The sequence below is a fragment of the Apteryx mantelli genome, chromosome 3 (assembly GCF_036417845.1).
Source record: "Apteryx mantelli isolate bAptMan1 chromosome 3, bAptMan1.hap1, whole genome shotgun sequence".
Lineage (NCBI taxonomy): Eukaryota > Metazoa > Chordata > Aves > Apterygiformes > Apterygidae > Apteryx > Apteryx mantelli.
Genome location: NC_089980.1, coordinates 60,294,361 through 60,366,449, shown reverse-complemented (window position 1 = coordinate 60,366,449; position 72,089 = coordinate 60,294,361). Strand labels below are relative to the sequence as shown.

The window sequence follows — 72,089 nt, the reverse complement described above, 5'->3', positions numbered from 1 at the left end:
GCAGCAAAGAAGGCATTCAGTAACTCTGCCTTCTCTGCATCCTTTGTCACCAGGGCACTCACCCCATTCAGCAAAGGGCCCACATTTTCCCTAGTCTTCCTCTTGCTACTGATGTATTTGAAGAAGCCCTTCTTGCTGTCCTTGACATCTCTCGCCAGATTTAATTCCAAACGGGCCTTAGCCTTCCTCGTCACATCCCTGCATACTCTGACAACGTTCCTATATTCCTCCCAAGTGGCCTGTCCCCCTTTCCACTTTCTGTAGACTTCCTTCTTCTGGTTGAGTTTTGCCAGGAGCTCCTTGCTCATCCATGCAGGTCTCCTACCTCCTTTGCTTGACTTCTTACTCATAGGGATGCACCACTCTTGAGCCTGGAGGAAGTGACGTTTGAATATTAACCAGCTCTCTGGAACGCCCCTTCCTTCTAGGGCCCTAACCCATGGGATTCCTCCAAGTCAACTTGCATTTGGCCATACCAATCGCTCCATTAGGTTGCTTTCAAAGCCCATCCTGGTGAGGACTTCTTTTGCTAAAGCACCTTACAGACACCCACACTAGAAGCCTTTAGAGCATGTCCTGAGAGCTCCCTAGTCACATCCACACCATTCTGGAAGAAGTACCTCATGCAGTGACATCTATTGCAAAAGCTGTCCCTCACTTTGCGTTCCTGGAGCCTGATGAAACATGTACTTGGAAAAAACACACAGGGAAAATCCCCCTCACATATGGCTTACCTGACCATCTTCCTCACACTCTCCTTCCCACAGGCAGGTGGGGCCCACTGCCAGGTTTGTTCACTGCTGAAGATGAAACTTTGGTCTGCACGGGCAACACGGGAACAGCTGTCTACGCATACTGCCATCAACCACTGTTTTTCTGGACTCCAACTTGGCAAGCAGAGTTAGGTCTGCCAGCAACCTCAGTCTTGCCATTGGCACTGCACTGTGGCTGGGTGAGCCAAAATGTCAAAGGTGGCATCAGTGCAGCCATCATGCTATTGCCTCTGAGCAACTCTGTGCTCAAACCTTTTGAGGATGGGGCATGGTTTGTCCCCCAAATACAGCTGTACACACAGACCTTCCACTGTGGGAACTTCATCTGGCAATTCTCTGAGACACTGGAGGTACAGGAAGGTGAAAGGTGGGGAGAGCTGTTGCACACGTAGGCGTTCAGATAACCCAAACCTATGGATGTTAACTGCTTTCTCTAGTGCAATCTGCATAATACGTACTGTCAGGTTTAGGAGGAAACACATAAAAGACTGACAGTCTGAAGAGCCCGTTACTACTACGGCAGCACAGGCAAGCCTAGAAAGGAGACAGCAGTATGTCATGCCTTTACTCCAAGATGGTGGTTGCTCCAGGCAACAAGGATGTGTACTCAAGTCTACTGGAAGGGCCCTGCAGTACTCGCTCAATAATCTTACTAGGTCTTCCAGATGGTAGGTTGCCACCATATTCCTGAGCATGCGCTAGAGCCACAACCAGGTAGAGGACAGGTTCTTCCTCAGGGCACTGGCCAGGTGCTGGGAGATAACACACTGATGAGGTCTTTGAACACTGCAAAGCTCCACATATCACAACAGGCTAAGGAGAAACTCATCTGCCATTGCTGCGGAAGCTGACAGTACTGCTAATGCCAGCTGCCATTGCAGAAGGGATATTGGTGCACAAGACAAAATTAACGCCACTTAGCAACAGCTTTTTGTTTAAGTAAAGGCTTCAGGTGGCTACATAAGAATGCCAAGGCAGGAGAATCTCTCTGTGCCTGCCAAAGCCAATGCAGCCCCCAGGAGGATGAGTAAAAGGACCCCCTCAGGGGAAAGGGATGTCTGACCCAGCAGAAACCTCAAAACATCATGCCTAAATTTGGCCCAAGGAACAGTGGCCTTAACATTTTATTTAGGCAGTGCAAGTGAGCAGACAATCTAGGAACTATTGCATGTCATCTGTCAGAGTAAATGACTGAGCAGTCAAAGTAGTCAAAGCTGAGAAAGACAATTTCCAGTCATGTTTTCCAATTTAGACTGTACTGCTCCATTCCTGGTATCCATACAGGAGAGAGCACCTTAATGAGCCCAGTGCAATCCTGAGCAAAGACCTGGGCTCAGCTCATTTGCACATGCTTATCTTTCTATGCATGCTTCAGCTCCAGTTCTCTAAAAAGCTGGGTACAAGCATCTTCTAAAAAAAAGAGAGAAATATTTTCATGCATGGCAGCTCTTAGAAAGTTAGTTCTCTTTTCTTGAAGCCTTGATGGCTCTTCCCTTGCAGTCTGTCAGGTCTGCAATTAGAGTACTAAAAACATGCTCCCAGGAACTGTTAACTCCATTTGTCAGAGCTGTACAGCGATTCTGGTCAAAGCTAACTGGGCTTCTGGAACTGACAGCCTGCACAATTCATCCTCTGTTAAAGGCACAGATTGCCTTCTCTGTAAGAGCAGCTCCTTGCTCTGACCTAAAGCACAAATCCCACACCATTCATTCAAATTGCTTCAAGAGCTACGTCTTAGAGCATCTTCCTGCAAGTCAAGTTAACATTTCTTCCCTCCCTGTGTTGTTTTGGAATCCAGGAAGAGGAATTTAGGCAGAACTAGATTCAAGCTATTTTTATGAGCTATAAAAATCACGCATTGCTTATGCCATACATTGAATCAGGGTGCTAAGCAATGTCTGCCATTTTGTTTCAGAAAAATATTGTTCCCTTTATCCATTTCTGCATTCTCATGGGAATAGGTTAAGTATTTCTGGCAAAAACTTTAATTAAAAAATTATCTCCCTCATTTATATTAGACATGTTGCTTCCTTATCTTGTTTAACAGGGTATTTAAGTATAGTGAAGGATGCTAGGAAAGCCAAGAAAACAGGACATACTTCATTTTCCTTCATTATTAGCTAGAGCTTCAGAAAGCTGTATTTTACATAATACTACTGTAACTCATGATGTTTTAGTTTAGTCATATTTTCATGACTTCTTACTTTTTTTGAACTGTCCTTATGAAGGAAAAGGTCCAAACTGGAAGTTTAGCATTTGCATTTCACTGCAATAACATAAGAATGGCCCTACCAGGTCAGGCTAGACACCCATCTAGTCCAGAGTTCTGCCTCTGCTATGACCAGAGAAGAGCACAAAACCTGAGTAAACAGGGTCAGATGTTCTTAAAGCACCTTCCTCTTGGCAACTAGAAAGAGGGTAGCAGGAATCAACAGTCTCCCTATGATGGGGGGTGGGGGGGTGACACCCCTTTTGCAGCCATCCAACAGCATATTAGCATCCTACGCAAACATAGGCTGTGTGGTTGCTATGCCTCCTTGTCTCCTCTCAGGTATTTAATCAGGGCCTGTATTTTCTACTCTGTGCAATGTAGACTTTCACCACACAGTACCCCTTTCTTGGGTGCAGGGAAATTAAGGTCACTTCTAGCCATCTTTGTGCAGTACCTCTTCTAAGTTGCTCCCAAAAAATAGGGAGCTTCCTCAGAGAGCTCTGGGGGCCCTTCCTGATAAAATATCCAACCCTTCCCTAAAACTGGCCTCCTAATCCACATTATCTTATAGCCCAGAACACTATCTGGAATCATCTCAGTTTCAGGTCTGTCCCCCAACATCTTCAATATTCCCTGTCTTTCCCCAGTCCTCTGCCCTGCATCAGCTCCCTATGCAAGGGGATCCTTGGAAAGCAGACTAAAAAAAGGGAAAAGCTTTCTCTGGGCTTTGTCTCTCTTATGTGGCAAGCAAAGGCTGAAAGAGAGGAAAGGCCAATGCTCTAAATTTAAGTCTACGACCATTCCTCAGGGAGAAGAGTACCAAAAAGCCTGGTAGGAACATATAATAACTCTACATTAACACAAGGAGCATGTTAGTTTATATTTTCCAGGCTTACAATTGAAAGCCATCCCCAACATTTAAAAAACTCATCTTTAAAACTTTCATGACTCCATGTTCACAACAGAAAACTTAAAGCAGGTCAGGCACTCCACTTTCCTCCTTCTACTTGGCATTTGCTGTTCAGGGGTGTAACAGAAAATGCTTGTTGTTTCTGGAAGCATTAAGAGGTCCCACCCTCACTGCTCCCACACCACCACTGCCAATGTCTGCAGCAGTGACATCCACCTCAGCTACTGAAGAATAAGAGCATAATCCCCAAATTGCAGGTGCTCTTTGCAGGTAGGGGTGTGGGGGAGGGGGTGTGTGGATGTGGGTGTCTGTCCCTCCCAAGGAATTTGGGGGCGGGGGTAGGTGCCTAGTACCTGTGATACAGTGTGGGGCTGGGATACAGCATCAGAAGCAGAAAACCATCACCCTTCTGACAGCACAACCAGGGCAAGTGGCTGTGAGGAAAACCCTTGTTTTCATTGCCTCTCTACCCTATGGCAACCATTCTCAGATCTTCCAGAAAAAAGGTGGAAGAGCCTACACATGATAGAGGGTATTTTTTGGTTTCTCTTTGGGTTTTTTTGTTTGTTTTTTTTCTTAAAGCTGTTCTTACCCTCCCTAACGTTTTCTGGATGGCTATGATGCTGAATAGAAATGTCACAGCACAAATCTACTTTTCCTTTAACTAAGCAGTAAAGACACTTGTGCATCGCAACCAAGAGCTGAAGGCACAGTTTTCCCAGAATAGGACATTTTGCCGATCTGAATCTCTCCCCTGGGATCAGCAGTATTTTTACTGGTAAAAGACAGCCCCAGAGCGAGGCTTGTGACAGCATCAGGGTAGCCTGGGAGATGAGGGAAAAGATAGAGAGAAAAATTCTCAGCTATTAAAAACAGACCCTAATCTATTCTTCTGTGTTTATGAAAAGAGAAATCGAAAGCTGATGCACCCCCTAAGAAGGCAAGCACTGTCATCACTGACCTTAGTGGGTGATTTGTGTGTGCCCATTGCAACATAGCCTCCTGTGCTGCACTCTGGCAGGAGAAAGGCTGTTCATCATCATCAGGTGGATGAGTGGAAAAAAGCAAAGCCCCCATCCCCCTCCACCCCCCCCAGCCTTGCTCAGAAGCCAGGAGAGTTGGCTGCAGCTGCGGGAGCTGACTCTGGCTGGTGCTGTAATGCACGGGATGCAACGAGCTCCTATGTGCATCCTTGTCCTTGAATGGATGTAATGTCAGATCTGATCATGTGTTTGCTATGCCAGACATACTGAGCTGGCCTGCAAAATAGGCTGCTTGCTTTACTGACACCACGTGGAGAGACTGCTGCTTCCTCAGTAATGACGACCTGCAACTTTGGACCTGCGCTCCTCAACCATAACCAGGACCCTGCTCACCTTGTCTGCACTGATTTGACATTACAAAGTCACTGGAGAGCCAGTTAATAAAGACCCCCACAAAAACTGCCCATACCTAAGCAAGACTCCTACAACACAGTCAGCAGCGCAAAACAGGGCTGCGGCTACCTTACCCCCAGCAATTTTTACTTTGCATGATGACTTGGGGGGGGGGGGGGCTATAATCAGTTAGTTACAGTTATAAACAGTAAGTTTCACAAATCCATCCAGGAACAGTCAGGTCCTTACCTCACTGCCAAGGTCGAGGGCATAAAGAGGACACAGCTTAAATCTTCTGTGTCCTGAGCACAGAGTGATAGAGAACCAAGTCTGTAGGATCACATATGCTTGCTGTTGCAACAGCAGCTCCCTCTCCCTAATGCTTCCATACATTTCTCTTCACAGGGACCATTTGGCAGGTTTCTCATAGTACAGACATTGTTTAACATCAGAAGGCCTGGGCATAAGTGAGAGACCCTTTAAAGCCTTGTATGAAAAAAATTATATAGGAGGTTAAAAAAAAAAAGCTGAGGTTACTTTTGAAAACTGCTTTCTGCCTCAAAAAAAACAAAAAACAAACAAAAAACCAGTAAAGTATTTTCTCATAGGCTATACTAAACACAACATGAAACAAGAATCATGTCCCAAACTAGGGGTATGTATGTGAGGCAAAATACCACTGAGCAGACAGAAAACAATATTTACATTGTTGTATGAAAGCTGTTCATTTCCATCACTAGTTTTCAGAGGCTAAAGATAATGAAAAATGGTAGCTGAGAAGCTGACACAAAATATCTATCATTTCTTCTAATATTTAGGATCTCTAATTAAAGAGATTTCAGCACCCCGACACAATTAAAGAGCTGTCTAAAACAGAGAAAATCCTTTGCATTTTGATAATGGCACCAGAATTCTTGAGATATACAGGTCAGTTGTAACTTATTCTTAATTCTTTTAATACAGCAAAATAAATCCCATGAATTTGGAAAATCTACATTTCATGAAGTCAGAACAAATCAAAATGAGCCCTTGCTGTTCTCCACCAGCTTTTTCCAATCCAATACTTCTTTCTCTATCCTCTCTTCTTTCACATATATGGTTTTTTTTTTCCCTAAGAAATCTAAATTAAGAGCTTAAAATACCCCATATATTTGATTTTTTTTTGAAGTAATTGAGGTTTCAGGCAGTGAAGCCAAGAATATAAACACAACTGAAACTCATGACCAGTCTATTCTTTCAATATTAAAATCATATTTTAACATCTTTCACATGACTAAGCTGTAAATCCAAAATCTTGTTATATATGGCCATACACTTCAAGTAGCAAAAGGATGCCGAGTGACAAGTTTCCATACAAGATTTCCACAAGTCACACACTGTACAACACAGATGTTATTCTTAGACAAACAGCAGGGCTTTTATTATAAAATACTTTAAAATTCAATGCAGTGACCAAGACAGAAACTCCTGGTCCTCATTATAACTTATTACTCAGTCAACTGATACACAAACACACTTTCACAAATACTGGTGCTAAGTTTATGCACAGGAATATTTTCACTTATAGTCATACAAGGATCTTTCTCTTTACACCCCTTCTATTTCAGGCTGTGAGTTCATCAGGGCAAACAGAATCACGATCAGTCTGATCACCAAATAAACCCCAGAATCTAAATATCAAGAGATCCCATTTCAAAGCCTGTTATTAATCATAGGAAGTACATAGAAATTCACTGAATTCAGTGGAAGTAATGTCTGAGGAGAGAACAGACCTTCAAGTGCGAGGGTGCAGCTGTAAGGCAGTTCTAAAGACAGGGCTTCTAAACCATTTCTCCCAATATGATATTGAATGGGATTACACTCCTGAACCCACACTTACACTACATTGCGACTCATGTAAAAGGTGTAGTAATTTACTGTTGCACAAAGAGAATTTAAAATGCTCATAAACCACCTCTGCAAGGGAAGTTCAAGGCAGTAAGGTTTTGAGTAAAGGATAGCATCAAGGCTTTAATAACGTTCGGCAATTAAAACAGGTGCAGATTTACCAGAGAGAGGGAATGCAGGTATAACACCATTATAAATAAATAATCAAAACCAAACCAAAGGCAATTTTCTCCACAAACGATTGTCTCCCTAGGGTAGGGATGAGATTAAAAAAAGCAATCAAAAAATGCAACTCGTGACACAAATCATGTCATTTAATGAACTCAGATATTTTGATGAGTACAGTTGTCCAAGAGACTACCTAAAACAGCCAAGTACCAGCTGAAGATCTGGCCAAAATGTAGAAGACTGTACTTTGAACTACTAGCACATGAGTATTTGCCACCAGCACAACACACCAGCTTTTCATTTCTGTTAATTATAGCATTGTCTGGGACTCGTTCCTAATGGAGAACATTTTACTCTGCGAGTGGAGTGGCAGATCTGACTCTTAATAATCAACTATTAACCTAAAGCTGAGACAAAAGTGAAACTTCCAGCTCATGGGGAAAAATCCACTGACATTTTCATTATTTTGTTTTGTTTAGGATGAAAACTCAAAGGTAAGTTTTCCACGGAAGGCAAATTCCCTGCTTCCTGGGGGAACAAAACAAATCAAAACAAATCAAGAGGTTTGATTCCCAAAGCTTTGCAGAATCCTGCATTCGGGTCGTTGCAAAATTTTCCCATGTGATGTTCAACCATAAGTTAATTATCTTATTTTCTCCCATAGGCCAGGATTTCTGACTGGACAGTTGCTCTCAAAATGCATTTAAAATCATGCAATGCCAGCTGTGCATTACACACCTTGTTCCATGCATTGCCTTACAGGAGACACAGTTGTTCAGGATAACGCATGCTATAGGAGAAAATGGAGAACAAGACTAACTCCAGTCAGGCAATAATACTATCAGAAAACTTTAAACTGAAGTTTATGAGGTTGTCTTTAATCTACTGCCTCACCCTGCCCCCACCTTTTTTTTTTTTTTTATATGCAAGGAGACTCAACAAGAAATAATATTTCATCCTGACTTTCCCTGACAGGAAAATCAAGATTTTGTTAAATCAGAGCTTCTTCCTTTGAAAATTCTGCTTTCATGATAACTGCTATTTGGTAATGAAATAAAAATAAATAATCAACTGACCAGGGCTATAGTTAAACAAAATACAGTCTCTGAAGAGGATTTTGTAGATGGAACCTTAACTTAAATCTGACCTCAGATTTTGATCACCTGAAGGTAAGCTTAATATCTTATCAAACTAAAATGCACTCAACTTCTTATATGCTAAATCCTCTTATTCTGATTAGATGTAATTCTGCAGAAAGCCCCCAAGCCCCAAAAAGGAAAAGCAAAAAAGTATGGATGAAATACGTTAAGAAACTAGATGTTCCATGGGAAGATTCAAAGCCTAGCCTAAGAATGAGTAAATAACACATTTTAGATTGAAGCATCTTCACCCAAGTAGCCCTCGCTTTGGAGAATGTGCCAAGTTTCCAGGAAAGGTGCACTAACTTGTGAGATGGTGCTGATTGTTCAATAGAGATGATACCACATAAAGATGGTGCCCAGGGGAATACTTTGCAAAGAGGTCAGACAATAGAGATTTGGATCACCAGCTGGTAAGTTGAGTCTCATTAGTGCCCCTCTCTCCACTACTCTTGATTCTGAAAAACTGGTCAAAACGCATGTTTTAGAAATTGCATGAAACCACTGTGTCCTCAGGGACAATGCTTCATCCACCCTGCAGGTGATTTAAGAACTATTTATAGATAGACATTATAATAAAGCTCCCTCCCCCAGAGGAGACAGCACAACTTTTTGAGGTAGCTAATAAGATTAAGGAGTGGTAAATCTGAAAAAGGTTACTTTTCCTGACCTTTCAGGCAGGTATAACTGTCTTAATGAATTCCCAGGCTGTGGCAAATTGGCTATAAACACTCAATCCTAGATTCCCTTACAACCACAAGGGAAACCATCTTCCCAGATTTACTGAAGAATTGATTAGTGGTAAAAAGAAAAAAGAAAAGAAAAAAAGAGAAGAAAAGAAAATCACTGATCAGAGCGGTAACCCAAATAACTAAACAATAAGCAGTTTATCTTATAAGCAGCTCATTCTGGGTGACTAAATGGCACGTAGCTGTAAAAGCATTTGTGGGGAGTTATCTGCAGAAGTCAGAGGGAGGGACAAAAGGACTGAATGAAAAGGAAAAGAGGGATATAATAGTTTTCAAAAAACTGCTGGAAATACAGAATAGTGAATTTCCATAAGAACTTGCCAGATGCAATTCTGGCTTCCCTGAGGTTGTTTATATGAGCAGCTAACTAATTTCAGCACTACAGGCAAAAGGAGACTAACTTTAACAATCTTAAATCTGAAACTAAGCTACCGCTCCTTACCCTTCTATATAACAGGCAGTTGAGATAAAGACATCTCTTTCTGTCCAGTAATAGCTCTGTCACAGTAGACCCTGTAGTCCCACCATCCTCCTCCTCCTCCATTGTTTTAACCCACCACCACCACCACTCAGTCCAAAGATTGCCCCAACTAGCACTCTGAAGGAGTGTGGGCACTGTTCTGTAGCAAGAGGTACCATTCTAGATGAAGGATTTGTGGGATCCTGTGGGAAGGGAAAAAAATTGAATAAAATAGTGATTTAGAAAGCTGGAATCCTGGCATTGAGTCAGAGTTAATGCTATGGCATGCCATCAATAGTGTATATTAGTGTAAAGAAAAAGAAATAAAATGTATAGGTGTGTATTGTATTGGTGGTTTAACTATTTAATTTCACTAATCAAATTGCCTTGTGTCTAATATGTTTTGTGCATAGTTATAATTGTCAGGTGAAATTAACTCACGGATTTCTTTTGCCTCTAGGGTTTACTCTACGTCTGTAGTGATGCAATTATCTTTATAGTGTGCTCCTTTTCTTATGTGGCTATTGTTATATATGTCTCATGGAAACCACTGACAGCACCATCCTCTAGACAAAAAAGAAAATATAAAAAGTATAATAAAAAAACTAAATATCCCAGCACTGTTGACAAACCATCCACATTCACCTTAATGCTCATAGGCTTTCTTGAAGCAGTAAAATATTTCTAAGCCCTGGCGGGGGTGATTTTTAATACAGAGCCAATTGTTAGCAAGAGTTCGATAAAACAGTCAAGTTTTCCATTTCCAAGGCAGGATCATAAAATATACCAACACTGAATACGTAGAGATACAGAGCAGATCAAGGGCTAGGTTTTTCAGAGGGTACCATATGGCACTGAAGAGATGTCAGCTAACCTTGGTTGAAGATACAGTCTGGAATTTAAACACAAAAATTCTCTAACTTGGCAAATCTGCAGGCCCTGATCAGCAATATTAACTGAAAGCCATCAACTGGAATATGAAAGACCGCATCAGTGTTGTCAAAAGCATGCCTTTGGCTAAATCCTTGAGAAATTCCACTAGCAATAATAATGCCATACAACTCTGCAGTTCTGTCATACACACCACTAAGAATTATCTGCCTGAGTATCTACAATCACTTGTCAAGCATATGGCTATAGCAATTCCTGAATGCTGAATTAGGAGCTTCTTGAACATCTTTAATAGCTACATAGTCCTATACTTACTTCTGTCTTCACCCTAAAGCTGAGGAACAACAATAGCAAAACTGACAAAATTTCTTATCTATCAACAGAAGAGCTGCCTAAACTTTCCCTTTCCATTACCCATCCTAGTACTACAGCAGCACAGCACAAAATGGTTCATCTGCACCTGGTAAGACAACAACCACACCTCACCCTCTGACTGAAAAACATTATTGTATCTGTTTGAGAAGAGATTTGTTATTCCAAGATGACAGACCTGAACATCCCACAGCAATGACAACTTTGTCTTTCCCAACAGAGTTCAGTGCCTACAGACGTGTATGCAAAGACTAAGCTCAAGCTCAGAGATCCAGCCCAGAAACCAAAGGGTGATGAGACTTAGTCATTTTTGTCGCTCTTATCTCCAAAGAAATCCATTTTGTTTGGAGGCAAGGAAAGATACAAGTCCATGAAGATAGCATCTCGCATATAAAGTCCAGTTTGGTTAGTAAGTCACATGTAATAAGTTCATAACTTATGTAATAAGTATATCTGCCTTTGCTGAAACTAAAGATTATTCAATCATTAACACAGATGCAGCAACAGCTTGGTAAAATGTTTGATCCAGAGCATTAAATGCATGTTTTAATTAAGAAAAAAAAGAGGGGGGGGGAGGCCACCACACAGGCCTGTCTCTTTTTATTCCAAAGGTAGATATACAACAAAAGGGCATAGTTCCTGTAATCTGGACATGTAATTTGTGTAGACTAACAACTCAGAAGAGAAGACCATGACTGCATAATTTTTTTTTTTTTTGGGGGGGGGGGGGGAAGAGAGAGAGAGAGAGAGAGAGAGAGAGAGAGAGATTTCAACTACCCCATTTGTAACATCTCACTTCCCTCCAAAGTCAGTAGTTCCTATAGCACCAGGAGTAGTTCTGCTATGTACAAACAAGACTAAGGTGCAAATTATTTTTTCAGGAAGAAACAGTATATTGTACAGAATTTAAGTACAGCTCTACTCTGATAAGTGACTTTAAAGCAACATTATGGAGCTCTGTGCCCTATTTATCTACACCAGATTTGCTCAGCTGTTTACTCTCTCAGCTGTGAAATGTGCTTTGGGCTCTGCTCTACCAGGACGACCATCCATCCTGCAAGGGATGCTCTGCCTGCAGCCTGCGTTTACACTGCACAGCCCCATGGTTTCCTCTGTGGTTTGTATTTCTTGCTTTGCATTTGGGGCAGATACAGCTCACTCTTTGGGGGTTATATAGGCTTTGCATAATTAACAGTTAAGCCACTACAGGTTTTGTATGAACTATGGCTCCAAAGAAGCCTATAGGAATGTTCACGCTGATTTGAGTGGGACCTGAAGATAACCTTCATCTTCCCCAGGAAGTCTGAGTGAGAACAGAGGGAGCAAATCTTATGCAGAAGTGCCATATCTGTAATCCGTTTTTTTGAGTCTGTGTTTCAAGTACTCCATTCCTACTTCTGGAAGGGGAAGGCAGGCATCAAAGACTCATGTTCCTTTCTTCCCATATTACCTTCTTTCTTTGCACACTTCCACACAGTTTAAATCTGCCTGTTCTGTTTTTTTTAGACACATTATTGTGTTTCACTGTTTCAATAACAGTGCAGTATACATTTCTTACAAGACCCATGCATCTCTGCTTGCTGGGACAGAACTTGACTCTAAAACTTATTCCACATTGGTGCTAGTGAATTACAGAGCAATACCTGAATGTTTGTCATTTAAATATTTCTGGTTAATTCCGCAGCTCATGTTGTACAGATAGTTATAGTTTCAGTTCACAAAAATCACACCTTGCTCAAGGAAGTTTAGCTCAGCATAACCTTAAGCATAAGTCTAATTTTTCACTGAAATCAGGGTCCCTAAGTATTCCTCCACAGGATGGATGTTTTTCCACACTGTTGTCTGTACATATAAAAACACTAGCTGCAGTGCTGTTGAATAAAAGGTGCATAATAAAGGCGGTGCTATGAAAGCAAACTGAGACAAATGCAGGAATAGGAGGTTAATATTCATAGAAGAAACTACACTTTGCTTCACACTCTGAAAAGACAAATATAAAAAATAACCAACAGCAATGCTGCATTTCTCAAAGTGCCATGTGGTAGTCAGCACTGAAAGTTAATCAAAGAGAAACAACCTTCTGCCCAAAGACAGTAAAAACATCTTTCCTTCATAAGTTCATTGTGTTCGCCAAACTTATCCTGACTGCCAATAGTAAACTACAGAAGAAAAAGCAAAAAACCCCACCCACACCACTACAGTAATGCTTCCAGAAACATATGACTTGCTCTGTATACTTACTCCTCTTCAGATGTTATATGACTTGCTGAAGCTTTTATAAAAAGGCAAAAGACTGCAAAGCCTGGAAGGGGGAGGTGGAGGGAACGCAGTGATAATTGCACAAAGCAATTCAAAATGGCACTTCAGAAAAGAAGGAAAAAAAGGGAGTCTCCCGTCTCTTCAAAGACTAATGTTGGAGCATTACCTTTGCCACTGGCTCACTATAAGTAGAAGTACAAAAATGCAATCAAAATATTTTGTTTTTCTACAGTTGTTGGGCAGTATCAGAACAGAATCTTCAATTACGGTCATTTGGACTATATCACCAATAAAAGCAAATAGTTTGAACACCAGAATGCTATTCTCAAAATAGGAAAAAAAATTCTAGATATACAAAGCATTCAACACCCAGTCATTAAATGAGGAAGTGGTGTTCTGAGCAAATGATGTCTGCAAAGCATTTGATTGTGCAGCGCTATTCAGTCAAGTCCTAATATAACAAACCTGGAAGAATGAAATGTGATTTCAACTGAATAACCTCCCTCCTCCACACTTAAATGATCGTGTCAGTATCTTTTCTTCCTGCCACCTCTGTGGTTGCTTACACAGATTTAAACAGATGGAGTACAGTATATTTCCATGCAGAACATCTGATTTTAAGTGCTAGGATTTTTAAGTCAATGAGCTTAATGGAATTCAAACCAACAAAGCATCAAACTTACATTCACAGTTTATGCTATTCACTCAGTAATGAAACATCAGGATGAATTCACCCAGCTGTAGAACAATCAAAGAAGCCTTATAAACAAGTAGCAGAACCCTTTCTACACAGGTGAACTACAAATGAACTTGGGACTAACTCGATTTCATTAGCTGCAAAGAAGATAGAAGATATATTCAAGGTTCAAGAGTAAACTCACCATCCTACCAAAATGTTCACTCATTACCTTTTTTCTTTCACATTTCTACAACATACACACCTGCTCTGTGAAGGTCTGTGCTCACATCACACTGAAAGTCATTTAGCAACAACAAGGAATTGCAGATTCTCAATATGGAGCAAAACATCTTCCAAACCACCCTGTAGGCACAGAACCAGCTTCTCCCCATCCTAAAGACCATTACTAGAAACTAGAGATGAAGTAGGCAGCTGTAGGCAAGGTGTTGAAATGCCTGCTTTGAGGGAACATTGGGTCTCCAGAGCAAAAGCAGCAGTTGCAGTCCACACCCAATCTGTGCTGATATGTCAGTTCAGAAGACCAAGCCAAATAAATGAATGAAGCTTGCTCTCTTTTTAGCAAACCAGTAGAAAATGGTATGTCTGAACTCTTTGCCACTCCCTAAGGAACAAAGTCAGGACTGCATGAATCCTCTTCTTCAAGCAGGCACCTACAGGTCTCAAGAACAAGCTAAAACAAAAACAGAATTCACTTTTTAAAACACAGGTACTGAAGAAAGAGAGAGGGGACTGCTATTGCCCATCATTCAAACAGCTTTTCCCAGATGTTTTGGAACAAAAGACCACAGTCAACCTTTAAAATGTATCACAGATCTTTACTCACTCCAATCCAACTCTTAACTGAAAACCCCTTTACAAAATGCTCCTTGATATGGGTCTAGGGACCACCTGTCACAGCCTCCTCCTAGGCGTTGGCTGTTCCCAGTCACAGTTTGGGAACTTTGATAAACAGAGTATTTCTCTACAGCTGGGAGGTAACCTCTTCAGCCTCTGGAGATTCAAACTCATTTCTCTTCAGACCACCTGGGGCCTTTAGGCTGGTGAGAGAGGAAGAAAGCCTCTACCTCTTTTGAGTCATCTAACCAATAAATAGGAGGACTAAGGTGCTAAAACACTCAGCTACTTCTCACTTTAAGGATTCTCTCTCTTTGGTGGCCTGCAATATTTTCACAGAAATTACAGAAACAATCCTGAGCCAAAAAACAGAAAAAAGGCCTTTCCCATCACACTCTGCAAGCCTTACTTTAACTGTTTGCCACTTTCACCACTACTACACAAAAGCCCCTCCGCAGAATGCAGCTCATTTCTCTCACATCTCATTAATATCTAGATGTGTGATGACAGGTCCACGTCCCTGCTCCCCATTCACCTCCTTCTGAGCACTATAGTCCATTCTCTCTCAGGAGAGAGAAAAGCCTCCAAGATTTCCAGAGCTGCATTTTTAACGTGGGCTGCAAGGAGGCAGAATTGAGCTCTTCGCATTGAGCAATTGCCAATTGGTTGTTAAAAAGATGAATTAATAACCTGAAAGTCACTGTTGAGAATCACCTTTAAAACATGTTACTGAATTAACAGGTACAAAGCTAAACCTTGGGCATATCCCATCTCATCAAGCATGCCATCTCTGCAGAGTGACGAATGCAGGGTACAGACCAGCCCGGCACATCAGGAAGGTGGAGTGAACCTTGGCCAGGGACGAGTGGCACCGGGCTGCCCTTCCTACCTCCACAGGAGGCACAACAGGTTTCCCTGTAAAGTTACACTTACTTCCACAAGGCCTTGCATGGAAATGATAAGGTCAGCACTGGGCAGGCATCAAACTAGAGCAGGAGGAATAGCATCATTCTTCCAAGCACCACCTAGCAGAAGCGCCAAATTGGAGGCAAAAGGAATTTGTTTTAATGTAGATGAGACCTCTAATCAACAACGTAAATCTCAAACTTTTGTCCCATCTTTTTTAAAGCCTTTCTGAAGTCCAGACTCTTGAATGCAATGCAGAGCATGCCCTTTAATCTCATTCCTTTTAAATTCATTTCTACTGAAACTCAAACTGGAGTCTAACGTGAATTTGTTACAATCTCCCTTTGAAGAGGATTCAAGACAATGTTGATTATTATACAATTGCAGGAGTCTGCTATTCACTAATAAAGGGGAGACTGTACACTGGAGAGCTGCTTCTAAGTTCTTCCTTTCACAGGTAGAAAAGACAGATAAAGTTTAAGAGTACCATAATATAAAGCTTAAGAGTAAGAGAGAGAAAGTTTAAGAGTAAGGCTTAAGTGGCAAAGTACTCCATAGATCTGATCATCTTTCTTGCCTTTTTTTTTTTTTGAATTCATTTGTATTTAAATGTCTTCTTTGCTTGATGAAAACAGCTATTTGAGATGGCTTCTATACATTTAACTGGAACAATCAGAGTATCTACTTAGTCTAATTAATAACATTCTACTTGATTTTGAAAAAATGAAGAAAGCGAGAATGAATGCGAGACGGGGATTAGACTAACCTGTTAGAGCCATTCTTTTTCAATGGTACCTTGGCCTCAAGCTCACTGATTTTGGGGGATACTTAGAAACCTAAACATCCTTTAGAAGATGAAAAACAAAACAGCTATTGGAGAGAGAACCTCACAAGAGTTCAGATAAGCATCCAAACGGTCAGTGACAGAAATGCTTATTATTAACATCATTGTAAACATACAGCAAGAACACTGAGTTCAGAAGTTATTTTTGCTTTAACATGAATGTGATAGAGCAGACTGTGGATTTAGATACTTTTCCAGACATCTCCTGCACATGGTCCTTAAAACAGCCTTAAAACATTTAGAATTGGATGAAAGCCCTCTCTATGAATGCTTCATTCTGCCTTAGCTGTAAGACCAAGAGTTCCCATGCAGCAGCACTAGTTACTTATTCTGAAGGTTGTTTTGGTATGTGAGGACACGAAACCCCATAGCAATGGTGTGATACCTGCTCTGATAGCTTGTATGCTGAAGCTCTGAATGGAGGAACAAGGAAACAGAAGTTAAGGAAGGAAACAACATGAAACTTCCCAACTTCCTGAGACAAGACCTCCTGGGAAGAAGAAAGCTGTAGAGGTGTGAAAGTTTGTTGGCTGAAGCAAGATTACAGCAAGATGAGAATCAGCCCTGAACAAGCGATGAGTTGCAGTGTGGACAAGTGACCTCCATGAATCTGCACTATGTTGCATGTGAAAATGAGCCAGGCCCCCCAGAAAGCTTCCCCTTTCCTCCCCACTGAGTGACTCAACGAGACAGAGCCTGTGCCCAATGACCATGGCAGCACAAGCAGAGCAAGACTACACATAGCTGCAGCTCCTAGAACATCAGCAGAGATCAGGTCTCCTTCAACCCACAGACAAGGAGTTCATGCAGGAACTGGACTGCGAAGCTGCTGAGAGCGAGGAAGTCTAGACCACACTGGGACTACAGAGATGCACAAACGTCAGCGACCAGAGCAGATGTGTCAAGTGTTCAACAGAGAGCAAATGGGCTGGGAGGGCTTGCATTGGTCCGCTTTTACTCATAAAGCGGAGTGCCTGTGCTACTGAGTGCAAACATTCAAAGATGTCAGCGGCATCTCTTCCCTGAGAGAAAGAATGAACTTTGGAAACAGGAGGCACTCAGCCCTGGTTGTTCACTTTGCGATCGGTCCTGTATTAACAAGAGCTTAGCCAGGCCAGCTAGTTGAACCAGTTGTCTCGTCATATTGTGGCATTTCTACTTATGGCCAGAATCAGGATGCACAGAGAAATGTGACAGTGGAAATCAAACTAACAAACAGGATTGTCACTCAGTTCCTCTGCAGACAGAGTGAGTTACTTCATAAGATTGGAAAACCAAGTCAGGCTTATTCCACCTGTACCACTTCTGCTCCAGGCATTTCTTTCTCAGCTATGAAGGTATAAATTCCTGAGCAGCTTATAACATACAATGAACAATGAGATTGCTTTGTAGAGAATTAACCTAATAACAAAAAAATGTAGATTAAAGGTAGGTATGAACAAAAAAAAAAAAAAAAAAGTGGTACTAATCACAAGTCAGCCTGATATCTGCGAAGTAGCAGAAAGAGGCAAGAACAGGGCAAAAAAGAAGCCATAACATGAAGCTGTATCATGCCTGCTTTGATAAAAAACTACTTTGGAGCACGTTATGGACTCTCAGGAAGTAGAGAACATTACTGTATTTTTTGGCAATGAAAGGATTGATGCTGTTTCATGGTGCCCAACCATCCATTTATCATTATTTTCCTGTGCCACACTGAAAATGATGCTGGCCCAACCTGCAATATTATTAATACCATAGATGGCTCCAGACTGATTAACACAAAGCAGGGAAATAGCTTCAGTGGAGCCACTCTGAAATATCACATCAAAAATTCTATTTATGCAAATCTGCAACTTTCAGATCGACAAGATACTTTTGTCTTTTAGATCCACTTACTAGCACCTCCACATAACTGATTGACATTATATATTGTGCAAAATTCATCACAAGGTCTCAGGTATCTCTGTATAAGTTATTTTACAGCTTCATGAGGCCCCATGTGTCACAATAAGTAGTAAACGACATGGAAGCAGGAGCAGGGAAGCCAAAAGCACGTTGATGGAGATCTGTGAACCAGTAATGAAATGGTGGTTTACATGTCATTTACTTAAGGCATTGGCCTGTCTTGCTAGCCCTGCTCTATCCAGCACTGTTAGTTTAAATGTCATTGAGATACATGCAGTACAAGAAAAACAAGACTGTCAGCACGTAATCTTTGAGCAATCCTAACCCCACAGCAACATCAGCAGGGGTTTTTAAAAAACTGTGACCTGTTTCAGTACATATTTAAATGCTAGCTTGCAAATGAGTGTGTTGTCTCTGATAACTCTGGGAAATGCGATATAAAAACTGGCATAGCTGTAAATAAATATCATATCTGATATTTGTCTTTTCCTCAGAATATCAAGCAGCACTCTCCTTCTCTACTCCCTCCTAGAGCTATGTGTCTTAAGAACAGATTATTTACTCCAATTTCTATTCTCTTCCTATCCATGCAGCAAATTCTGTGCTCTGAAAGAAAGGCTGATGCCTTCACAGTCCTCCATGTGTAAACTCTTGGATTACAATTCTTCTGGTGACAACTCCATGACATGACAAACCAGCCCATTTGTACTCGTATTATTTGGATTTGTTCAGGCAAGCTAGAACTTGGCATGTTCAAGTTTCTAACCAAACTATTTTTCTGCTCTGCCATAGCAAGCCAGAGTTCTGCTTGTAGCACCCCTGACATCAAGGGACATGACTACAAAGAGTTACTGCCACTTTGCAACAAGAATCACAGAAAAAGAAAACATGGATAGTCCAAGGTAGCACGGAAAAGGAGTAACAAGTAACAAAAGACACCATCCTCCCAGCTCTCCTTCTTTAAGAGAAGGATAATTCTCACACAGAACAATAAGAATTAGTCACTGCATTACTTTAGGGTTGAAGAATGAGACTGTAGGGGAGAGAAAGCAGAAGAAAAGGACAAGGAACAGAAGTGGGTGTGAGAAAGAAAGCAGGCAAAATACCAGCAAGTTTTAAGTGTCATAATTCCATGTTAGACAGTGGAAATACTCCAAGATATACCAACTTTTCTCTATATTTAGCTCCAGAAGCAACATTTATGTCTATTTTATCTAGGCATAAATACCAGACAGAGGAACAGCCAGAAGAGAGAAGAAAACACATCATTTTTCATCTTGCACTTGCACGCAGGCACAAATGCACCATTTGCACACATAACAGTACAAGATTTTTAATCTGCCTGGGCTTAACACTTCTTATATCAAGAAGGAAAGCAGAGATTCACTGTTAGAGAGTTGTAGATCTCTATATTACCTCCGCCCACTTCAACAGTGATCGTATCATTGCCATGATAAGTCTTCTCTGATGAATTACGGCAGGCTGGCCACCGCAGTGTGTAAGGCAACAAGGACGGGACAGATCAGTTTGCATGGAGCTGTTTATTTGCCAGCAGTACCTACAGCTCTGAACAAGCTTTGCAAATTGCTCTATTAATCCCAGACTACTTTCAAAAAATGAAGGTAGTTCCAGATCTAAAGAGATACTAAAATTTTTTTAAATTTTTAAGAGACATTAAGTGCTGATCAAAAATAAATTCAGCTTTCATGTGAGAAATCTTTATACCTCAAATTCTGATTATCACATGGCAGCAAAAGCAAAACACAAAGCTAGTGAAATAACTTAGCCATTAAATAAGGAGGGGAAAAAGAAAAATAATGTTAGCCATTCAGATAATATTTTAAAATCAAGGTACGGACTGCCAAGCTATTAAAGGAAAACTGACCTCATTCTGCTTAGCAACCCAAAAGCTCCCAACAGTAGCTACTTCTCAGCACATATTATTATTGTCCCATGCTTTTTTTTTTTTTTTTTTTTTTTTTAAGGGCCTAGCTCTACAGGATGTGAAGCTGACATGTAGGAAATCAAAGTGCTTTATGCTATGGGTATTCGCTATTTGCGCTGAAAGTTATTCAGTATTCACCACTATCAATTCCACCATTTCAAAGCATGAATGATATGTTGCCAGATATGGTGCCAGAAGTTTAGAAATCTCACTCAGAAGTGTAATTTACGTTAACAAGAATATGGACACTCAGTAAGAACTACTCTTTATGCCCAAAAAGGTCTGGGGGAACTTACTGTGGGAAAGGGGAAAAGTGTAGCAAAAGGAGCTTTCCACCTCAGATCTTCCCTACCTGAAAGATTAGGCAGAGCCCAGTAACACTCTGATCAGATTAAACCAGCAGAAACACTACAAGAGTCACTACTGGCCCTGTGCACTTCTGCAAAGCAACAGGCTGTAGTATTAACTCAGAAACTAGTCCTTTAGAAATTATTTTCATGATGTATTTATAGCACGAATGCCATTCAAACTGGCTGAATTGCTGAATTGTGTACATTTGGTGGCCTTTTTCCGAAATGTCTCTTGATGACTGTCATATGATTCAGCCCACTGGAAAAATTCCATTACAATTATTATATATTATTTAAATTGCATATTGAGCTTCAGATGGAAAAAATGGGTTTTCTTCTTCCATTCCTGAAACAAGTCAGAGTTGCTTTCTAGAAAAGGAATGCCTACTGTATTCCTATTTCTCAAGTGACTCCAAAACAACCTGAGAGCTTTCCTTTAAATAGTTTAATTTGCTCTAATTGTAGAAAAGACATTTTCTCAAAACAGATTTTTATTTTGTGGAGAGTAGAGATGCCTAGAAATAAACAATATGATGAAGATTTCAACTCAACTTATACCACCCTGAAAACTTAACTCATGTAGACACTTCATTTTTCAGGACTGGGCACTATGCAGGGAGAAATCAAGATAGATTGCAGTAAAACAAGCTAGTTATCCTGATGAAAGATCTCGGAGAATCACAGCCGTAAGCAACCGTGACCCTTGACATTTCCTGTGCAGAGACAGCATTCACAAAATAAAGGCATATTATACACAGATCCTTCCTAAATCTAAAGATCAAGAATTCTGCTGCTATTTTTGTTTACAGGTTCGTAGTGTTAGCACCTCAGATTTTCAGAGGCAATATTGTGACTTTAATTGTAAGGAGAGAGCATTCAGGAGAAGCTCACTTTGCGATATGGGAAGCTAGTGACCTGTGCTGTGTGAACCTGCAGGCTTAGCCATAATTTGTCACTTGGGTAATTCATTAATGTTTGGAGAACAGAATAAGTGGATAATGAGAAGAGCAGGAAAGAAATTTTCTCATGATTTCCCTACCTAAAAGGACGGACACATGCAAAAAGCAGGTGGGCTGTATCTCAAGAAACAAATAAATGCAAGCAGTCATTAAAGATTATATGGGTTTCCATCAGGACATGCTACTGACTCATTTTAGAAGGCAAAAAGATGGCTCAAGGAACTGGTAGTGGATTACAAGTCTTCTGCATTGTCTGAATTTAGCCTGAAGCATCTCTCTTAGGAAGTTCCTATCAACTCACCAATTTCCATCTTGTGTGAAATGAACAGGTAGCCCCAGTCAGCTCCTGCAGCAAACTGGAGTCTGCATCACAGAAGCCACCGTTACAAGCAACATTAATTGGCAGTTTGGCAAGCCAGTCGGCCCTCATCCAAATGGGCATAATTACATGCTCTTTTAACTTCAGTAGCAGGCCCCTTCAAGTGCAATGAACAGGGTAGCCTGAAGAACTTTCCACTGCAGATCATCATGCTGTATCTGTTTGGGTCTGAACTCTCTTGATCTCCTAACTTTTTAAATCCAGTATTTTTGCTAACACAGAAAGGTTACTCTCCTCTCCTACTGCCCTACACTATAGAGACCATAAATACCTAAAAGCTATCCATGGAAAATTTTTCCAGAGTGGACCCAAACCAGTATGTGGCATGTGTTGGAGTGGGAAAAGCCTTCTGTGCTGGTGGAACATTCCTAGAGAAGCTTCTGTAAATGCACATTCTGCATATTCTGTAAATATCTATCCCAGAGTTTGCTCAGGGGCAAACTGGAATCCTAGGAATGACTTAAAGGCCCCTTAAATACCATCTTTCCCTATGGGCTATGTTTCCTCTTCACAACTTGATTACCCAACAGGAAAAGAATTCATTCCCTGACAGTGATCTTCACTCTTCCCTCCAATTAAAGAGAATGGGAAGAACAGTGGAAGAACTGTTTCCACTCTAAAAATACTTGATACAGGAACTGTAGTTCAGAGACTGAGGTTTATTTCCTAGCCCTAGCAATCAGGACAAAGGTTGCAGGAGTCAATAAAACTCAAGACCCAATTCTAATTTCACTTGCCCCACTTTGACAGAGGTATAACTCTTTATCTCCTTTTCTCCCAATTTACAGCAGTGTTGGAGTAGAAATACTGATTGCAGAAAAATTTATAGGGAGAGACTGTAAACAAGACTAGCCATTGTAAGCAAAAACAAATGATCAAGGAATGATTTCTGCTGTCATTTTAAATGAATGAGAAAGTCAGAGAGCCCCACTGAAGTCAACTGGATAGTCGGATAATCCATAGCACAGAAGATCCCAAGCCCAATTTGGCCAACGATGGAGTACTAAGTTTGCATGAGCTAAACAAAATACGCACAGATAAGCTTTACTTTTCTTTTTGCAGTCCTGGAGGGGTTATGATTCCGTTTTAAAAGAAATGGAGAAGCAGACAGTTTCATACAATCATTTTCACACTGATACTGTTTCAACAGACCCCGGGGAATAATTCTGATTTCTGTTCGTCACAAACTGTGACAGTTCAAGAATGAACCTGTTTTGAAACTTGCTCTGACGTAAAGACCCTTCCCAAAAGAGGACAAGTGTTAACTGACTGAACATATACATGTTTTCCAGTGCAGTCATACAAATTTGAATTAATATGGTCAAAGTGAAAATACTTTTTATAATGGTTCAGTGCAAAATGACAATGGCAAACTATATAAAACTTCCTTAAAAATTTATCCAGCAAAAATCTGACTGGCTTGGGAGGACCAGTTTAGGAGGCAGGCATCTCTTTTGATATGTGAAGTCTATTGCAATGCTCATTACCTGCTAGGATTGTGCAGCAGAGGGAAATATATTGACATTTAAAATTTCTGTACTTTGAAAGAAAAAGAAACAGATTTCAGCTCAGGTAGCACCTCTGGTTTTAAAAGGCATATTGCTTCACTGTTTCTGAGTATTCATATTATTACAAAATGTCTTTCCACATATAGAATTTTCAAAGCTTTCATCAAATGCACAATGAATGTCGGATTTAGTATCCGAGCAGATTAGCTATTCATCAGCGGAGAAGGCTTTTCCAATCAAAACCCTTTGTCCATCTCTCTCTATAATGAGCATAATGGGCTGCTTTTCCTTCCAGCTCACTCCACTCACTTCCGCCTAACCCTTGGCAGAGCTGCCTGCAACTCCAACGCGGAGAGAGCTCTGAAGATGATGGGAAAACCTGAAAAGCAGGGGGAGATGGAAATATTCAACAACAGCAGCTGCTTCCCATTCAGCTGGCTTGTCAAAGTATGTCCTGACTGGAATAAATTACATCTCAGCCTCTGAACACTGGAGGGGAAACAAGGTGTTTACAGCACAACACCTAGTTGGATCAATTCCAAAATGTGACATATGTCACACAAAGTTGCGTTGATGGAGCTAAGCACACGTTTCTTTCCACAGTTGAAATCGGTGAATTAGCATTAAAATGTGGATCTTCATTCTGAGTGACAGCATCATCACATTAGCACATAATCAACATAACTTTATAGAGAAGTGCAAGATTGTGTTGATGCAAGACAGGGAATCATCTTGAGGAAGCATTTTTATACTTTAACACTAAATAAAGCCTACAGAAAAATGTCATATTCACCAGATAAGATACCAGTTACATTTTCCTTATCTTCTATAACATAGCCACTCTTGAAAGGGATGGCTTTTAGGACACAAAAAAAGTCCTGCCCCCTGTAATAAGAGCAGTTCAAAGCCAGACTCTGGCTCTAAATACCACTAAGCTTCAGTGAAATCCAGCTACAAGCTTTGCAAATGTAAGGGGTTATTTTCCCCCTCAAAGAAACAAGTGAATTTTTGAATTGTCAAACCAAGAAACTAACAGTACATGGGAAATTAAAGCTGGAGACTGTCACTCTACATGAATCTATCATTATGTAGCTCAATACAGACTTCTTGCATCCTTGCTAACCATTTGTTGGATCTTCTGCCTGAATGTACCATTGACTGCTATGCCACATAACAGAAAGAGAGGACCCCAAGATGGATAGGCCTTACCCATCTACATCTTCTGCTTTTAAGGACTATAGCAGAGTATTAACCATAACAAACTTAGCAATGGTCAAGGAAAACAATCTTATGTTACATAGATACATATTTTTTTTCTTTGGTGCAATAAGGATTTAATCGGTATATACTTTAGGCATTCTACGGTCTCACTGAATAACTGTGTCTGCTCCAAGAGGTAGATTTCATTTCTAGTGACAGAAGAATTTAAAAATTGGAAAGGAAAAGGAGGAATATCATGGAGTCCCTAATCGATTCTAGCCCAATAGTGCTAAAAATATAACATTAAGCAAGATAAAGATGATGTAACAGAGTGGAGGATCAGGTCCTAAAACAGAGTTACTGGAAATGATATACATTTAACAAGCAACATATGCCTACACTGAAAAATTGTGTTCTCTCTTCAATAGGTCCTCATGGGACATTTATCTGGTAGTTTTGGCCTCAAACCAAATTTGCTAGAGAGTATCTGCACAGAGGTGACATTAAGCAGAAAGAAATAAAAGGAAAAAAGAAAAAAAAAGGAACAGTTTCAGGAGTTTTCCTTTTTAATTATCACTTCTCTTTCTAATTGCAGAACTTTAATACTAATGATTATTTCTTCCAGGGTGACAGCCTGCATGCAGTCTGACTTCCTCAGGTTTGAATGGCAGCTCATGACTCAGAGTGCCATCTTGCAACAGCGCGTAGCGCAGCTGGCTGCTTTGCCCAGTACCCCCCAACAACAGGCAGCACTGCCTCCTTTGCCATCAGCCAGCCAGCCAGCAGTAGCCGGAAGTCATTTCTTTATTAGTTCTTAACACCTCACATCTGGACAAACCTGTTTTTAGCCTACCCACTGGGCACAAGTAGAAGCACCAATTGCATTGTGCTGTTGGTTCATGCTTTGGGCATGAGTGTGTGGTTTCTCCCCACCTCCCCTTATATTGGATCAGAAGTCTGATCTTTAAAGCAAACTACAAAAAGATGAATAGCTTTAGCTGTAGAGGGAACAAATCTTCAGATCTGGCTTCAGATGTCATTATAAAAGTCACTGCAGTTACAAGGTAAAAGTTATATGCTATGCATTTTTCTGGGTGATATTTGCCTGAAAGCTAGACATGAAGCATCCCAACAACCCTGTTGACCCTTAGGAGGAAACTAGCAAGACTCAGCAGACTTATCTTCTTTGGTAATCAGAATCAGATTTAACTCATGTACTGAGCAAACTCAAATTCAAGTAGTCTTGCAGCATAGAATTTTAAAAGAAAGGGTCTTTAATCTCCACTGATCCATGGTATTGCCTATGGAACCAAATAATCTTTCTCCCCACTTCCCTCCATCTCAGGATGGGATTTCACTCTCCACTCTGTATCCTTTTACGCACTGGTACCAGAAATCTCACAAACAGATATGATGTTTGTCACATCACCTACTGCACTCCTGAAATGCTTGCAGACTGAGGAGGATGCCAGAGATCCTGTGTCCCTTACATTAGCAAAATCATTTCTGAATGCCACTTCATAGCCAAGTATTTTCAATGCACCAAGCATTTCCATAAATCCTGGTGGGCATCTTCTCCATCAGTCCTCTGCCCTACCACAGCAGCACCATACAATATGTGTTTCTGGTTGCCCTTTAAACAAATAATCCTTTTCACTTTGCATACTTTAATCCATTGCAGGATGCAGCTTTGTTAAGATTAGGCAACGATGAGTCGTTTTGTGCTTATTCAGAGTCCAGGAGGCAGCTTCTGCTAAGCAGGGATGATTTTGTCACCAGTCCTTTCAATCCCTAGCTCAATTACTGTAAAAGGGAGAAGTCCTCTCACTTTACCACATCTCACTTTACCACATCAAATGGCAGATTATGGCAATTACCCTGTCTCCCCTTCTCCCTTTCTCACTCAGACCAGTTTAATATTCAATCTCCCACCCTCTTTCTGGACCCCAGGCATTGTGAAGAGCACAAATAGACTCCCTGACCTAACTCTTTTGCTTCCCCTTCATCACAGGGCTGCTTGCTTCATTTACAGATAGGCAGCTGAATAAATGTATTGAGCCGTCTGCACTTAAGCAGAAAATGACACTGATTGTCACTAAATATAATGAGTGCCGTATGTATGTTTCATTGGAACCACAAGCTCAAATTAGCCTGTCAGAATTTCACTGTACCCTGATGCCAGCCTGTCAAGTGACACAATTAGCTCAAGAGAATAAAGAAAAGGCTTGTCAGAGCCCTCAAGTCTTTCCACTTGCTCAAGTCCCATCCCTTTGCTCATTGCCTTTATTAAATCTAAATGCATTTTGTGTTTGCAGTTAGGTAGATACTGTCTCTTTGCTCCCTTTTCCCCAACTCCCTTGTCACTATCACTTTCATACTAAAAACCTCAAATCTGTGGAGAGGAAAAGAAAGCAGTATACGCCTTAAGTCTCATTTTCTTATGGAAAAGGGCAAAGTTTACCTGTAGATAAGATTTTATCAGTCTTGTTTTTCTTGCAGAGCACTAAAAACATTAGAATAATACTGGATTTAGAACTGAACTGCAAGAGGAGACATTTCAAGTATAAGGGCTGTCTTCCTTATAATTATTTCTTTCCCCATCAGAGCATACAGAAGCGCAACATTTCTTGTCACAAGTCTCAGAGACTAGCAGGAAGAAGAAGGAGGAGAGAGGGGAAAAAAAAGAAAAAAAAAGAAGTCAAGCTCAGAACTGGTATCTGTTGCCTCAAGGGCATAGCCATGCCTAACACAAACTGCAAACTCACTAATCCCAAGCATGTCTGAAACTGACTCAGAGGCTGGCAACTCTGAGCTGCAGTTGGATCTACAAAGTAGACAGCTTTTTCAGATCGCTCCTTAGCGACAGCACTTTCTTCTTTTCCCAGCGATCCCCTTTCAGCTCCTTCCCATCTCTCAGCCCCATTTAGCCCTGACTCCACACCACCTCTTTGTAATTCCAGAGACTGTCTCCGCAAGGATACCAGCACATTAGCCAACAAAAACCAAGCAGCATGTCAAAACTAGAATGATGCATCTTCTTAATTAGTATTTTAGGCATTTTCCTTCTCTGACCACAAGAATATTCATGCTTGTATAGTTGTTAAAAAAACAACAACAACAATTTTCTTCCACAAACTAGATTAGCGAATCATCCATGCTGATGGTGTTTCACAGGAAAAGTAACCACACTTCCCCTGGACCCACCTGCAGCACAAGCTAAATGTTAAAAAACTGAGCTTAAGTCATTAAGACATAAGATCTAGCTTCAAGTCTGAAAAGCAGGTTACAAATAAAACCTAGTACCTCACATCAAGACTGTGTTGACAAGAAGATACCCTTCCAGGTCTTATACTCTTATCTAGGTTTCCACTGATGCCAGGGAAGGTTTCTTGTCAAAATGACTGTTACGTTATTTTGCTAACCAGTATCATAATGAGGTTGCACTAATTTACACACTGGATGAAGCTCCAGTGTGTCCCTCACTTTGAGAGGCCACATGCTCCGCTTTAACAATACAGCAAGAGGCCTGGTAACACAGCAGCTCATCTCAGCTGCTACCCCAAACCTTGAGGCAGCGCTTTTGGCCTCAATCCTTGTGGCTTAGCTCAGCCGAGAAAGGCTGAATGAACACCCTGACCAGTCTAGAGACAGCGACTACCCCAGCTGGCTACCTGCCCCTCTGCTGAATCACCAGCCCCACAGCAGCAGAGCACAGCTCAGCATGTCAGCACAGTCCCACAGTCCTCAGCAAGTCCTCGCTGGCCTGACAAGGACAGGCAGCGGAATGAGTGTTACTACAGATCTATGTAGCTTATAGGGAGCTTTGGGGATCCAGGAAGAGAGCCGACAAAAGATACTAGTCATCTTCTCAGATATCCTCTGGCTCTGTGACCAAAAGGAGGTAGGAAATACTGGCAGTGACTTGCTCACTTTATATTTCAAAGCACCAACTGATCACATAACACAAGCCTTACTCAGTGTAGAGTTTCAAAACCTTCCACCTCCTGACACAAAATACTGCTAAGAGCAACCAAACGTGAATATGGTACAGATGAATTAGTCTATTTATTCAGTAAATTCTTATCTCTGATACTGACAGACCTTGCCTTTGGCATTCTTTCACTTATGTGAGATTGCCATTTTGTAGCTAGCACAGAACAAGCTTTTGTCCGTATTCCTTTAAACAGTAAATATTTTTCATAAAGGTGATGTCTCAGAGGAGACTCCACCTGAAGCAAAGTGCATGGATTATTTATCAAAAAAGCATTTTACTTCATCTGAAGGAAGGGATCACATGCATTGGTGAAGCATCATCTAGGACTTCTTCCTACACTTCCAAGAAATCTGCAGGGGTGGAAAGGAGAAACAAGTGACCCATAATCCCCCCTGCTAACAAGTAGGGCAGTAAAGAGAAAGGCTGTACAAAAGTTTCAGAAAATAATTGAGTAAGGGTTTCCAGTATCTTGACACTACTTTGGGATATTTACACTCCTTGATGGTATCAGTATTTGACATTGGTGCTTATCAATGAAAGAACGTGCCTGTACCTCTCACCACTCCCACCAAGGAGGAGGGTAAGTTAACTGGAAAATGGCAATCTTCCCTTGACAGAACTTCTATTTCATTCAAACATCATTGTTTTGAACTTGAAGTATCCTTTAACACAAAGATACAAGTCTTGTTTTGGCAAAGACAAGGCTCAGAAAGGGAACTATTAGATCATGTCACCTAGTTCAATCCACATTTTATTTACATGTTGCCTAGCTTAGAACCAGTTAACAGATAGCATGTTGCCCAAGTTAAAGGCTTCCCTGTTAGGCTTTGCTCTTGAATAGTTTAACATGCTGCCAAGTGCAACATGTCTGTCTGGAACTGAATTTTAGAAAGCATTAAAGATATGCTTTGGATCAAATCTTCTAAGTTCCATTCAAGCCAAAACTTTCTTCATTGTTTTAGTTAAGTATGAAAATGCAGGACTGAAGAATGCAAACTTCTTTAATCCAGATAATACCTCCCACACCCTCTTCTGTATATTTTCTGGTGATAAACAATAGCTCATGTTCATCTGTAACAGAAAATGGTCCTCAAGATCATTTCTGCACCTTGCTTCTGAGGTAGCCTGGGATCCTAGAGCATGTACGTCAGACAGTCTCTTTACTCCCAAGAAGTATAGTGAAGCTTCAACTAAGAGCTGCTAAACAAAAATTTCAGCTGCTGGGAGTTAAAAAACAAAAAAGCATAACTAGTGCACTAACACTTAAATATTTATTAGACAGGACTGGAACATGGAAACATTTTTAAAATGTTCTTAGTGGTATTATTAAATGCTAAGTTTTATGCATACCAAATAATTTGTACCCTGTTAAAATAGCTTCTTTCTGTGGCCTAGGAGATACATAATTAATGTATTTTTTCTAGCCATTGATGTTTAATAATTAAATAGTTTGACTAGCATTTAGATGGTAAAAGTACAAAAGTCCTTTGAAAAAGCCTAACATTTTCATGAAGAACATGACTGAGAGAAGTCATTTTCATTAAGGCTTTTTTATTATGATTTATTTTAAAAATAGCACATACCAGTCTCTTTAGATCCTTCTGAAGTCTGGTGTACGGGGCAGGCTTCTATTTTTTTTTTTCTGATTCTTGAATGTGTAACTGTATTCTTTTCTTTCACTGGCAAACTAGGTACAAGGAATAGCTAAATAAATGAGAAACTAACTTGCAAAATAACTGGAAGTTTTATGCTTAGGTTGTCTTCATATTTGATATCAGCAAAAAAAAAAAAAGATTTCTAGTAATAAGTAGTTAGCACTTTTCACCACAGATCTCAGTTCATAGAATGTTATTGTTCTGTAAATTTTATAAGTATAACCTGTGTAGAGGAAATCAAACATAAGTTAATTGACCAGACAAAGATCACATGAATCTGCAATGCTGGGAAGACAACCCAGAGCAGAGCTGCCTATTTCTACAGAAAGCATGAGAGGATCTGGGATACTCCACACCCAAGGGCTGAGGAAATCTCTTCTTTGTAGGGCAAATACCACCTGCATAGCTGAGTTCTACTATTGCTTGCATCCCAGAGTTAGAACAAGCCTAATACTATCGTGCCTTGGCACACAGTTATTTTAAACATGTATGGATGCATATAATTAATTTTATAATATCATTGGTGTGATACTGCCTTTTCTGAACAGAAATTAAACTGAAAGAGCACATGAGCAGGGCAGTGGACAGATGCCTTCCAACAGCTGCAGTACTATTCCTTGTCTTGCCTTAGCACACCAGCCTGCTGGTCACATGTAATGGCCCACAGGGCAGCTGTGCAGCTGAGCAAGCATGAGTATCAAACTCCAAGCTTTAAGATCTAAGTACAGGCGAAGGGGTGCACAGGGCAGCATCAGAAGCAAGGAGAAACTATTGTTCGGCTTTGCAGCTAATGATGTCAGCCAGTCAGCAGCTCAGCTCCGTCAAGTTTCTTATAAGTATTAGGGAAGTTTTAAGGAGAATTACAAGCAGACATTTGAAGAAGAACAATGAAGGCACTTCGCAGTGTTGGAGGAAAGCGCTGGAATTGCTCACAAGCACCTGCACTAATGGGAGACAGCACAGAAGTACTTGCCTGAATACAAAAAATTAGGGTGAAAGTCTGGCACTGCCAGCACCAGATGCTTATTGGAGGTGGGAGTCAAGCTTTCAATGCTGGGAGAAAGGATAGGTAGGCCTTAAGAGAAAAGCTATAGCTTATGATTGACATGACACAGAGGGAAGAGCAGAGTGGTGAAAAATGATGTGCAATACAAATGACTGCAGCAGCAGTACATTGATTGTGCCCTAAACAGGATGGAAGAACTGGATTCTTGGAAACAGTTTAAAATGGAAAAGGGAGCAATTCAGGGGTAAGAGAAGTAGGTAGGTTTTTCTGGGAAAATAAAGTTCAAATTAAATGACTCTATACCCAGGAGTACAAATTTCAGCATGATAAAGGCCAGAGAAACAAAATGCAATTCTTCAGTAGCTTTCTTATCCCAGCGTAAAAGCCAATACTCCTTTCTCCTTGCTCTTCAAAGGATCAGAGCACCACCATTGCTTGGGAGCTCAATAAGAACCAGCCTGAGCTTGAATAAATGCAGCAGGAGCACTGCTGTATTACAATAGGCTTTTCTGGGGTCCCCCCCCCCCCCCCGCAAAGTAATAAAACAAGCTGATAGCTGAATAATGCAATCAGCAGCAATTCATTTCTTTAAAGTTTGGTAAATAAGCAGAATATGGACTGTGGGGCAATGTACTTTAGAGAAAATAATGGTCTCTGTACAGAAGCAGAGTGGAATTTCCTCTCAATGAAACTTTTACATACATTGCACTATATGGATATAAAATTCAGATGCTATGCTTCAGGGAATATGTAATGACATGAGTAGGTTCCAGAAACGTACACAATTATTCTGTTCAAAACATAGAGGTGTAAACAGTTTTCTGAAGAACTATGAAATTGCTAACTGGGAAAGTTTAACTCCAATTCCGAAATAATTTAAGCACTACATCAACCAAAAGCATGCAACTCATTCCACTGAAAGCCGCACGTGTTCTTAGCAAGTATAACATGCTGTTGCCTTTGCTCTCCTGGTAAACACCAGCGGTAACAACTCATAACAGGAAGGACTGCATTTTTCTGCACCAAAACTGTTCTCTTACCAGCTTGATATATCCTTCTGGGCAACACGGCGTTTGCAGAGGGCAGCCCTGTCGCTCTCCTGCTCCGGTTTCCGGCGGGCAGAACTTGCCCTGGCGGCTGGCTCTGGCCCGCCACTCCTGACCTGCAGCTCCCCACCCCTGGGCCAGCATCCCCATCTAGGGGGAGTTGGTGGGGGGGGAGAAGTAGAGTCCCCCAAAAAGGTGGCAAGCACAGAATGCCTAACAACCTCTGAACAGGGTGAAATGTACTTGAAACGCCCTGTTAGACAGGCTGCCCCGCCGACTGACACCAGAGGGAAGTACTTCTTCCTAAGAACAACGAGGAGTCTAAGGAACGCAGCACCTTTAGATAAAGCCTAACAGGATAGTAACCATACTTTAGAATAACGATAATAACTTTAGTATTGTGATATGTGCTAATTTGTTGCATCGAAGTGAGAAACAGCCTTGGGAACATCTTGTATTGTGGTATGTACTAATTTGTTACATCAGCGAGAAACAGCCTTGGGAACATCTGTGGGAACATCCTGTGGTGGGGGGGCATGTACCTCACCTGAGAAAATTGAGTTGAGCTAGCGAAGCGGCAATGTTAGTTTAGATAGCCTAATATGGCACACAATGCAGAGGAAGACCCCAGCCTTCATCCCCACGACCACCAGAGGGCTGAAGAAGACCCCCTAGCAACAGCCGGCGCAACCGCAGAAGTTACAGGAGGTGCCCCGGAACTGGAACCGCATATAAGGAGACTGTGAGGGTGGGTTGCGCGCGCCATTGGTGGAGCAGGAGACTTCCCCGGCCGCCCAGCGCTGTTTTGCTTACTTGTGACTTGCTCAATTATTTTATAAATTGGAATTTATGCAACCCGGCCCCAGTGGTTGTCAATTTGTCACGTTTACCTATAACAGTATGAGTAGCTAAATTATTTTTTCCACAAAACTGTACAGCATTAGTTACTGAAAACAAACTAATAAAAAGCAGTTTCATCTGAAATATGTGGTTTATAAATACTGTTTGCTACTGAGGATCTATCTGCCTTACACTTCCATAACCACATCCTACACTAATTGCTGATAATAGACACTGTAAATTGCCTCCCTCAACCTCTTAACTGAGAAGTGTAACAAAGTCAAAAGCCCTCTTTTGAAAGAGGTTTAAGGCATTCCTCATCATCAGCAATACCAAAGAGGGGGGAAAAAAAGTTTCTACAAAGCTGTCAGGAAGTCTTGAAAAAGACTTCCTGGGTTATGCGATTTGAGGACAAAATTCACCTGACATCACAGAAGGGTCCACAACAGACAGAAAACTAAAAATACAAAACCCATTTGGAGCAAAAAAAAATATATATATATATATATATATATATATATATATATATTTTCTCCCCAGTATCCATATTGGCCAGATGTAGGTGCAAGCAATCAGCCAACAGAGGAGGATACTGCTACACCAGACAAGAGGAAAAGTGAAAGAAATAATCTCAATATGGTAAAAAATGAATACCAAAACAGTGATTTAGAGGCATTTACAGTGGAATTTGCCACAGTAAAGCCAGATTCTGACATGATTATTCAGAGATCTTTTTTAATTCTTTATTTAGGCCCACTGAAACAAGAGAAGAAAAAGCTTCACAAGCAGAATTGCAGGGATTTGGTTAGTTTTATTTTGCATTTATTCTTCATGAGCACCGAACAGTGAATAAAACTCATGAATTCTTCTTACAAAGGGACATTTAAACATAGCATTTAAAAATTAAAAGTTGCCTTTAGAAATGCACAGTTCAGGTCTGATGAGTTTTAGTCCATACTTTCTGAAAGACACTTTGTATAACATGTGGACATGGCAAGCTAAATACTGTCAAGTTAAGAGTATGAAAGAGATGACAAGTGAAATAACAGAAGTGAGTTTGCCAATGCGAAAAGTAAAATTTTGAGCTTGCTGAGCGTGAAATAGAGGTTTTATAATTCTGAACAGATTCAAATTGATCTGAGCATTGATACGATTCATTGCAAATGCTACTCCCTAAAACAAAGCCCTGAAATATATCATTTCATCCTGAGCCTTGTCTTTGAGAAGCTGGTCTCTGTAGATTGTTGGCTTACAATGCCACAAAAAAGACATGCAGGCACATTTCTGCTGTCAGTAGCAGAGGTAACAAACTCGGAATTCATATTTTGTGAGGATTGTCGATGTTTCAGGGTACGTTTTCACCACAATTCAGAGGAAAACCAAGTATTTCCTATTTTCAGTGATAAAACACTTTGAATTTTCAGCATTTAATATTGTAAAACATTCTAAACAAATTCTACATTTCATGACAAGTCTGTAGAGATACACTGCAGACTTTACTACAACTATCAATGACTCAGGTTGATTTAATACAAAAGCTAAAATTCTCCCTGCTAGTTAATATAGATTGAAACATCTACTTCTTCTAGATCAGCATTTTCTTCTTCTGTTGTCATGAAATATTTTGACAAAAGCATTTGACTGTTCCATTACAAATAGCAGGAAATCTGAAGAGGAAGGTATTTCATTCGTTCCTATGAAGTAGCCTTCTTGATTGTTCAAGCTAGTATTTTAATATCTGAATTACACCTCCTGAGTTTTAAAAAGTCTTAAAATACAGTTAAAACCCAAAACTAATTTCACTGAAATATTGCTAACACAGCCAAACTTCTAGGGTAGGAACATGAAATTTCTAGGACTTCAGATTAGCCCAGATCTAATCAAAACCCTCAAACAGATGTAGTATCGTTTTACACCGAGTCCAAGGGCAAGCTGCAAGCCTTAGCAGAGAACTTCCCGCAAAATCAGACCAGGAATTTTTTTTTTTTTTTTTTTTTCCCCAGTAAAGACTATGTGGGAATTTTCCTGATGATAGAGGTTCAGCAGCAAACACGATTTTTGCTTATGCAAAAAAATCCTCTGCAGGATATTAGAGTGATGCTAGAGTAAAACTAAGCATCTAATAGATCTAAAAATATGAGCATCTCCTCTCCCTCTGTTCCTCAGGTATATTAAAGGGTTTGTGTAGACAGCCTGTGCAGAAAAACCCAGGCCAGCTCAGCCCACTCTAGCAGGACAGTTACATATGCGAGATACTCAGCCTAAGCTTGTTTTCACTCCCAGGTGAGGCTACCCTTAGGCAGAATATCATACAAAACGGCTGCCTGAGGTCTGGATCCAAACTAAGCTTTGCCACATCTAGGAATATAAAAACAGTCACCTTCAGTTAAATCAGAAGTCTGGCCAGCCCCGGTGGTACCTTGCCTCCAACAGCAGCCCCAAGCAGATGCCTGGGAAGCAGGTAAGACCAGAGGAAGCAGCGAGGGCGCTCGGTGTCCTCTCTCCACTCATGGCCAGGGGCATCTCCATCCCACACAGTGTCTACATCCTTAACAGCCCTCAAGGGACTTCTCCTCCACAAACCTGGCCTTTTGCCTGACCTCCAAGATATTACATTATTCAGCACAGATACACTCTGTTGTTCCCTAAGGATTCATTGCCACAGCTGGTCCCTCAGCCCAGATTCTTACTAATTTGCCTTGCATCTAAAGGACAGCATTATTATCTTTGTAATTGGTACTCATTCAAGTAAGACTAAATAACTTGTTAACAAGATACTGCAAAATACAAGTGAATAAAAGCATCAACTTAATTAAACAGGTGGTAAGCCATAGAATAGATATTTCTTCGAATCCCCAGTACCTCCAGTTTTGGACCTGAAGATGTTTCTCCCCTTACTAAAATATAAGTTAATAACTTCCTTCATGCTGTAAAGAAACTGTTACATTAAAAAAAAAAAATCAGGAAATCAAAACAAAATTTTTGTAAGTAAGAGATAAATAAGAAAAAAGGAAAAAACAGAAAGATTGGTGAGGGGGCAATTTTGACCCTTAAAAAAAATTTTTGTTCAAAATTTGAAAAACAAACATCAAATTTTCTCCAGTTCTCACTATGCTGCTTCACAGGAAGGTCTCTAGCTCATAACACAAGCCAACAGCTTCTGAACTTCATGAATCATGGGATCCTACTCCTGTTGGGAAGGTCCATCTTGGAGAATAAGTGAATGAGAAACAAAATTACAACTGCCTGGCACACCATTGCTGAAAAGCCAAATAGAACATCTCAGCTGACAACATGCATTTTGGGAAGTATTTTGGTTTTTTGCAGTTAAAGTTTAAAGTTTTCTCCTGAGAGAAGGCACTTTTCACACACACAAAAGTAACAGAGCCAAAAACAATTTTCCAATAAAAGAGTTTAGACACACACACACAAAAAAAACATTTACTTAGCTCTAATGCACATACACACAAAATAAAATTAGTCTCTCCTAGAGAACATCCCTGGGTTTTGTAACAACATTAGGGGGAGGGGGAAAGGAAGAAATGATTCAGCTTCACTCAGAACCCAATAACTGGTTTTCAGGTCAGCTGAAAAATAATAATTAAAAAAAAAAATCAATCACCCTAGTGCAGAGTGCCACATAGTGCTTGGACACCACTGAAGTCTGACTTAAAATATCAGCATCAGTTCTGGGTGTACAGTAGTCCTCTCCAGATGGTTTAACATTACCCTCAATTAAGTTAACACTCAGTCAAAACATCTGTGCCTGTATCATCTTTCATGGTTATAACACTATCATTTTCCTTTCCCCCACTTCTCTGTGGCCTCATCATGCAATTTAGTATCGAGTGGCATGGATGTTTATTCTAATTAACTGCATTGGAGGCCTATTTTCAAAATGCCAGAAACAGTTTTGACTAGTTTCATATGCAAATACTTTGTATATCTCTAGACATAACAGCAGGTTTTGTTCAGCCATCTATACAATACAAAAATTATAATTGGTTAAAACAGAAATATACGAAAGTTACTGTAACAAAATTTCATCCTAGTTCCAGGCTTCAGTTCTGGTGGAAATCAGCAAAAGTTCAAGGAGAGAGAGTGATTATTTTGCTTAGACTTTCTTACACAGATTTAGGCAAGTTGTTAAACTAATTGCCTTTTTCTGACAGTTCTTTTCAGCTGTAAGTTTATTGTCTTCCTTTTTCTATGGCTAGTAGTTTCCAGCACACTGATCTTTCCATTCCTTTATTTCATAGGCCCAGCCTGTAAGACGGTAGGTAAGACTTCTGTTTGGGGAATGCATTTTTATTATTTCTCAATAAATACTTAATGTGTCTCATTCCACATCCAGCATGACTCTGGTCACAGGGGTTAATAAAGAAAATCTGCAATTATGGATGATGGTTGGCCACTTAGATTTCACAACCTTAGAAGTTCTCCCTGCGGTTGCCCCAAGATGACGTAAATACGCTGCCAGTGCCTTGTACTCAAATATACTTTGACATTGCAGCAAATAGCAATATTTATTAAGATAACAGTGTGATGTTTTTCAAAATGTATAAGGTGTCTTTGAAGTCTGTACAGAATTATGATAAAGCAACTCCCCCTCTCCCACAATATAAAGCTAAAATTATTTTACATACTTAACAATGGTAGTATATGGTTTAATAACCACCTCCCTTGTGCATGCACATACTTCAGGCAAATATACAGAAACTTGCCCATGTTTTTGTCTCCTGACAGTGCTAATCAACCTACTTCACATGCACAATATCAAACTTCACACCATCATAATACACAGCTTTCATAGATAAGAAATCTGAAGCAACAGGGGAATGCTTACAGAAAAATCCACTTTCTTAGGGCACAGACAGACAGGCCCTTGCCAACCCAGGTAGAGCAGTTCAGAAAGTTATTATAGTAGCAATCCCATAGCTGATGATGTACATGTTCGAGTCTGTTTTGGTGCAAAATAAAAGAGATTAAAAAGAGCAATGGTGACACCTCCACACAATGACAAGGTCAATAGGGAACATGGCCTTTTTCTACTTTCTTGAGTCATACAGAGATAGAAATTATCTACTGAATTAGTTATGTCCACATTTTAGTCTTCTGAGGACTGAAACAGTTCAGCTTAACCCAGGCTGCTAGGATCAGCCTAGTTCAATAGCCTGGAATACACAGAATGATAAACAAGATGATCTAAAGGGATCCTGTTGGGCCTTACATTTTAAAAGTTTTTTAGAAAAATGTATTTCGTCACATAGCTGTTATCCAAATTCTATTTTAAACATGTGTCTCTCCTTTTATTTTTCTTCCTCCTTTCTTACTACACACAAGACTGTAAATAAATAAATATCAGCTGATTGCTAAGAATTTTAGCTACTTTGCTAAGTTAGCAGTAGTATATATGCAAAGGTTTTGCTCCATCATCATAAACTAACCTTTAAATTTCTAATCGATAGGAAAACAAATGGTACAGTCATGGCTTACCAAAATTGCCATTGCCTTTGTTGTAGCAGCAGTCAGGAATTCCCTAATACAGCCCCCCACAAACACACACACTGGCAGAAAACCAGCCCTCAGCACCAACCCTTCTCCCGTGAGAGCTCTCCTGAACATGCCTGCAGATGAGAAACTCAAATCAGGGTCACTCAAAGGCCTTAGACAACTGCTCAGACCACACAATAACTTTGAAAAAGAGGTTGTTCCTGCCAAAGCTCTGGTTCCCCTCAGTGCTATTCATCACTTCACCTTGAAATGCTTATTACAAAAGCACTACCTGCTCCACTCTACCCCACGGAGCGGCCCCGGGATCCCCCCCAGGAGGCTCTGGGCTGCCTGGCAGCCCACAGGGAGCCGCCTGGAGAGCCCTGCGGCAGCACAGCAGCTACTGAAAGATGCAAACAGTTCACAAGACAAAAACCAAACAAGTCTGTAAACCAAACCAAACAAGGAAGGCACACACACAAATCCTTACAAATGCTACCCTCCAGCAACACTGTAAACAGGCCAAAAGTAATACATCGTGGCCAGTAAAGGAGCTTTGCCACACACATGCACGCACACTCAAAAGATCCTAGGAATTTATGTTTTTTTAATACAAAATAAAAAGATGATACACGAGAAACATGTCTTCATCAAACTCATACCCTTGCAGAATGCCAGAACAGAGCAAAGATTCAGCCCAGGTGGTTTTGAACCCCGGCCTGTCTAACTGATATAATACACATAAGCACAGAATGGTGCTGCTCCACCTTCCCCATATCGCTACTGGGAAGGTTCACAGGAACCCACCAAAGCAAAACGTGCACTGAAATACAGATCCCAAGGAGAGAAAACAGTTTTGTCTGCTTTTTGCAAGCAGCCTCTGACATCCCTCTGAGGCCAAGGCTTCTCCTTTACTGCTCTACTTACACCACTTGCTGTCACCCTTCTTCCCTTTATGCAAACTGAAGCACACTGCACCTTATCTGTTTGGTTTTCTTTTTTTAAGCCTGTTTCTTCCTGACTCTGTTACCTTTGTAACATCTCCAATTAAAATCTCAGTAATTCTTTGGCACCTAAATAATAGCTGGCTCATAAAGACTTCAGAATGTTTAGATGTGAATTTGTCTCCCCCTCCCATCTTCTCTTAAGAGAAATGAGACAGGGTTGTGCATGAGAACTCTTTTTAAACCACTGCAGCATACAAGTATATATGTTCTGTATAAAAGCCTACATCTCCCCAGAAAAGAAGCTTTCTACCTTGGATTCACATAGCTTCAGCTTTCAGCAAGCCACGGACACTCTCATTAGCACATCTTGCTCTTGACAACTGCACATTTGGCTCATTATATTTTTGTGGGATTAGCATACCTCCTGAACAAAGTTGTTCTCCAGTTCAGTTCTGTCTTATAAAAAAGAACATGTCTGCTAGACCTACTTCAAGAGAAAGCAACATTACAATCTTAAATACATGCTAGGCAGGCATAATACTAGGAAATACTGAAGGGGATCACAGCCCCTTATTTATGTTACCATCTTCCCCAGGTGGCAGTGCCCTTTTATCAGACACAGCTGCAGCTTCTCTGATGGCAAGCCTTGTGATGCAGGACTGGCCCTGGGGTTCAGTGGGGGCACAGGCAGTGCAAGCAGTCAGGCAGGGTAGCAGGCTACCTGCACAACCCCTGCAACAGGGCTCAGTGGGAGAGTAAGCAGCAATACTGCTGGAAGTGTACAGGAGCAAGTGTGAAGAAAGCATGGTCTGTGGGTATCAGGAGGGGCTGCAGAGTGAAAAGTTTAAACCTCAAAGAGTTGGAGAGGGGAGAAAAGGAAGGGGACAAGCTAGGAGAAGAGAGGAAGGGAGACTCAACTCATAGCCCTCAAAAGTCCCAAGAAACTCCATGATTTCTATCTACGGCTTCCTAATATCCATATTACCTCCTTCCTACTGCTCAGCATTTCCTGAAATAACACTAACTGCTTCCCCAGCCAGCCTGCTGGCACTATGCCAATGCTTTCCTGACCCACCTGAAGGTCCTGAGATGTTGTCGTGTGAAAGGGAGGGACGGAAGGCCCTTCCTTATCTTTATAATTTACGTTTGCCTGCCAGAGCCCCCCTGTTTGAGGACTTTCCCTGGGTCAGTTTCTCAAAGTAAAAAGAATAAGATTTTATTAAAGCGACAGATACAACAGGTTTGGAATTGCCATTGATAAATGCACTTGCTGCTACAAATTTTCTTTCTATGAGCTCAAACTAACAATTAAGCGCTTTCAATAATAATATATTTTCCCGGGTAACGTCCGACGTTTGCCGGAGGCACAAGTCTTACCAAAGAGGCGTCCCTGTTTGGGGGAGGGAGAAGGAGGCTCGCTCGTCAGCAATCTCCAGTGAACAGGTCGGGGGTTCAATTTTCTTCCCTTCCAAAAACTTTAGTGAGCTCTGTTTTAAAACTGTGTATAAAACTCTGTTTTATAGTTGCTGAAGGTGGGATGTGGAAGTGCGGCAGACATACTTCATTGGCCAGATTGCCATTTGCGCGGTTGTTGGGGGTATGCCCCCCTTATTTACATATCATTATGCAGCAAAGGGCATGATTTTTAATATGGTAAGCAGGGATAACGAGGCTAGGGATACTATAGGTCAACAGTTAGTCTGTGAGCAGCAATTATTTTTTGGGATGCAACCCTTTGCGGTCGGGGCGGACCGTGATACCTCCATATCGCTCCCTCCTCCGCCGTGCAGCTGGAACAAACTGTCTGGCCTTCACCAGCTAGCTTGTTACTCATGTTGCAAAAGGGTGGTGTGCTTTGGCTGCCACGTACTGTTTTTCCCGTGTGCCCCCTTATCTTTCTCCCTGAATTCTCTCTTGTTCCCAAATCAGATATTCACTGACTGTTCCCAGATGTCATCCTGGTGCCACGATGTCTTGAGCTGGCTCTGCTCTACAGGATCCTGAAGAATACGGTGCAGGATTTCCTAGACCTGCTTTCTCAAGCCGTTGGTCCAAAATTTAGGCTTTAAGAAGACAAGCGAACAGATAGGATGACAGAAATTTTAGACACTTCAAACTGCTCCTAATGAGCCAGATGATTCCATGGAGACATCAAATTTCTTGAGGAGGAAATAGCATTGGCGTTCTTAGACAGTGAAAGATGGGGTAGATTTGAAGAATGTAGTGTGGAAATAACTAGATTTTGGCAATCAAAGATAAATTGTTGGCAGAGTGGGGGACAATATTGCATAAATACTTGCTAGAAGAGGTTATATTGAAAGGTCTTCCAAGATTCACAAGATAAGATCCTAAGCAGCAAGCTGGGGAGAGAAAACACATGGAAATCTCAATAGTAAAAGCAGTAGGGAAGCTTAAAATTCACATTCATACAGTTCAGTTTTCAAAAAACCCAAATGACAGAGATACTATGCCCCATCAGAAGTCAGTGAACCAGAGGCCTTCTTAAAATCTCATTCTCAACACATATAGGGAAATGCTTAAGACCTATTAGTGTAGTTATATCCACATTAACAAGTGTATCACTTTGTTCATACTGTCAAATACCTGGTGATAACTTAATACCTAGGTTTTCACTGCATATGCAGGCAGCTTTACGTGTTCTGTTTTAAATTCACTTAGTTAACTGACTAATTTCATTATACATTTGTTGTTGGTTTTTTTCCCCTTAATAAGACCAGCTGCTAATTACAATATCTTACTACTATCCACTTCTTGCATTTGGTTTATTGTAATAAAAGAGATGATTGAATAAACCAACTGTTCTAGGTTAACTAATTTAATTGCTTTGGGTAACGGCTTAACTAACTAGAAAAGCAACTTGGACAAATGCATGCCATACTTTGATTGCATGTCATGTCTAGATTTGTAATGACTTGCGATAAGTATCCTGTTCCTGGCAACTAATAATGAGGATTTATTTGCTCCTATGGGGACAATATGGTGCTGGAGTCTCACTTCAATACAGTAAGTCCCTAGCATGGGACAGATGACCTTGCACAGATCTAAGGGGTTGAGTTGCTCTTTTGCTCTAAAGCAGTTGAGAGGGGTAAGTTGAGAGTAAATAAAGTAAGTTTACTTTACTTCCCCTGAGTGGGAAACAGATTTCCTGAGACAAATGAGTTAAAAAAACCTCAAGAGAAGTAATTGCAGAACTGAAAGACCATCCATGGCACTGTATGAAGATAAGCATTACCTAACAAGAAAGGGAAAAGAAATATCCTTCCTGGATGGATACAAAATGGATATGAGTTGAAAGTCCTACAGAATGAGTCTTCAGACAAAGACAACCTTCTCCCCTTTCTAATGACTACTGCCAACAAAGGTCTTTCTCACTCCAAAGCTCTCTCTGGTGGAAGCAGGTTGTATCAGTCCTAAAAAGACTACCCATGGGGCTATGCACCGGATGTTTCCCTTGCTGTTGGTTTGCAGTTCCCACAGTCAGAGTTGGATGGCTGGCTCGAAATGGTGCTGGGCAGCAGTCTGACCATCAGGACTGTGGGGTTCATCCCTTTGGAAGCAGATGTTCTTCACAGTCCTCTATGATCAGCTGATATAATGCACAATCTGGCAATAACCAAAGTCTCTCTGCATCATTTGGCCTGTGATACTAAACTTGGGAATGAAATCCTAGCACCACTGGCACGGCAGTGAGAGTTTTGCCACTGAAAGAGTTTTGCTTTTATTTAAGGCAAACTGGCTACTGTTGCTTTTGTTTTCTAGTGACTATTCAAAAGCCTTGGGTATTTTTATGATTTAAATGATGTCTCACTTTAGTGAAAGACACAGTCTCCTTCTCTCCATCAAAGTGCCTGGATGGAAACCTAGTTAAAAGGTAATTCCCCTGTCAAAGAGAGCAAGGAAGAAACGGGCTGCTAAGAAGACTTGAAGTTGCATTTTAGAAAACTGTTTGGACTAACTGTCAGGCAGGTGAAACACATGATCGGGTAAGCTATGGAGTGTGAGAATCTGTTTCACTGAAGATTTTAAGAACAGGTTAGACAAACATTAGATTCAGTTCAGTTGGTGGGACTCCATCAAGTTTCATGAGCACTCTTCCAGCTCTGCATTTCTATGATTCAGGCACCCAACTCACTATTTTGACTAAAAAACCTTGTGAGTTTGAGTCTTGCTGGCTAAGGACAGTTTGATGTGTCACAATAGAATGGGGGAAGGAAGAAGCAACCATATGAGGCTGTGTCATCACTATGCAAATAATGTTAGCTTTAAAGATCATTTTTCTTTTAAATATAATTTCTCATTTTATGAATAGAATCATGAAGAAAATAATATTCAAATGGCACTTATAATTGATTTTCAGAGTGCAGGAGAACAATACATCTGAGAAGAAAAAGACAATTTTGCTATTAAACAGAATTATTTCTGTTTAACAAAAGCTCCAACAGTACTTCTTTGAATCTAATTAACAGGCCTGCTCTCCTTGGACCCAATGAGAGCAATGTTCTATTTTAGGGGCCCTATGGAAACTTCTACCAAGACCTGGAGGGTGCACTAATAGAAAACATTAATCATATGGGCAATAGGGGACCTAATAAAAGACACTTTATGAAAGGTACAAGCACATGCAGAAGAAAAGCCTCAAGTTTCCATTTTGCAACAAGTTGGTATCCTAAAATAGCATGTGTACTGCAAATACTGCTATCAATCAACACCATAAGCACAGTAGGAAAGGAGAATGCCAGATCCATGTCCAAGGTGGTTTTAAGTTAGTTCCTTGACTTATCATTAAGGTAAAGACTTATCATTAAGGTAAAGAAAAAGGTCTTAAAGTAAGTCCTATCATTAAGGCTTACACATGGATACATGGGATTTCCTAAGTGTTCCTATCCTAGATGTCAATCAGTTCTTCAGGGACTGCATCATCTGTGGTTTCTGCAAAAGTTCTGCTTTGGAACATGCATGGGATTTCTACCTTAGTTCCTTAATTTCTAACACTTGGCTTCAGGCTCTCTTTGGCTAAGCTGCTTCCAGGTCTGGAACAGATTTCCTGTCTTCTTGCAGCATGCATCAGAGCAGTGTCTTTCGTCTTCTGATGTTTCACGTAATATCCTCCACTTCAGATTATTTATCCTTCCATTTTTACTTTTATCAAAAATCCCTTCCTCAGCTCATACTATCTAACTGATGTCATGAGTCTTGTCTTATGTTTGGAAGAGGTTTAGAATATCTTTTTTTCAGGGAAGGGAGTAAATATCACCTACTCAATTTTGTAAAACAGCTTGTAAATTAAATGTTGCATACCACTATACACCTGCTTGAGGGTCAGGCTATTCTGTACTTTTTCCATGTGCTTCTTCTGCATAGATCCCTGTATTATCTGCTCATAAAGTGGTCCATGTGGCTGAAGGGATTATGACCTGTGCAGGTGGTGAGATTTCCTTTGGAAACTTAGAGCAATAGATTTGCTGGACACTCAAAAAAAAAAATCAGGCAGCCACACTTAAGGATCCTTACTCAGAAGAAGTAATTTATCTTGGCATTTGCCAGCACCATGAAATCAAATTGAACACAAGCCAAATTAAGTTAAATGTAAAAAAAAAACCTATTTATTGACCAAAGCTAAAGAGATAATCACAGAATCACAGAATCACAGAATCGCTGAGGTTGGAAGGGACCTCTGGAGATCATCTAGTCCAACCCCCCTGCTCAAGCAGGGTCACCTAGAGCACATTGCACAGGATCGCATCCAGGCGCGTTTTGAATATCTCCAGAGAAGGAGACTCCACCACCTCTTGGGGCAACCTGTTCCAGTGCTCTGTCACCCTCACAGTGAAAAAGTTTTTCCTCATGTTCAGATGGAAAATAATAATACAGAATCAAAATTTATAGAAAATTTTAATAAAAGATGAAAGGGAAGCCTTCTGCTTCACTCAACTCCAAAGGTTCATATGAACCTTCAACATGCAGCTGAACCACTGTTACACATTCAGAGCTCAAGTCCAAGCATCTAGTTGCTTAGCACAATCCAAGGAAATAAGATTTTTAAACAGAAGAGGATTTGATTTGGGATTCTTTCCTCTCTGCTTCTCTCCCCTCCCCCTGGCAAAATCATCTCTTTCAAATCTTCTCTTTTTGCCTGTCATTTCTTCCTTCAAAGATGTCCTTTGATCTCCCACCCCCTGGCTGTTCCCTTCCACTTTGGAAACTGTAGTGTCCCCTGGGCATGATTAGTGTGATTATCACTTGCCCAACTGGTAAGCAGTCAGCTAGTGGCTGTTGTGGCGCTTGACTAATGCCTGAAGAGGCTGCTAGTCCCTTGTGAGGCAAAAGGCCTGTCTGGACAGTTTAAAATGCTTATGTGCATCTTCTTCACATATTCCTTTATACACAAGTAACTTGTTAGCCATACTTTTTCAGTCACCCTGCTGGGATTAATGTTTGCATCATATGACTGGATTTTATCTGGGACCAGACTTAACAGTAACCAGTCTCTTCAGGGTAATAATGGACTTCAGCTAACTGCTCCCTAAACCAATATTTGAGATATAGTGTGACATACTTTTTAATAATAGTTTTGGTTATTACAAAGAAAATTGTCATAGTACCTACCCATCTGTTCTAATGATTGTCTGTTTCAGTGCCAAAGTGAGAGAGAACCAGCTGGCATTTCTAAATCTCATATGTTAGTAAGGATGGCTTTCTCCTGAGAGAATGTTCCTAAAATTTGGAAGTCGTCAGGACATTAATACCAACCAAGTTTTCCTTGGCCCAACCTTGCCTCCAGGAGAAATAATTTCAGGAACTTCCATCAGTATAACAATAATGACCTGGTTTTTACATGGAAAAAAAAAATCTCCAGTGTCACAGAGCAACTAAAGAAACAGTGGTCCTTCTACCTTCATAATCAACATAAAGGACTGAGATGACCTTTAAAGAACCTTCATGGCCAAGTTTTAATTACCCAATAGTGCCACATCATGAAATGAAAGGAGAGTAATGAAAATAACCACAAGCTTTCCATTTCCACCCACAATTATCATTCCTGGGCTGAAAGTGGCTACACACAATACAGAAAAAAAAGGCTATGATGGCAAATTCGGGGGGGGGGGGGGGGAAGAGTTAGTAATCAGTCCAACCTGAGTGGATATGAATCCACAATAGAAAAAAAGCAGCTCCTCACTATGCCCTCTTGGGCATGCCTTATCAACCATCACTATAAAAATGTTAGAAAATTGAAAGGATATTGTGCAAGGAAAAACAGAACTAATTGAGGCACTGGAGGGAGACTGAGGAACTGATCCAAAAGCTACTGTTGTCAGTGGGAATATGCCTTAAAAGGAACCACAAAAAATGTTTGTACTTTGCTTGCTAGCATCTTGTGCTAACAGCATACACAAATGTTAGAAGCAACCAAAGGTGAGGAGAAACATTAGCTATAAATACCAGCCTGAGTAAGTGAAAGCTTTATTAAAATAAAATGTTGGCAAGTTTTTGATGATTCAGAAGAAAAAGAACTGGCAACTTTGTTCGTTAAAAACAGTTTCAAAATGTAAACAAACTATGTGGCAGCATGTTTACTGGTTAGCACCAAGTGAGGGACTGGGAGACAGTGCAAGAACTTTATTCCCAATTTGCTACATGATCCTGGCCAAGTTATTTAGCTCCTGTTTGTTTAGCCATCTGTAACACGGGTGTAAGAAAAGTTATTTCCCAGATGGCAGCATGGTGAAACTTAATTGATGTTTGTAAACTTCTGGCAGAGTCCCTGGTGAAAGGTGAGTACAAAATAATATTACATTCACCTTCTGGGAGCTCTTATATTTATTTCATAAATGCAATAAAAATAAAGTGAGGGTTACAAGGAGAGAATTATTAAAAATCTGCTGTAATAATTAGTGAGTTCAAAAAGTGCATTCTAGTTCACAGAATACCAGTAAGTACTCATACATAAATATAGATCAGACTTGGTTTAATGGCTGTTTTGTTTTGTAAGATGAATGCATACATCCTCCCAAGAAGAAAGCTCAAATCACTTTCCCACCCTTTCCCCTGTCTAATTTCACTGAAATGATCAGAAAGGCTCCAAACCACTCCCCCCCCACCCTCCACCCCTTTAAAAAAAGATTAAATCTGGAATTTGTGGCTTTGTAGCTATGGCTTCTTACTTTACCCTGCTAGAGTGCATTCCTGGGCAATCGCAGCAGCTCTCGATTTCCCACCTCTAAAACAGGACATGGGAACTGGCACCACAGGCCCAAATTCAGAAAGTATTTTCCACAGAATGCCATCTCCAGCAGTGAGCAGCACCATATGCTGCTATGCACACTTCCCTTCCTACTCTATAGATTAGATATTACCAAGAGATTCTGGCTTTCTTCCAACACTTTTTTTCTGTTTTAAACAGTATCTGTTATAATTCTGGCTGCTCTTGTTTCCCTTAGAAAATCCCATCCTGCTCACTTCTTGGCGCCAATGTCATCCTGTGGCACATTTCCACAGCCAAATTAAGCCTTGGGCAGCAAATCATGAGGATAATACTACTACCTTTCTGTTTTCCTTTTTCATCTTGGCTTGTTTAGCTTACAGACTACAGAGCCTGGATTCCTTCCTGCTCTCTAGCATGGATGGAAGATGGCAGATTCAAACAAAAAATTGGTGTTTCCTTCATAGATCAATAACATATTACATGAACTCTTCCACAGAACACTGTGGATGCTAAGAGTTCAAATGGATTCAGAAAGCAAAACTAATGCAAAACAAATCCAAAAGACAAATTCATAGAAGAAAACCATCCTGGGCTACTAATCACAAAGTAATACCTTTGGCTTAGAAAGTGCCTGAGCTGTGGCTAGAAGCTGGAGATAACTACTATCACTGGAAGCTGGAGACAGTTTGAGGGTGGTCTTCCCCTAACTGCCCCTGCTTATATTCTTCCTCAGGAGATAGGATAAAGGGGCTAGAGCTCTAAAAAGAAAAATGATAAAAATAATAAAAAATACATACTTAGGACAAGCTGGAATCATGCTCTAGGATGTCTGTATGTAAAAAAGGGATAGCAATGCTTTGCTGGTGGATCCTGTGGGAGCCCAATGTGAGTAAGGTACTGAACTGCTGCGAGGCCTCAGGCACTGCGAAATGTGGACTTTGTGTGTCTGCAGGCTTAGACAGCAGCTTGAGCCAGATGGAAGGGAGAGGAAGAAGGCTAAGGGTTTTTTGCTTCTGGCACCTACAGATTTTTATGTATCTGCACCTAACAGGCAAAAACCTAACAAGTCAGCTCCATGCCATAACTTCTTCAACTTGACATCTTGCCCACTCTTTTTTTAACCACCTGCTACAGTGATAGCCTATTCATTAAATTTGAAGAAATACAATATTTAAAAAAAAAAGATTAAAAATAACTTAAATAGCCTTTCAGTTTTGCCAAATAAAAGAAGGAACCTCAAGATCCCCTATTTATGAAAAAGGTGAATTTGTTTGGGGGGGGGGGGTTTAAAAAGGGAGTTCTCCCAGGTTGTCAGCAGTAGACTATGTATCATGGTCAGATTGAGATGTACAGTTTATGAGCCTTTTTACCTCCAGTTAATTCAGATATATCCATTAGTCACATCAGGAGCTCTGGATTTGTCTTGCTTGCTACTAAGTGTGAACATGCCAATGGCCCCCTTTCGTTTGATAACTTATTAAATTGGAAGAAACATGAGTCCATTGTGCCCAGCTTCATCTATGCATGAGCCAAAGCATAACGTTCATCTAGCATAGATATAGCTATGTAGTTGGTATAATCCTTCTCCTTCCTGCTTTTTCTTCACGTTCTTTCATGGTGATAAACAGAAACTAACCTCATAGCAGAACTTTATGGCTGGCATTCACAACAACATCCCTTACAGTCAAAAGTAAAAATTCTTTTCTCTGACCTGTTTGTTTTTTCAGGCTCGCTGCAAAATCAGGCAGATGCTGCCACTTGATTTAAATGTGGCTTAGATTTCATAAGATAAAAGCCAAAATGTGGGAACCATGAAAAGGCTCTTAGAAGGGATGTTTATATGCCACTGTGTTCCAGCATAGTTCAAGGCCTGACAAGACTAGCAACTGAGAATGTTCACAAAGTGATATGAATCTTATTTCAAAGATGCAGCTTCAATCTACTTAAATAACTTCCAGTTGTGCGCTCCATCCTGGGAGTTTAATTAATACCCACTGATGCTTCCATAAATAAAGGATCCATGACTAAATGAGAGCAGTGCCTACTGAAAACTGTATAGAAAGACACAGCTATTTAATAAAAGTTACTAGCACAAGACATTTTCTAAAAATGGTATAGGGAAATATCTCTTTATGCAGACAGTATAGCTATCCACACTAATGTATGCAAAAATGGAATCACATTTCTGACTTTGAAGTTGCATTATAATATTTGATTCTAAGATCCAACAGTAGTTTTTCAAGACTGGGTTCCACTCGCACAATTTCAAGATGTTAAAAATACCTTTGACGCAGAGGGCATTTATCTTCCTAAATTTCATTGCCCTTATTTTCTTCTGGATTCTCAGAACCTTGTTCTTCTTCTTCAAGTAACAAGAATTCCTCTATCAATTCCCATACGTTCCTAAAAAAGCAGAATATATAACAACAGAATCAGCGGGTAGAAAATGAGACTTATGTCAGTGACAGCCAACACATGGGTGCAAGCACAGGCGGTGTCAGAGAGGCTTCCCATTATGAGCCATACAAAAGGAACTAAGACTGAGCTTAGCTAACTTCAGGCACTTGAGATTGCTTATAGAGACAGAAAGATTCATCACCATAGGATGATTCATCCCTGCTAACATCTTGCTACCTCAGAAGACTGAAATTTGTTGGAACAGATCTAGGCGGAGAGCTGAGGAAACCCTTTTTGCTACCATTCCCCTACATACTCTTCTCAATTAGATGCAGCAGCTCTGGAACGTAAAGATGTGCTCTTCTCCTCCAGATGTTTCCAAAGAACTAATACCAAGAGAGATATTTTCTAGACCTGGCATTATTCTCTGCAAATAAAGATAGTTTACGTTTACAGCACTGGTCCATATCGTTTTGTAATGCTAAGTGTGGACATCATTGTATCCACAGCACAGCTTGCTTTTCTGTTGCCTACCTTTCCTATAATGACCTGGATCAAGCAGTGCCATTAAGACTTGACAATAAATACATGGGCTTTTTTCCTTATAAATATTTAATCACATTAAAATGAAAAAGTGTTTGATCTAATTTTGTAGCTGTGTTCTGGTCACTTTCTATGAAGACCTGAGCAAGACAGTTGACTAATACAAATGAGAACAGAAAGCTAAATCCAAAAGGAATTTCATTATTTGCACTAGAGGTGTGGGCACAACCATCCCACCAGGAAAACAAATAAAACTACATGACCTAATCTATCCATTTACAGCTACACAATAGCATTTGAGCTTTCGTATTTTGAGTATTTTTAATTTAGCAAATGAGCACTAAAAAATAAAAGTTTTTTCACTGAATAGCTACTAAGCCTGAAGAAATCACATTCCTGCAGCAGAAGGAAAGAAGAAACTTGGCTGAGTAAATTGTTTGCTGCAAACATTTTATTTAGCTGTAGTCACAGGATAAATATTTGCCCCCAATTCACTGGACAAACTCTGAGCACCTGGGGGAAGCTTCTACTGTAGATATTAAGTAAGGATTAATCTATGCTTTGCCTCTAATTAAATGTCATCTAAATTATCTTATGTGCATTAAGGGCAAAGGATGATACAGTTTTGACTTCAGACAATTAGACACCCTACTTCAATTATGCCTCAAGACAGGCTTTGATTCAGAAATCTCATGCTACTATTACTGTTTCAGTCTCCCTGATCTGTCCTGGAGAAAAAAAAATGATGTCAGCTCTAGAAATGTGATTCGTAACGTTAGGAGGGCAGAATTTTGGACATCTATTTTATAAAGCAACTTATTATGCAAATATCCCAGAGCACTGTGCATCTTTAAAGGATTTATACATAAACTCTGCTGGAAGCAAAATGTTAGAGTCTTTCTGTTACATTTTTTAAAACATTTAGTGAGAACGCTTCCTTAAGTATCTCAGGGCTAATTACTTTTAATAATTAACATCATACAAATGAGACTAATTAACCTTGTGTTCAGCTATATCTACTACTAATTACCTCAACGTTTTATTTCTAATAACCTTTTGGCTGACCAATTGTTCTGTTTTAATAATGTTCCCAAATTTTTACTTTTCACAAAATGCTTCCCCTTATCCCTTTGGACAGAATTGCATTCCATTTTCTTCCAAGTTTTCTCTGTCAAATGACATTGATTTTTGTTTGTGAAGTCCCATTCCCCTTCCAATTTAAAATGTTGTCCTACCTTTCAAAATCAAAAATCAAAGAAATACCAAAAAGTAGGTTAATGCACTGTCCTGTAATTTCTAAGCAGATGCAAGTGTGATCATATTTTATGGGCCTGACTGCACTTCAGATCTTTCTTGTTGCACACTTTCCTAGACCATGGACCATCACTGTCTTTCTTAAGAGAAGCATCAAAGGACCCTCCCATTCATACAGGTCCTATATGTTCACCCATTACTATCTTGGCTACCCTGACTTATGTTCGATAGCTGAACGGAATGTAACCATCAGTAACCAACACACTTTCCTCAAGCAAGTATTACTTATTTAAAATTAAAGCATTTCAGGTAAAACAGGTTTTAGAACAACAGACTATATCTATCTTATCAGATGTCTATGCAACTGCACGTTAAATCCTTCAGACCCCTAATATGGCAGTGAAAATTTCTCCCTAAATCACAGTCATGTTTTATTTCCACCTGCTCTAAAGACCAATGCCTTAAATCTTGCATAGCCTACAAATCACACTTCTACTTTTCTCCACCTAGAGAGCATGTAATTTTGTAATTGTCCATAAGCTCTAGATCTACTAGCACTCAGCTCTGGCAAAGCAAGTCTTGCAACTTTAAGCAGGAGGCCAGAAATATGCTATTGTGTAGTAGCTGCTTTCCACGTTGTTTGTGGGGAGATTGTTTATTTAGATCTCATGTGTTGCTTTACTGTTGTTCTCTTCCAATTCCTCCCCTTCCTCTCATTAAGCTTAATGAATGCATCCATCCAGGAAATTTTAACAACATAATATACAGTAACTTCATATCATAAAGCAGGTCACTTTCCATGTTCATGAATTTATCATATAGTAGTGGCCTTAGATCGTTAGGTAGCAGCTCATGAACTGAGAGCTAACTCGCACTGCCATCCTCCAACAACAAAAGTGCTGTGACTGCAGAGACTACCTTGTGAACTCTTATGTTGGCAATTCCAACTAATTAAGAACCAGAAACAGTAGATTAATTGAAGCTTAACCTTAATTTTAAGGCCTCATAGACTCCTAGAATCCAGCATTTTCTGTTTTAAATTAAAAGTGAGTTGAAAATCTTTATACTTCATAAGACCTGAGTTCAGGGTTCTGTTTTGCTAAGACTCAAGACTTTTGAAACAAACATTTAGGCTTTTTTTACTTTCCCAGCACGATTTAAATGTTAAAAATTCTGCTGTATCAGCAAAACAGACCCCCTGTAACCCTAAGTGTTGACAATAGGATGAGAATAGAATCATTCTTTTCTATATTAATGCATCATTTTCTTTTCAGTCTGTAAGTAAAGTATCATTTGGGATTTTTACCACCAATCTCATAACTGTGCATGGAAGTGTACAGCTCACAGACTCGTACTCACAGACAAACACAACAGGGGGGGTTGTGCCCTATGACACAAAACACAAGACCTGACATCTAAATTTGAGAAACCACTCACTTAGCATAGTATTATAACAGGAGACAAGTCCATAATATCTGCCTAATGTCTGAAACATAAAAAGGCTGACACAAAATACAGTAAGGTCAGTGAGGCTTTCCATGGGCTGCTCAGGCCTTTTTCTAGGCTGCAGCATCTCCCTCCAACTGATAAATGAAAACATTTACATTGCACATGCAAATATAAACCAACAAATTGGGCATGCAGCAAAGCAAGAAGTTAAACCTGCCTGATTTGCTTGGATGCAGTGATTTCTTGTAAGGATAAATTATGGGTCCAAAAGTGCCTGTGGCTGTTGGCAGGGCACATCACTCAAAAACTGCCTTAAATTCTAACAATAAACTTGACTTTTCAGCAATTTTATAGATCTACTTTTTCAATTCATATTGAGCTTTAGTTATGGCTGAAGGTTGCTCAGTTTTTGCAAAACTGCATTGCAGGCCTGAAAAGCAAACCTGTGAGCAGCACTTAAAACTCACACCAGTCTGATAGCATATATGCCATATATGTTAAAGCTTGTACCTATCTGAGTATGTGCATTTCATGGCATTAATGGTGGATGACTAAGCAGAGATAGCCTCTCTTCCTTGCTTTTTCACCTTGGATGACTCCTTATCCAAGGCTTCTGAATATTAAAAACATAGCAGGAATAAACAGAGTCTTAGGATAGAGCTAAATACTACAAGCACCACAGCAACAAATAAATTCATTATTTACTACTGATAGGTGGCACTAATAACCAGAGCCACATGCTAACTCAGTTGCTTGAGACTGACCCCATAAACCCACAGAAAAAAAAGAAAAAGAAAAAACAGTTATGTTATACAAGACTGGGAATCTCAAGCCAGTTCCCAATATAAAAAAATCCTCATCACAAAAAAGTTACCAAAATTGACCCTAGTGGATGATGGCAGAACAGACAAGGGGTAGAATTCCTCCAGGTGAAACGTGAGAAAACATTGGCAAGACACTGAGGGGAAGCTTAAAAGGTTTTTGCAAGTACCATAATGGTCTGTTCTGTATTTAAACAAGTAACTGAAGCAATCAGGGACGTTAATCAAACACTAAGCGTAATTCCCACTGTTAATTTTTCTTAGTTTAACACTCAGGGCCGTACTGAAGTCAAATCTATAATCTCTGATTATGACTCCCAGCTGCTATTGTATGTACTTTGCAAGTAGCACTTGAATGCAGCTGCTATTAATAACTAATCTTTCTTACTTCGGTCTAGCAAGTTATTACAACAGGAGTTTCCATCACTCTAACACTTTCTGTGTAACCACAGTGACATATTTGAACGTCACAGACTCACTTTTGATTTTCCTGAGTGATATGCAGTTTATCTAAAGTTTCTGTGATACTGTCTTCAACTTCCTGTAAAAAAGAAAGACATAAATTTTGAGAAGTACTGAAATATCTTTCAGTGGCTAAGAAAAAATCTGCAGTGATATTAATTGGCAATGTGTCTGATCAGCATTTAAAATACTTCAATACTTTTTACTCCATTAACCTTGACATAAATTATAGTAAGTAGTTCCTGTGTGACAGGAGTTTTAATTTAGCACTACATCTGAAGTTATGCATGTCTTTGAGTCTGACATAACGCCTCACTTCTTGCCAGCTCTCACACCATGAGGAAAACCCTACAGACAGTAAAACCAAGTCTTAATGTATAAACATGGAAGGGTGTTTATAGCATTGCTTTTGTTAAACCAGTTACCTCTGTACAAATTTTTTTATTTTTGTCTTTCAGCATACATGTCCATTCCTGGTTTTTAGAGTGAGCTGCTAGACAAAACTTTGTTTCGGTGCAACTAGCTTTGTATTTCACATTTCACTAACATCTGAAATGAAGCCTGCTCTTTTGGCTAGTAACATAGAGCATCAGGCTTCAGAGTGTTCAGTGAAATATCATCTGAACCAAAGATTGTTTTATTCAAGCTATTACTCACTTTTCTTCTCTTTTTAGGCATCTGTCAGTCCCTGTATTTTACAGAAGTCTTTCCAGGTTTTTCTTGCTGAGCTATTCCATGGATTTTATAAGTTGGAGACATCTATCACAGGCTCTCTTACCTCATTGCAGTGCCTTAACTACAGTTGAAAAATGGGAGCTTTTGCAGCTTTGATTTACATATTCAGATCAAAGTACACTGATAGCTCTCCTCAGTAGTAGAAAACAAGGTGAATATATATCCAGTACCTTTCTACTTTCTAGCTGGCAGTTCTCAGCAGGCCTAATCTGGAACCTGCTGCAGCCAAAGAGAAGCTTTCCAGTGATTTGGGATTAGATCTAGTGAAAGTAACTCATGTAGAAATTAGTTTGCACTATGCCTGAATCACACCAGGGTCTAAGGAAATAACTTACTTTTATTTGGTATTGAAGAAATCTGTTTGATGAGTTGATTTTCATAATTTCAGTCTGAAAAGGCAATATCATAGATCAGTTAAATTGTCATACAACATTTCAGCAAAAGCAAATGCATCAAACTGACTTATCTATTTAAAAAATGCAATCTGTGTGGAAAAGGACACGTTGTACTTATGCAGCTTATGAAATCATGTTTTTAAAAGAATATGGAAAAGCACTAGTTTAATTAGATTGCTCTCCTTAAATGATAATATGCTTGCCCTTTCAAAGGAGAAATGATTTAAATGGTGAATTATTACCAATAGTAATAAAAACTCAGTAAGCCTACACAAACATTCAGCCAAAATATCCTTGGAGGGCTAATTCTTCAACTAGAAGAGGCCCTAAAGGGGCCTGTCCACTTCCCCTCCTGGCTACTTAAGGAGTATCAGAGTTTTCCCTCCCTTGCTGATGTGGCTGTCTCCTGATGCAACAACTATACAACATTGCCATCTGCTGACTATCCTTTTTCATTACAGTACGAAGCCCAGTCCAACAAAAGCCCTACCCACTAGAATTAGAAATGTATATTTAAAGACCTTCTGAATTCTCATATTTGTTTAAAAAAAGCAAGGAGAGGAACTTATCAGAGTATCTATTTTTTAGAGGACCAGAGTTCATATACACATTTCTCGTGTCACTGCAGGAGCGCCCCTTACACACTGTACTGAAGGTGCATAGAGCCTAAGATCTCCTGCTTGCCAGCGAAGAATGGAAATTGTCATGACTAATTGCTGTTATTCATTGTTTTAATATCTTGATACTAAGTACATTCGTCTAAATTAATCAAGAGTTCACCTCCTCGCCCAGCCCCCCCGATCCTTGGAGGCCTGCTGATTATTTTAGAAACAAGTGACAGACTTCTGTCTTGTGCTCCTAGGTAGCAGCACAAGGAGCTGTTTGAAAAAGCTTGCTGGCAAAACAGCAACTTTGAATATATCTTTCAATTTAAAGGCAACCAAGCATGACACAGCAACACAATGGCAGTCTCTATGCCTGAACTGGTAAAGACAAAAACAAGGAGTTTGGGCAATTTTTGCATTGTGTGTTTGTATAGTTTTTCTCAGCTTTTCTGTGACTTTTTGGCTGCTCTGTTTTATTTTCAGTTCAGATAATTAAATGGATTAGATGTCCTGTCAGCAGCTATAATTCTGCTTCAGGGGACAGAAAGTTTGGAGAAATGTTTGACCTTCTAGATGTTTATCCAAAACCAAGCTCTACACAAACATTCTGCTGTTTGTCCACCATTAACAGTGACACATTATTCCCTGTTCACACTGACTGTACTTTTTAGCTTCTATTTAGCTGCATGAAATTACCTCCTCACTTAACACAGCTGGAACTCTTATTAGTGTAACCAGTGATAGGGACAGGTTAAAAGTGGCTTTATTGAGATCATGCACTGTTTCTAACTGCACAACTGCCAGTAGAAAAGGAATACTGGTTTTAATGCTGAATGTGCCATTGCTGCAGAAATTTGCAAGTGTTTAATTTTTATAATATAAGTGGTCCTCACACAGGCCACTCTCAGTATGCAATTTTTAGCACATAAATAAATCTCTGCAAGTTCTGTGCCTTGGATTGTATAGTATTCAGTACAGGCCTGTCTCCCACTGTTTGCTTTGTACAGCATCAATCACAATGAGAGCACAAGCAATAGTAATGGTGCTTACTGTACTACAAAAAAAAAAAAAAAAAGTAATAACTACTCTGTAACAAGTATGCATGTTAATATTTGTATTCTTTTTCTTTTATTAAAAATCAATTACTTGATCTCAACAATCCATCACAGACCTCCTGTTCTCAGTCTAGACTTAACCTATCCTTCATTTATGTTGCTGAAATGTATTCAGATATGGTCATTTATATCCCAAGTGAAAGATTTGCAGTCACATTCAGGTATTTAAGCACCTAGAAATGGGATTCCAGAGACTATATCAGCACTGTGCTATCATCAGCAATGTGCTATCATGGTCCCTGTTGAAGTCATTAGGCATTTCAGCATTGATTTCAAGGGTGGATGAGTTAGCCAGCTCAGAATACTTGAAAACCCTACCCGTTGGTGGACATTATTACCACCCTCCAGGCTGAGAAACACAACAGGTTAAAAATATGATGCTCCAGTTGTTTAATAATTATTTGGCTACAAACTTCCCAACTTGTGACACAAATGGTGAAATAACCCCTGTGTCTGTAGACCACCATCTACCACAGTGAGGGTCAACCACCAAGCACCCTGTTGCAGGATGGGAGGCTGGACACTGGTGATTGGAGCCAGAGGAGGGCCAGGACTAGATACATGTTATGTTCTCAGAGGAGAAAATTAAGACTGCTGAGTGCCAATCTGAGCTCTAAAGAGTCCATGACGCTAGTACCTAGACATCAGCACTCCTCAAGAAACCTTGCTAGGAAGTGTTTAGAATTAATGATTTCTTGCCTCTACATCTCTGAGAGTGTTTGCCATATCTACCATCCCAGCACAAGCCATTCTTTCTTTCTTCTCAGTGTACAGTATCATCATTTCCTCCCATGTGCTGAGAACTTTACACCTCATTGATTCAAGCTGTTCGACAACAGAGGGATTTTTTCCTACTACCTCCTTTATCTCATGGTTGCTGCAGGTTTCTGGAAGTATAAAAATACACGCACAGTTAAAAGGACAGAGCTGGCAGTGAAAGCTATGTGGTGTCTATGGCTGTGTCCATAGTGCTTGCAGTAGACATACCCAAGTACAAGCTTGAGTTAGCCAAGCCAAGTAGTACAGACCAGGGGCACCCACAACATTGCTCCCAGGTCACCTGGTGCTCACACTTGCTGCACCCACACTTCATTTCAGCCAGACTGACCTCTGGCCCGCACCAGCTGTGCCACTCACCTTTCGCAGTCACCCCAACCAAGGCCCTGCAAGCACTTCATTCAAAAACATGGACAGGCTCCCACTGGATACAATGGGAACCCAGCCAAAGAGGAAATCCATGCTGCATCCCCTACCAGCATGGAGACCTGGTAACAGCATGTAAGGAGCAGAATAAACACACCATACTCCCTTAAGCATCCAGAAAATGCATAGACAACTTCACTTTCACCCACATTAAAACAAGTCAATAATGTGAGCATATGAGCTTTAAACAAATAACATCTTAAGGTAAATGTGTGAGGTCCTTGTCGCATTGAATGCCTGTTCAAAAAAAACACCAAAACCTTCCTCCGGTAATCCTAGCTCAAAGCTAAAATGTCCAGTAGGGAAAAAAAAAAAAAAATCTGCCCATAAAACGATAAGGTCTGTTCCTCCCTCAACATGTCCCTGCACTAGCACCCCTTTGATCAGGCAGATGGTATAAACACTAAACGCGGTCTAGGGCAGAGCAGTGGGCTTGGGGAACCATCTGAAATGCCATGAGGACAAATGGAGCAGGGTATTTATCGCAGCAGCAGCAGGCACTGGCTCTGTGCACACCACTGACAGCTCTGGCGGGGAGCAAGCCCTGGGCTAGGCTCCTTGGGGAACTGCCTGCTCAGTGCCACCTCTGCAGGAGGAGCTGCCAGGGTGGCTCAGCCTCTCCTAGCTGGTCCATGTCCAGCCTTCAAGACCCTACACAGCCAGCTGACCCTTCTGCCCATCCAGGGTCTTGTTTGAGTCAAAATCTCTCTGTCTTTTTATAGCTTTTCAGTGAGCTCTCCCACAGCCTGTTGATGCCTGCTCCACTGTGGTGGGAGCTATATCATGGGTCCTTGCCTCCACCCAGCCCCTCACCAGGCATCTGGGGGGCATGGGAAGCTGCAGACACAAATGAATAATGTCCCTCGCTCCCAGAGTCTGGGCTTGTACAAATAAACTGCTTTGTTCCCTGGCAGCACTGCACCTCCAGGTTGCACTGTGCTCTCGCATGTGGGTTCATTTCTTGGTGCTTGTCTGCAAAGAGGGGAGCTGCGGAAAGCAGGGCGGCCAGGAGAGGTGTCAGGGTGCAGGGCTACATCCCCCAGGCTCTGCCTCTACCGAGCGCTCAGGGAGGAGAGAGCCAGGAGGGAGGGAAGGCGCCAGCAAAGGGAACGGAAAGAGGGAGAGGAAGAAGTGGTCTGTCTCTGCGGTGCAAGATGCAGCTGCCATTGGTGCAGACCCTTCTTGGCTGACTGGAGCAGTGAGCAGAGCAAGAAAATCCTGGTGGCTCAGGTGCTGCCCTGGAGCTCGAGGGGTTTTCAAAGCCCATGGTAGTTCGCTAGCTACTTTTGCAATATAACAGCTTTGTGCAGTGTTGTCAGATTCAGGGCTAGGCCACTGTGCTGGATACTGAGGATGTTTTAATGATTAAAGGCTGCCTGTTGTGATCGCAGAACACCTAAATTTCCTACTTTCCGAGCAGCCTGTCGACAGGCAGCCAGCCCCTCTCTGCCTCCCTCTGGTCTGCGGTGCAGTATCTATGTGCAGTCAATAGTTCAGTGAGGGATGACAGCTTAGATGAAAAGCAAGGCAGACTGGAGGAAGAGAGTACGAGCCTGACTTGAGTTGTGTACTGCCTTGCATGGTGAAAGTGTCTGACCGTGCTTCCTGCCTCTCCCCCTGTCCCAAGGGCCAGCCACTACCAGCTTTGCAAAACTCCTTTCCCTTTGCATAGGCCAGTGAAAATGATAGTGAGCATGTCCCTTCTATGGGTCAGGATGGCTACTGGGCCTGGTAGGGGTTTACAGAAATGCTACTTGGAGAGAATCAGGTAGTGCCTTTTTATTTAGAAGGGGTTAGAAAAACATTTTATTTAACTAAAAATAAATAAATAAATAAAATCTCCATTCTTCTCCCTTGGGAAAACCACAAAGTTCTCATTTGAAGTTAACTTGGAGAAAATATTTTTGATTGCTTAGCACCCCACCTCCCAAAACAAAAAACAGATATTTTGCACAGCCTTCCTCTCTGAAGTGCCAGCACTTGTTAGCACATTTACACCCCCAATTTCATGGCTGAGGCTTCTAAATACAGCTGTAATACAAAAAGAAGAACAACAACATTTATATCTTTTTGACGTGGCTGGTTTTGATTCCTCAATGTGTAATTGAGGAAGGCAGGGAGGGGAAATTTGAGGTTAACGGAACAAGTATTTTTGAAATTAGTACCTGGTAGGCAGAGGAAGAGGGAGAAACCTTTACCATTGCTTAAATGTCTTTTAGCTCATTTTATGCAAAACCATTTCTCAGAAATGCCTTGGCCTAAAAACTTCTGATTGTTTTATTCATTAGTCCTGCAGGAGAGCCAGAGCCAATGACTGATTTTATGGGTTTTTTAGTGGTTGGCTGCAAAGCTTTGGAATTCAAAACTTGTACCATGCTGTACAAACAAACACAATCAGGGCAGCTGCATCCAGTGAAGACAGTTACACTAGGGAGGAATTGGGGTCAGTTTAATTTCTGAGGAAAAAAGGAAAAGCAGAAGCTGGTTTGGTTGTGCAGCACTGTTCCTATTGAACGTGTTTATAAAACAGAGCTAGATACCAGTAGTAAGAACCACATAGGGCGAAGGTAATGACTCCACACAGCCTACAGTAGGACACTGGGCCGCTGCGACATTGCACATAAAGCAGGCTTAGATCTTCCTCTTTCATCAAAGCTGTGCTATCAGACATTATGCATTTCATATCACAGGTTAAACACCTATTTCTTTATTTACTACATTATAACTTGCAAACCGGTATGCTCTCATGCTCTGAAAGAAAACTATGCTTTGAATACAGCTTTTCAATAAAGCCATAAAATGCAGATGTACTCTGTGGTCAGGCCAGTCATCCTGTATTCTACCCTGATGGCATTCCCCAGATTTTAACCAGTTCATCAAACTCACTCAGCTTTTCTTTTTTCCCTTTCACAACTTTCTAGATTTATATATATTACATTATATTCCATCTGAACATGAGGAAATACTTTTTCACTGTGAGGGTGACAGAGCACTGGAACAGGTTGCCCATGGAGTCTCCTTCTCTGGAAATATTCAAAACCCACCTGGATGCAATCCTGTGCAATGTACTCTAGGTGACCCTGCTTGAGCAGGGGGGTTGGACTAGATGATCTCCAGAGGTCCCTTCCAACCTCAGCGATTCTGTGATTCTGTGATTACTATGGATAATTCAAAGGTCCTGATCTAGATTTCACTGATCAAAGACCTTATCAAAAGACATGTTTTCTCAGGAGATATATAAGTAGACTGTAAACCTCATTGCTGTTATTAAACCAAGGAACCTAACAAGTACCCAAGAAGGTCTGGAGTTTTGTATGGATAACTAGAGCATCCATGACTGATACAGTGAATGCTGAAAAGAAGCTTAGGAAGGTCTATAAAATCACGTGATTCAGGGCTTAACCTACCCATGATAAGCATGAAATCCAGCTATCACACTTCTGCCAGCTGAAGGGTTTTGCATACCATCCTCTGAGACATCTTTAACTCACCAGAGTGTTGTGACTCCAACAGTGACAGAATCAGTCACAGACTCAAAGACAATTTGGCAGTCTCTAGGTTCCTTAAGCATTAGAAAGTCTCCCATTGACATCCACAGGTTTTAGATGAGATCAGGAATGAAAGAAATATGTTATGCGCCTGACTTCATTAGGTGCCAGCACATTTTTATCATACTAACAGAAAAAAAAAGTCATGGGCTGAGATAATTTTTGGTTTGGTTTTCTTTCAAACCATTTAGGATACCTTAGTACCCTAATTTGGACCATATTTCATTTTTATTTCAGTCAGATTTGTCATATCACTCACCTGTTTTATCCTCAGGGGTCTGGCTCATCCACATCACCATTTCTAATTCATTCTGCAGTCTAGAACAGAACAAAAGAGAAAAACACTTTAGGGTGATCACAGATGTTTTTTCAAGACCATACAATGAGTAAGGCATGAGCACAAATTAATGTAGATGACCCCACATTTCTTACACATAATGAAGATTATTACTGATGTCTAGAAGCAAAATTCTGCTCTAATATGACATAGAGCAAATTTAAGCTCACTAAAACAGTGAAGTGACTCCAGGTGATCTGAATGCTTAGTAATGCAAAGGAGAGAAGAACTGACTGTGTGTGAGAAGAACAGGATTCAGACAGTCACCCTCTGCTTCATTAAAATGTCAGCTTCTTTCCTGAGACGAAAGACTTCTTGTTCACTGAATGAAAATACTGAAGCAATTATACATTACTTACTTACACACATACATAGTGAGCCATCTAGGTAGCACAATAACATAAGTAAGTGGACCGTTTAGTTCTTTGTATATACTTCAGCATTCTTACTTCCCCTCCCCTCACCAGAGCTTCAAAATCCTACCAGATGTTCTAACTTTACTAACCAATGTTATTTTAAAAGAAGACATCAGTCTTGTGTGAAAATGTTTTCCCCTGCCCACCAGCCAAAGATGGTTTCCCCATATAAAGAAAGAATTACACATGGCCCACGGCAAAAAGAGGAAAAATTCAGTGTTAGGCTCCTAGTAGCAGTGAATGCAGGAGAATATCAGATTTTGATTATTAGCTTTCCTGCAAAATTAGAAAACTATCATTAGGTTAGTGCAACTTCCTAGACTTTTCTGGAAACAAATTACTGTCCAGACCCAAAAGGTCTTAAAGAGTATAGGATTTTTATACCTATAGTAGTCAAATCTTTCAAGAATTCCTTCAGATCATTCTGGGGTGTTTATCATTATTCCCTTTCAGCCCTTTAGCAGAAAACAAAATGACATATTTTTTCCCCTTTACTTCTAAAATATTTATAAAAGCTTACACAAAAATCAATCTCTGTAGCCTAGATAAAATTTGCATATGCGTGCTCTATAAATATTCCACACTATGTCCTTGATCCATCTTAAATTCATGGCAGTTTGACTTTATCCCCCACTACCACATCATGAATTCTCTCTCTGTAGACATGTGTACACATGTTAGAGTACTGGGCCCCTCTTAATTAGCATCCTGACTGTTTACACTAGCAGAAACTAGTGAACATGAGTCTCTCACACTCCAGTATCTTAACTGCAGAATCACAGACAGTGCATTTTGAAAGCGCAGTGTAAATATTGTAATGTGTACAAACTAAATACAATGAAAACAACAATGGCAAGGTAGATATAAATGACGTCTTAAGTCATCTAGTCTAGTTAGAGTAACATTTACGAGAAAAAGGGATGGAAAAGAAGGGGAACCCACCAGCTGAGTTAAACACTGACTTGTTAATTCTTCAGGTTGCTGAAAGACAGTGGAGTGGGGAAGAAAACAAGGAAGTCTGTATGAAAGATCTCCTACCAGGACAGCTTTCAAGCCTAAAGGTAGAGGTCTAGAACTAAACAGTGACAAGCTCAAACATTGTGGGTAGCAAGTCAGATCAGAGCTTGGAGCAGGGAGGAGAAGATTCAGAACCTGACATATAAAATATCAGGGGAAAGTAGAAGACAGAAGCATGGAAATGCTAGGTCAGTCCAAAGAAGGCAGAGTTTCTCAGGAAGTTTGAGAATAAATCAGACAAAATAAGGAAGTCAAACTAAGTCCTGTCTTGGCATAGGACACAACAAGCACAAGCACAGGTTATGCTGCCTCCATAGTAAGGAACGAAGCCAAGGTCCCAGCAAAAGCGACACAGCTCTGAAGCCTGATGATGCATGCTGCAGTCCTTGTGGTCAGGGGACTTCTCTGTGGCCACGTAAGCTCTTTAGTGGGGATCAGTCAGGAATGGCAAAACAAAAAAGCCTTTCCCCTGCTCAGAGCTTAACCGTGTCTCCCAATGCAATTGATACAAAAAGGGGGGAAAAAATGAACCATATATTAAACAAAGCAGAAAGATTTTTACCTAGAGTAGGCCATCCATAGGATATGATCTCTTGGCCTTCTATTTAAGAGTAGAAGTTTTTAAAACTGCTTTTTTTACAACTGATTATTTGTAGCTGCTTTATCCCATCTATGTAGTAGTCACTAGACAGGTCAACAGTGTGCAGGTCTCCAGCATTAGCAACACTTACTCTTGGTTTCTTTCCAGGGCACTTTTGGCTTTCTTCATAAGAACCTGCACGTCTTTCCTGACTGCCTGTATTTCTTGAGCCTTTGAGGGTCTTGTTTCCATCCCTTTGACCTGAGCCTTCAGAGTCTGCAAATGTAAAAACAAGAGTAAAATGTGAACAAATGTAAAGTGTTTCCTTGGATAATATTTTCTTCTCTAAATATTGGCATCATTTTTAAAATTACTTTTTCAGCAAAATTCAGTTCTGATGGAGACATCTGAATGAGCTGGTCATGAGAATAAGAGCTGACATGGCCAGGCATGGACCAAAAAACTATGGTGGGTGTTAGTCACTCAAAGAAGTCCTTGCAATTGGTAAATAGACTAAAGGGCTATTAAAAATAGAACAAGCACCGACAGTTGCTGTTGTGTATCACAACCAGACAATAACAAAGACTCAGACCCATCCAAAACCCTTGCTTTCAGACAATCCTTTTGGGTGTTTTGCTGCTTAGCAGCATGTTACTTATGCTAGACAAAGCACATAGGCTGTCAGAGGTGCCAGCTTCATCATTACCTTTCATTGTGGTTTCAACAGATTGTCAATAATCCACAGAAACTCCTGGGCTCAGTGCCAAAGGGAGCGGATACCTGGAATGAGATCCGTGGAGTACATTCTAAGGATGTGCTCAGGGTCAATGGAGAGCACTCACCTACAGAGCCAGCAGGAGAGGTGGGGGGTCATTTTGGAGTATGGAAAGTAAAAAGAGGAGGAATGCAAAAGGATCAGTAGAGAAGCAGAAAAGTGTCTCAAATTAATGAAGAAAAAGGCAAATAAGCCTTTTAGCAGGTTAGAGATGCCTGATCCAGAGCCATGAAGTGCAGGGACTGTGATGGTGGAGAACTGGGCCAGACACGACATGGCTTCTGTCAGGGCACCGTGCGGGCCAGCAGCTCCTCGGGGCCCAGGCTGGTATCAGGCGGCTCCTAGTGGGCCAGGGCCAGGCCTCATTGCCAGGGCCCATCCTACTGTCCCAAGAGAGCAGGGCACCAGGGGCAGCCCCAGCCTCAGGCATCAGGCACCACCACAGGGATGGGACCAGGCCAAGGCCAGGCCAGGCAGTTACCCATGGGTCAGGGTCAGGGTTGGCAGGGAAAGGGATCCCCTTTCTCTTCTTCTGCCAGAAGTGAGATGTCACTGGTGGGGGAATGGGTGTGTGGCACTACTCCTGCCAGGCTTATGCTAGTGTAACCCACTGTACGGCAGGACTTCTGCAGAACGGCTGCCATGAGACCTAATATGGTCCCACTAAAGAGGAGATGCCAGCTTGTAATACTGGCACCTTCCTCTGCCATGTTTATTGCCCTTCTTCACATTCAACTTCCAATTTTACCATCCCTACAAAGAAACAGACAGAACATTTACCTGAGGCAGCCGCCTCACTCTCTGTGCAATGGGCTGTACGACTGTAATGTGCCTATGTACCATGCCCATAATGATCTGGACACAAGGGATGTTTTCTTTTCCACTTGGAAAGGTGACTTTTTCCAAAGTCAAACATGACTCTTCTAGGAATGAGTGAACTTACTTATTTGCTTCATAAGAGACCACTAAAACAGTGCTCAGATGGTGCTCATTTTCCATTACTACCAGTGAGTGACACATCCAAATAAGTGATAATAAGTTTGATCCAAGGACTAAAGGGTCCCAAAAAGATGAGGAGAAAGACTCATGTCTGTTTGTGCATCTGAAAGCACCTGTTTTCAAAAAACTGAGTCCAAGAAACCTTATGGCTTAATTAGGAGCATTTGACAAGCAAATACTACCTTGTATCGTTCTATAGGCAGGGAGTCCAGAAGTATCATCATGTACAGCTCATACTCATTCTAAACAAATTGAGAGGAAGGAAAAGCATTAGAAAATGTTTAACACAGTCCAGGGATTACACAGTCTGGTTTCACTTTGGTTCCAGAAAAATCATACCTCTTCTGCTGGTGCCAAAAGCTTTACTTCTGTTTCTGTGCATGATCTTGTTCAAAATCCACCAAAGCTGATAATTTGGATTTTGCCTTTGCCAATGTGATTCTCAGCACAGTTCAACTCCCCATCTTGCTTCTCTTCCTCAAGGATGTCTTGGCTTGCACTGCCTGCTCCCTATTCTCTTCTCTCACCTACAGCTGCTAAATTTTAGTGGTAATTATTTTGTCAACAGCTATAGAGGAATGACATTTTTCTCCCCTTCAGTTATTGCTGGGAAAGTCAATGCAGGATTTCTACCATCACTAACACCACAACACAGTGTACAGAATCAGAGTGCAATTTGGTTTTCTCCTATATTTTAGTTGTGTTCCATATGCAAATCACTCTTTTGAGTGTCAAAGAAGAGAAACAAACAGATTTGGTCCCCACATAAAGGGTTTCAAAAGTTATTTTTCAGCACAGCAAGAAATCAAAAGACAAGAATAGGCACCCTGCTTAGTAAGTCAGATAAGAATTAACACTGTTCACGTGTAGTTGTCAAAGAAAGAAGTGGAAAACTAATGTACCAGTAATGTACTATGGTTTGATTTTTTCCAGAACTTTTACAGGACTTTAGAATTAGGGCTAGAGTTCCAGAACAAAAGTTAAAGTTTTCTTGTTGTTTTTTTAGTGATGCTTTTATCAAAGTGCTTAAGTGGTAGCCAAATGTTTGGTGTCTGTTTATGTAACTCACACAGTGCATTAGTGGAAAGCTTGGAAAAGAACTCATACGTCTTTCCCAGTAGCTGACTGCCCTTCCCACTTGATCATAAAGAGATGTTAAAGCAAGTGCAAATGTAAGCTTTGCACATGATGATGCTGTCCTGTAGCCTGTGGCACACTGCAGGAGGAGAAAGTCATGGTTTGTCACTATATTGTTAATTAAATGGCATAAAGTCACAGTAGAAACACTGGGACACATGGAAGGCTTTGTCGTCTCACCAGTAGGGCCAGAAACAGAATTTGGAACATACTAAACACATAATCACGTGTTTTATAGGCATAGAGTTTAGTTTGCTGGTCAGCATAAAAAGGTGATGGTAACACTTAACATACACACACTGTTGTAGCCCTAATTAGAATGAATCAAAGCAGTGACTAAAATCATAGCCTGCTCCTGAATCACTCAATATGACAAGTTTCCACTGCTCCTTGCTCTCCACTGTCACTGCTTCCAGTCACATGTCTGTGTGCCTTGTTCCCTTCAGCTTCTGCCCTCTTTCCCAGCAGCCACTCCATCTACTTGGTTCAGTAGGTGTCTTCCCCCCTTACAAGCAGGGGTTAGATTTGGAAGTTCATACTACATGCAAGAGGTAGAGAAGGACAATTCCTGTCAGCTCCCAGGCTCTGCTCCCAAAAGTTCCTGTCCCACATACACAACACATCTGTGAGTTGAATGATCTACAGAGGTATGCCATTCCTTGAGATTTCTCCTTTTTCTATTAACATGATGATGCTTAGAGAAGGAAATGATGTCAGCTCGAGTTGCTGACCAGACTGGTAAACTGAATTTCTGTAGTGGCATATTTGTTAAAACTTCCAGTCTCTCTTCTTGTTTGCTTACCTACATACAGTGGGAGAAGGAGCTCAAATGAGGAAAGAATCAGCTCCTTTGAGAGCATTAGTGACAGAAATGGTTCTTTGAGCCCCCATTTGCTGGGTATGTTTGATTTTAACATGTAAGCAAGGGGGCAGATAAAAGTCTCCTGAAGAATATAAATTCCCAGCACTGTCACTATCCTCACTGTAGTTAAGAGTGGATAAATGTGCCAGATGCACTGAGAAAAGCATTGGTAAAGGCTACTGGGAGGTAACATAAGAAACAGTAGTTAATGTGCATTTAGCTTATGTCATGCTAAACTTAGGAATGTTTCTTACCTTAATTTCCTTCAAAATATCACCAAATATCAGAGAGCTGTTGCAAATATCTTCAAACACTTTCTCAACAACCTGCAGTCTTTTGAAATGGAGGGGATCACAGTTGCAGATTTTCTGGAGTTCCTGTACAATCATCAGCATGAATAACTATACAAGTGCATGCAGAGAAGGTGCTCTAAAACAGCTACTGTCAGAATGTGTTACTTGGTTCAAATCCATGCTGTTCATCCTGATGGTATGCAGTAAAAAGTATCATCAGAACCCAGCAACTGAAGAATAAATGGTTAGGAGATCAAGTCCACGGTCACAACTTGACTTCTGTATTTTGATCATCAATAAGAAGAAAGTCCACATTCAACAAAACAGGATGTACTGACCACCAAAAAGATGAGGAGAAAACAAAGAAGACTCAGGTTTGTGGGGCAGAAGACAATAATTACATTAGGCTTGCATTTATTGTTGAATGTCTTGCTTACGTGTTTACAGCCAGTCCTTCCATAAGAACAAATCAGTCTGTCTCTATTAACTTCAACAGATCATCTCCAGGGCTATGAGAAGCAGCCCTTGAAACATGTTGCATCTCTTAAAGCAATTGGTAGCTCAGAGAGACAACATACGTAAACAAATAAATAAATAACCCAAGAAACCCTAGCTAAGGAATGCAACAGTTAAAATTATACTTTAGAATTTCATGGTTCTACATATCAGCTGTGAGTAGCAAATCTGAGCTAGAGAAAGAAATTGTCTCATAGGCAACCTATTTCCTCTGTCATAGGAACATTTTCTCTAGAGCTGCTGGCCACACTTCAAAATGCTCCATTCCTAAGATTAACTTTTTCACAACAAGCTCTTTAGGTAGATAATTGACTAAGGGAGTTTTTCACTTTGTAAATATCCATGTTTCAAACCCAGGTTGATAGAGAATCTGTCCATTTAATCAAAGGCCACAGATTGCCATTGCTGCTAGCTAGTACAACTTTCTGCTAAACTTCACTGGAGTTGCACTAACTCACAAAAATTGTACCGATTCAAACTTGTTCTGAGGAAAAAGTTTTTTGGGAAAAATTGCTTGAAAAATTGCAAGATAAAGTTGTTATCTGGTCATAATACAGCACTTTGCCTTTAATGGTTTCTTTTTTTCCCCTCTCATCCCTTCTTCCCTTTTCTTCTGCCTCTCAGCCCACAGGACTAGGGGAAAAGGTTGCCTGGGGATATTTATTGAGGTGGGAAGTAACCAGCTTTTGGCAAGGGGGTTAACAGCATGGCAGATGATACCTCCTAGGAGCTAGTGGAGCATGGTTTATGCTGCTTACTCAAGTAGATCAGATGAATTTGTCCCCTCACTTCCCTCATTTTGCACAACTTTTCTTGAAAAGTTTAGGCAGTATGTTGGCAGCATTCAAGAAAGAGCTCTGCTTATTCCCTTGCTCATTTCTTTGCCAGTTTCTCCTATACTCAGCACCACTAGCAGGAAGTTGCTTCCATCAAGCCTGATCTCTGTTTTCTCTATCAGCAGCCACCTCTCCCGTGGCCCTGCAAATACCACTACTTACTTCTCTGATTCACTAATAAATCAGCTGGCAACTTACAAATAAGAAACTCCTGGCCATAAGTACCACAGTGAGAAACGAGGTGCCTCTTTCAAAAATGACTCTTATCTACGTGAAATGTCCATTCTTTCCCTGCTCACACTAGCATTAGCTATTTGTTAGGTTTCCGAGGCTCAACAGCTCTCATTAAACTCCGTCCCTAACTTCTATGAATTCAGTATTTTAGTCCTGCTCCTTGGCTCCCACAGCTGGCTTTTGGGGGACTGATAAGATTGCTACCGCTTCTTCCAGGCAGCCTCACCTCAAGCAACCTCAGCAGCTTCTGCTAGGTGCATGTGCTTGACTCAACAAAACTATTCCTGTCCCATCAATTGGCAACTGTCTATGCGCAAAGACATACTCCACAACACACACAAAGACGGTAGCTTCTTTTTTTTTGCTGCTGCCGGAAAAGAGGCTGGTTTCTGCAGAGCTGCTGGCCCAGATCCTGCTTTACTGCGTACCTAACCCACACCTCCACATGAGGATGTGGAAGGCAACATGGTGGAGAACATCTTTGGGCTCCAGGTTTTGGAGCACATTATACATGCATCTTGCAAGTGGGTGACTGAGCAATGGGATCAGCTCTCTGACAAGCAGAAGAGACAGGTGCATTTGCTTAAACCCATTCCTTTTTCCTGGAACTCACATAACCAGCCCTAGATCAATCCATTCTCCCAGAAAGATTTTGCAAAATTTACCTTTCCATCAATTTTGGGACTCTTTTTTCTTACCTTAGCTAGTTTCATTTCATGCTGCTCTGATACTTTGCTCCCTGTGAAATCATTCTGTAGTAATTCATGGTTTGCTATGAACTCCCTCTGGAAAGGTAGGAACTTGTTAAACTGATCAGTTTTAGTTATACCAGCCAAGTATGAAGGTATAAACTGGTATTCCTCCTTGGCAGGTTCAGCAACACACTGTCGGCTGTTCTTAACCGGTTTCTTTTTCAGTACCATAATCTCTGACACATCTAACTCATGTCTTTTGAGATGCATCCTGAGTCTGTCGGTTGTCTCCTCTACTTTCTTTTTAGGCACTTTCAAGTTTAAACTTTCCAGTGGAGTTAATGATACATCTGCTGGGGGACCAACCCTAGTCACAGATGTTTGCGGATATCTGTTGGTAGGGAAGGAAGAGTCAGTGTGTGCTGGTAGTGGAGGGATGCTGGAATAAAAGTTACTTGAAAAAATTTTCATCTTTCCGCCTCTCTCATTTTGAGCTAGGAATTGATCTCTTTCTCTCATGAAGATGGTTTGCTTCCTGGCAGAATCCCACTGTCCCCCTTTTATTTTCTCTGAGGGTTTATAAAACTTGTTATGGTTTAAATGTCCTGAGGTATAAAGTTTAATATCATTTTTGTGGGCTATTTCCATTCTATCTAGGAGATGAGTCAGGCTCCTCATTTGCCAGCTTCTCTCCATGGTGAAATGGACTGATGTAGCTTAAAAGAAAGAGGAAAGACAAAATCCACCTTAAAAAAAAAGGGGGGGGGGGAAGAGAGCTTTAGATGGCAACAAAGATCAAAACTCTTCCAGTTCTATAACAGCGTATTTTTTTAAAAAGCTGGTCTAAGAAAAAGTGCTATCTTCCTTCTATACACGGCAGTGTACAGAAAATCAGACAGATCTAGACCTGCTAGTAAGTTCCTGCTACGCTCAGCATCTGCCCATGCTTGTTGGT

General features: G+C 40.7%; 1 protein-coding gene across 1 annotated transcript; it reads right to left on the bottom strand.

Moving 5' to 3' along the window:
• Positions 1-50,222: 50,222 nt before the first annotated feature.
• On the bottom strand, positions 50,223-71,830 carry C3H6orf118 (chromosome 3 C6orf118 homolog). The gene is made up of 8 exons (XM_067294576.1): positions 71,141-71,830; positions 68,818-68,940; positions 66,747-66,806; positions 64,942-65,066; positions 62,700-62,758; positions 58,389-58,576; positions 54,857-54,918; positions 50,223-50,316 (listed from the first exon to the last, which is right to left on the bottom strand). Exons 1-8 carry the CDS (start codon positions 71,828-71,830, stop codon positions 50,223-50,225), a joined length of 1,401 nt encoding a protein of 466 aa, XP_067150677.1.
• Between the last annotated feature and the right edge of the window lie 259 nt (positions 71,831-72,089).

Bases quoted from the DNA above. Each gene is read 5' to 3' on its own strand.
- C3H6orf118 (XM_067294576.1), bottom strand. From the start codon at position 71,830: ATGGAGAGAAGCTGGCAAATGAGGAGCCTGACTCATCTCCTAGATAGA. The intron at 65,067-66,746 runs GTAGTATTTGCT...TTACATTTGCAG, and splicing joins TGCCTATAGAACGATACAAG to ACTCTGAAGGCTCAGGTCAA. The intron at 54,919-58,388 runs GCAAGAAATCAT...TCTTTTTTACAG, and splicing joins ACACTCTCAGAGATGTAGAG to GAAGTTGAAGACAGTATCAC.